General features: G+C 42.8%; 1 non-coding gene and 2 pseudogenes across 1 annotated transcript; 2 read left to right on the top strand and 1 right to left on the bottom strand.

Annotated features, from left to right (window-relative positions):
* Nucleotides 1-50,777: 50,777 nt before the first annotated feature.
* LOC129032356 (U6 spliceosomal RNA) lies at nucleotides 50,778-50,884 on the bottom strand. Its single transcript, XR_008501346.1, has one exon. It is a non-coding gene; the product is annotated as a U6 spliceosomal RNA (small nuclear RNA).
* Nucleotides 50,885-59,416: 8,532 nt separating this feature from the next.
* LOC129032132 (nucleophosmin-like) lies at nucleotides 59,417-60,305 on the top strand (annotated as a pseudogene).
* A 7,219-nt stretch (nucleotides 60,306-67,524) lies between these two features.
* On the top strand, nucleotides 67,525-70,972 carry LOC129031597 (keratin, type I cytoskeletal 18-like; annotated as a pseudogene).
* The last annotated feature ends 1,117 nt before the right edge of the window (nucleotides 70,973-72,089 follow it).

The following is a 72,089-nucleotide window of genomic DNA, read 5'->3' as shown; positions in this document are numbered from 1 at the left end:
TTCATGTAAAAGCGGACTGACCTGGGCTGAGTGGTGCACAATCAGGACTCTGCTATGATACCCCTATCTGTGTTACTATTGAAGCCGCAGCAACGAAACACTTTCAGAAAGGTTTAAATAAATAAATACATACAGCTGCTCTCACTGTCTTGGATCTGACATGTTTTCAGAGTGCTCCTTACCAACTGCTTTTCTTCATAATAAAATGACAGTACTTACAACCAACAACAGCATCCTAAATTATGGTAATAAACGCTTCCTCTTACAAAATAATTTGGTTTGGCTCTTCACTCACGTGATAAATATTTGTTGAGTACCTATTACATGCCACACACCTTGTAGGCACTGACAAAACAGTGGTGAACAAAACAGACATTATTCCTACACTCATGTATCTCATAATAGTGGGGAAACAAATATCAAATACAACAATCCAATTACAAACCATGAAGAGTGCACAAAAGCCATGGAAACATTTAATAGAGAGGCATCGCCTCATCTAAGGCATGAAGGAGGCCGTCCTGAAGAAGTCGTTGTTCTTGAGCCGAAATCTCAACAACAAATGGAACTAAACTAGGCAAAGAGGAGAGGAAGAACATTCCAGGCACAGGGAGCAGTATGTATGGAAGTCCTGAAGGAGAAGAGAACATGACATCCTCAAGGACTGGAGGCCAGCCAGGCTATGGAGGGAGACTGAGGTCCAGGATGAGGATGGAAATATGCAGGGGTCAAATCACATAGGCCCATGGGTCATGTTAAGGATCTTTGCCCTTATTCTGAGAGCCATGAGAAATTTTGAAGGGATTTGGGAAGATCACTCTGGTTCAGGGCAGAGCTCCTATTTGAGAAGGCAAGAGGTAATCCAGAAGAAGTATTTAGGAGGTGTACCAATTAGCAAGTTATGGTCCCTCAGCTCACATAGACACTACTATGATTTGTGATGCTGAGGCTGGGAGTCTGCAAACTACATTTCTGCTTTTTCTTTCCTTCAACTTTCATTTTAAGTTCTGGGGTACATGTGCAAGAGGTACAGGTTTGTTACATTGGTAAATGTGTGCCATGGTGGTTTGCTGCCCAGGTTAACCCATCACCTAGGTATTAAGACCAACATTCATTAGCTATTCTTCTTGATGCTCTCCCTCCTGCCTCCACCACGCGACAGGCCCCAGTGTGTATTGTTCCCGTGCCCCTCGTGTCCATGTGTTCTCATTATTCAGCTCCCACTTATAAGTAAGAACATACGGTGTTTAGTTTTCTGTTTCTGTGTTAGTTTGCTGAGGATAAAGGGTTCCAGCTCCATCCATGTCCCTGCAAAGGACATGATCTCATTCCTTTTTATGGCAGCATGGTATTCTGGATCTGTGTTAGACTCTGTCAGTAGAAGGTGTTAGAGGGAGAACTGCAAGGCTGAAGCAGGAAGCAGGGACTTGCTCCATGTTTGTGTGGATGTCACCCCAGGCTCACTTCTTCACCCCAGCAGCAGCAGGTGTGTCCATTAGCAGCAGCTGAATCCACTTTGCAGTTTTTTCAAGACTTGCAGAACCAGCTTCACTGTCCCTTATCCTACTCCCCAGAGACATCAACACTAGCCAACTGGAGACCCCCCTCAGAGGTCTGGGTCCCAGGTTATAAGACTCGTTCTGTAAATTTCTAAGTTTTAGTAATCCTAACCTTTTCCTCTTTTTCCTCCAACCCTAGGAATAGTAGCTGCAGAGGCTTCCTCCGAGATACATTAGCTTTCTCCTTTTGCTTCCCAATTACCTGGTTAACTGCATTATACCTGGTTAACAGCTCTTTTTTTTTTTTTTTTTTTTTTTTTTAAGATGGAGTCTCACTCTGTCGCCAGGCTGGAGTGCAGTGGTATGATCTCGGCTCACTGCAACCTCGGCCTCCTGGGTTCAAGCGATTCTCGTGTCTCAGCCTCCCGAGTAGCTGAGATTACAGGTGCACGCCACCACACTCAGCTAATTTTTGTATTTTTAGTAGAGACGGGATTTCACCAGGTTGGCCAGGATGGTCTCGATCTCCTAACCTCGTGAGCCGCCTGCCTCGGCCTCCCAAAGTGCTGGGATTACAGGCATGAGCCACCGCACCCAGCCAACAACTCTTTATGTAAAATTCTCTCTGTTTAAATAGTTGATGTGGTTTCTGTCTTCTGCCTGGACCCTAGCAGACACAGGTCGCTACTGCAGCACTGAAACAAACAGGGATAAAGGTGGCAGGTAAAATGGGGAAATATCATTTTTTATCTGAAGTTTCCATCCCAACTTGATTACTCCATAATTGATTTGTTCTTTAAGATTATGAGGAGAGGGACTTTCTTTCAAGCTATTGGTAAAAAACTGGGTCCATAATAGATACCTAATAAATATTTATTGAATAAATTAGAATAGGCTTTATAAAAGTTTAAAGGGTCTCAACAGATACCTTTACAATTTCTAATTTATTCTACCATCTTGAAATATATACCCATATATGTTTAGAAATAGGTATATCTAGAGATCAAAGTCATAAGATATAACGGCCCATGCTAAATGTATTTTAGCACAGTAAAATACTCCCATGCTATTTTAGCACGATAAAATACTATATACAGTATATGTACCCTGTACATATAAAATACAGTAAAATATTCCCATGCTATTTTATTGTGCTAAAATAGCATGGGGGTAACATCGAATAATTTTAATGAAGAATTTTCTAAAACACCCTTTAACCCTACTGGTTGATATGAGGCGAAAGTTATTCTGCCCAGCTTGATAAAAGATTCATTTTAATATACTATTTTCTAAGCAATAATAAAACAGCTATTGTCTGATTTTAGGACACAACTTTATTTTAGAAGAATAAAAGTTATGAGCTTTCATTTATCTGGGTTATGAAAAGGCAGACTGATATCCTCAATGCTATTAATAACATATTTAAACTGCTCAATACATCTACAAAAATGTTAACTATTTTTAAAGAAGGTAACTTTTATTAAATTTTTAGTTTAATTTAAACTTGCAATAATGTCTTTCAATGTTCATTTCACTAATCAAGGCTCTCAATTCACAGAACCACTACTCTATGTTCAGCTCACCCATTGTTTTCCCTTGAAATATATAAATTTTCTATTAGAAAATTAGCCTATTAGATCCTGGCTCCTCTTTACACATTATGGTATCTAAAGCCACATCATTTTATCTGATTTATCAGTTGCCAAGTCCTATCAATTTACCTTCTCAGTTCTTTCACATCCATACTCTCCTATCAATTTCCTCTTCAACCACCCTAGTTAGTTCTTTGTTTCCCCTTACTTGGACTACTGTAGTAACCTCCTAAATAGAGTTGCCAGTTTTAGCAAATAAAAGTACAAGAAATTCAATTAAATATGAATTTATTCAGATAAACTACAAATACTTTTCTAGTATAAGTATGTTCCAAATATTTTCCAAATATTGCATGGAACATATTTATACTAAAAAAATTCTTGTTTATCTGAAATTCAATTTAACTTGGCTTCCCATATTTTATCTCGCAATCCTAACTCCTAACTCATGTCTTTATCCTCTCCTTGTTTCAATCCACCTTTAATATGTTTCTACATATATCTAAAATACAAACTTATGATCGTACCACACCATCACTACCACCCTGTCCATGCTTTTAATTTTTCAGGCAAAGGGAAATGATTGAAGATTTTAAAATATAAGCATTTTACCTTAGTATTTAAGGCTATCATAATATCCTCTTAAAATGCCATCTTGGGCCGGGTGTGGTGGCTCACGCCTGTAATCCCAGCACATTGGGAGGCCGAGGCAGGTGGATCACGAGGCCAAGAGATGGAGACCATCCTGGCTAACACGGTGAAACCCCGTCTCTACTAAAAATACAAAAAAATTAGCCGGGCGCCGTGGCGGGCACCTGCAGTCCCAGCTACTCGGGAGGCTGAGGGAGGAGAATGGCGTGAACCTGGGAGGCGGGGCTTGCAGTGAGCAGAGATCGCGCCACTGCACTCCAGACCGGGAGAGAGAGCGAGACTGTCTTAAAAAAAAATAAAAATAAAAATGCCATCTTGGCATTTTAACTTAATATACCAATTTCCAGAATATATTTTCATCCTTAAAGGTCCACATCAGAAACAGAGAGTAATAATGACTATACAGAAAGCACTCAATAAATGTTTGCTTTTATTGTAATTTTATCATTATAATTATCAACAGTGTGGAGACTTCATGAAAAAAAGAAAGTGGACAAGAGAAAAACTGGAGAAAAGAATTGATCTGATTCTTATTGCACATTTGCTATATGGAACCCAAGAGCTCCAAGCTCCAATAATATAAAATGATATATTATTCTATAATAAATGTAAAAGTTATTGCAGAAACCAGCTAACAATGCTAAATCTTGGACACATGAGAAATTAACTAGAGTTTTCCAGAATGCAAAAACTTAGAAACAAGCCACCATTCACCTATGCACTAGTGAAACGAAAGCCCTCTTCACCCATACCCATGCTGGCTCCAAAAATAAACTGTAGTTGTCTTTCTGTTATCCTTAAGTGTTAATTTGTTCTATTTTTATTGTAGAGCCATTTTGAAATTCTGAGAGTCTGTTCTTTATTCCAAAGCTTGGGCATATAGCTTGACTTTAATGTTAAATACATATTTTAATTTTCCAAATGTGGTTTTTAAAAATGAATAAATAAAATAATCTCAACCTTCCCAAATAAATTTTATGTGTATTCACCAAAAAAAAATTTCTATTGGGGTTCCAGTTTTTATATCACATTCCAATTGGATACAATATTAAGTAGGGTAGATATTAATTTTATTTTTAATGGCCGTTTTTAAACACCAGTAACCACAGTGCTTGCATTGTGCTTTTTTTTACCCTTAATATCACCTTACATGGAAACTTACCCTGAGAAAAGAGATCGTCTTCTGAGAAATGATATAAAGCAACTTACAGTACGGGTGTTCAGTGACTCAAGAGAGTGAGAGAGAGACAACCTACATCTCCGTGCTCTTTAGATTTACCAGTTCATACATTTCCAGGTACTCTGCATAGATGTTTTCAACCTGCTTCATTCTAAAACCTTCCAAAAACAGTTTTCCTACTTTGAGAACAGTGATATTGCTTTCCTATTAAGAATACCAGATGTCAGTCATAATGGAATCCCCGCCATCGAAGTGCTCTGGGACAGTGAAGCGTGGGCATGGTCAGGGCATGTGACCTCATACAACTGGGAAATGACTATTGTTCTCACCGGGTCATTCAGTCCCCATGATCGTGAATGGATGAGCCAGCACCCTTCTCTCCTAGTGGTGCCGAGTGGGCCTCCAGGAAATGAAATGTCTCCACCAACACCAAACCCCAAACCAATGAGAGGAGCAGCATTTCTGGCCTTATTCATACCCAACTCAGCTCTATGGAAACAAGACTGCTAGCTTGCCAAGAAGCCAGAAATAACATTTCCTCTACTGGTTAAGGCAAATGCTGAGAGACACCTTGAGAGGTTACTGAGTTCACGCTTTTCTACCTAGAACTACATCTTATTTGCAAAATATTCTGGAGGCTCCTACTTTGGGTTGGGGGAAAAATAGCACAGAGAAGGGAACTACTTTAAGCTTCATGCAAATTTGTCACTGTATCTCCAGCACTGAACACCGTGCCTGTCGGAAGAGCTGACTGTCAGCTCTTCCCAACCCCACATCCACTGACAACAGATTGGTTGTTTGAAATGAGCCATTGGGAGTATGTACACCATGGAAATCAGCAAACACTACAAGTTGTCCTCCCCTCCTCTCCTGGAGAACCTGTGATTTCACATTTATCAGCCTGACATTGGGCTCAATCACTGTTTATGGTTGAAATGTATGGTGTGCCTATTGTATTCCAGGTGGTTTTATGCCATCTTTAAGTGAGATATGCCATCTCACTTGATCATCACAACATTGAAAGGTGGAAATAATAACCGGCAGATGTGAGTATAAAATGTCTATGATATATCTCATCCCTTTCAGGGCCAGGGTTCATTGTTATTGTCTTCATTTTGCTGTACAGATGAAGAGACTGAGGCTCCACAAGATTAAGTAACTTGTCCAAGATCATCCAGCCAATATGGGGAATATCCAGGATTTGTATAAAGCTTATGGAGAATATCAGAGACTTGTATCAAGGCTGGCTGGAGTGAAACCCCACAATCTACCCCACAACGCCAACTGAACCCTACAGAGACATTGCATGAAAATTAAAAAGCTCCTACCAGCTTAGTTGCTGGAAGCAGTACCACCTTGCCCTTAGACCCAGGCAAGCAGGGTTGCAATTCTGACCCCTCAGGGAACCTCTGCAAGTGGAATTTCTTCTTTGGATCCCACTCCCATGCCTGGGAACACCCAGAATCAGCAATTCCACCCAAGCAGGAGCCTAGACAGGGACCTATGTTGGCCTCAGTTCCTGTTTCTTCTTTTAGGGATGTTCTCAAACCCTATACCACTTGTAGAGTGGACCACATTGCCTAAGGGATTCTGGGATTCATGCCCATGTGGGCATGCCATGAGTCCCAGGCATCCTAGTCAGATCTCATTCCAAGAGGGTGTTCTGGCAAGTAGATTGCTCTTGCTGACCAGTGGGATTTTTCTTTCATGGATTAATGCAGTATTGGGCTGCCAGAATAGTGCCAACATGCTGATTGAGGGTGAACTTCACTCATATCAGACCCAGGATGAGTTCAGGGCTTAGAACAACCAGCAATCCTTGTGGTAGGCAGAATAATGACCCTTCAAAGATATTCATGCTCTAATCCCTGCAACCTCTGAATATGTTATGTTTCATGGCAAAGGGACTTTGCAGATGTAATTAAGGTGCAGACTTTTTTATTTATTTATTTATTTTTGAGACTGAGTCTTGCTCTGTTGCCCAGGCTGGAGTGCAGTGGTGCGATCCTGGCTCACTGCAACATCCACCGCCCGAGTTCAAGCAATTCTGCCTCAACCTCCTGAGTAGCTGGGATTGCAGGCGCACACCATCACGCCCAGCTAATTTTTGTATTTTTAGTAGAGACTAGTTTTTACCATGTTGGCGAGGCTGGTCTCAAACTCCTGACTTCAAGCAATCCGCCCGCCTCAGCCTCCCAAAGTGCTGGGATTACAGGCGTGAGCCACCGCGCCTGGCCGGTATGACTTTAAATCAGGAGATTAGCCTGGATTATCCAGGTGGGGCCAATCTAATCACATAAGCTGTTAAAAGCGGAGAACGCTCTTCAGTTGGAAACAGAAGAGAAATGAGGCAGAAGGGAAAGTCAGAGAGATTCAAGGTATGAGATCCATTGCCGCTGGCTTTGAAAATGGAGAAAGGGGGATCCAAGGCAGACAGCCAGCAAGGACATGGGAACTTCATTTCTCCAGCTGCATGGAGCTGAATTCTGCCAACAACTGGAATGATCTTCAAAGCACATTCATTCCCAGAATCTCAAGAAAGGAACACAGCCCAGCCCACACCTAGATTTTGCCTTATGAAACCTGGGGCAGAGAACCAGCTGAGTCATGTGTGCCTGGACTTGCAAGCTACAAGACTGTGAGATAATAAAATGGATGGCCAGCCTGGGCAACATGGTGAGACTCTGTCTCTACAAAAAATAAAAAATAAAAATAAAAATAATTTAATTAGCTGGGCATGGTGGCAAACATCTATAGTCCTAGTTACTTGGGAGACTGAAGCAGGAGGATCACTTCAGCCCAGGAGGTTGAGGCTGCAGTGAGCTGAGATTGTACCACTGCACTCCAGCCTGGGTGACAGAACAAGACCCTGTCTCAAAAAATAGTAATAAAGTAAAAAATAAAATGGATGAGAGAAAAGAAACAGCCAAGCCATGTGTGTCTGGACTTCTGACCTACGTGACTGTGAGAAAATAAAATAGATTGTATTAGTCCATTTTCATGCTGCTGATAAAGACACAACCGAGACTGGTCAATTTACAAAAGAAAGCAATTTAATGGACTCACAGTTCCACATGACTGGGGAGGCCTCACAATCATGGCGGAAGGTGAAAGGCACGTCTCACATGGTGGCAGACAAGAGAAAAGAACTTGTGCAGGGAAACTCTCCTTTATAAAACCATCAGATCTCGTGAGACTTATTCACTATCACGAGAATAACATGGGAAAGACCTGCCCCCATGATTCAATTACCTCCCACAACACTTGGGAATTGTGGGAGCTACAATTCAAGATGAGATTTGAGTAGGGACACAGCCAAACCATATCATGGATGTTGTTTTAAGCTAACTGTGTGGTAATTTGTTAAGGCAGCAATAGAACACTAAGAGTCCACCATGACCTTAGGGCTTGAGCCACATGAGTAAGCCCATGCATGGGCTCTAACCTGACTGTGTTCTGACCTCAGTGCCACCTCTGGTTACAACACTCAGGGAGGCAGGAATGAAAGCAGGTACCCAACCTTGTTGAACCCCTCCCCCATTGCTAGTGTTCCCTCCACCAACAGGCCCTTCCAAATGATGTTCTCGCTTGCTTTCAATTGATGTGGTGATGTCATGCTCTCCAGGGACAGTGTTAGGTTGTACCTGACATGGGCCACACATTCCTTACGTGAATGAGACCTCTCTTCTATTCTTCCCATGAGACCCTCACCTCTCCTTGCCACTTATGGCAGTGTATGGAAGGCAGGGATGCAATCATTATTGAAGGAGATCACATTCTGGGAATACAGTGATTACTACCTAAAAAGTTCAAAAGAAGACATGGTTGGAAGATGAGTTATTCCACATTATGCTATAAAATTCTCAACATGACCAGAAAACAGATTATCATTCACACATTTCTGCATACTCTGAGTAAGACTTGCATTTGTGGTCATCCTCAGTGAAGCACAATAACAACTTTGGAGATGGTCCAATACTCACAGGCAGCCTGATGAATGATGCTATATCATGAAGAATGCTGTATCAGCATTAAATAAATAAAATTAGGGAACCACAGAGGCTGGAAGATCTATATTGCTTTAATACAAACAGGTTCTGAAGAGCTTTAGGGTTGTGAGTAAGAACAGCATTGCTACCTTTTCCTCATGGTAGAAGAGGCTAACTTAGCCAAGAACAGCCTATTTGATGATAAAGAAATGGTTCCCAGACCCAAACACAAATCTTCATGTGCAGTGATTAGACAAAAAGTAAATTCAAAAGTACCATTTTTCTACACATTGTTCTAAACTTTCATTGACACATCATATGGGCCTTACATGGGTCGATGAATTTTTGTGATACAATTTGTCATCATTTTTAATCAAATTGTTTTTACATAGAGAGGCCCACAAAACAATCTTGCCCAGGGCCCTGCATACTCAGAAGCATGAGTTAAACCCTTCAACAGCGGTGGTGGTGGCCAACTATAGTTCATTGATTCTCCTCAATAAACTTACTTGGCCAACCTTCAACCAGAACTCTCCTCACATCCTAGCCAATTAGCAGAAGCCATACAGGAGGCAGAAGTAGGGGCTTCCCCCAACCCCATCTCCATCTTACCTAGATGGGGGTAGTTGGAGATACAGATGTGGAACTCAAGCTTCCCAGTGTCCCTTCGTACATTGTCAGGGATTCCATTCTCCTCCAACTGCTGGTTAGGGTTCCCCAAGTTCCCTGCCTGCATAAATCAAGAGTGGCAACTTCTGGTTGACTTTTCTGTATGAGTTAGTGCCAGGTCACATAAACGGAGTGTAATTGAATCCAAACCATCAGATCATAAAATGGTAGAGCCAGAAAGCACTTGAGAAACTCACCTACTCCAAATACCACGTTTTGCAAGTTGGGAAACTGAGGCCCAGAAACTCAAGTCAGTTCCCCAAAAGTCTCACAGGGCAGATCCAGGTATCTGCACCTGGATGGGGATGATGGGGGTACAGAAGCCATAGAGCATGCCAGTTAGCAGACTGAGCTCTGGAGTCAGATTGTCTGTATTTGAACCTCTATCTCAGTTTTTCCATAAGAAAAATGAGCATAACAATAATAGTACCTAATTCATAATGAAAATTACATGATAAGACATATGTAAAGAGCTTAGCCCAATGCTGGGTACCTAAAAAGCACTAAATGAAAGTTGTTCATATTACTGTATAAGGCTGTTTCACTTGGCAAGTAATGTTGATCTAACTCTACACTGAAGCCTGTACTTAGCAGAGTGAGGCCATTCTGCAGGCATTACTGAGAACCTGCTATATGCCACATATGTTGCTGGACCCTGGGGGAGTCTGCACAAAAGGGTTTACTGGAATGACAGGCATAGATGGTAGGAGATTCCAAACTCCAACCTAGAGGCCATGTTTGCATGTGAAACCTGCAATCCCTCCTGCTCATCCAACCCTGAAACTCGCTGAAGTTTGGCTTCTAGCCTTCGCACTTCCTTGCTCTTGCTAAGGTTACAGGATTGTCAAATTCAGAGGACAAATGCCTACCCTTGTCTTTGCTGAGTATTTGCCTTTGTTTAAACAGTCCTTGAAACCCTCTCATCTTGGTGTATTTGTCTGCTCAGGCTGCCATAACAAGACATCACAGACTGGGTGGCTTAAAAACAGAAATTTATTTTCTCACAGCTCTGGAGGCTGGAAGTTCAAGATCAAGATGTTGGCAAGGATGATTTCTGGTGAGGCCTCTATTCCTGGCTTGCAGATGGTGCCTCTTTGCTATGTCCTCACTTGGACTTTTCTCTGAGAGAGAGAGAGAGAGATCTGGTATCTCTTCCTTTTCTTATAAGGACACCAGTCCTATCAGATTAGGGACCTACCCTTATAACTTCATTTAACCTTAATTACCTTCTTAAAGTTCCTTAACTCCATATACAGTCAGATTGGAAATTAAGGCTTCAACACATGAATTTGGGAGGTGGGGGAGGCAGGCCATAGCACTTTGTTTTCATGACATGGCTCTCTCATGGTTCTCTCCTAGCCCTGTAACCACTCCTTCACAGTTTCTCTGCCTCTAAAGGCTGGAGCTCCCCAGTTCCATTGTCTTCACCCTGCTACACATTTCCTGAGCGATCACACCCCACACCCACATGCATGGTTTTTACTTCCACACCCATGTGGATGGCACCTGAATCTATATCACCAGCTTAGATTTCTCTCCTAGCTCCACATCTGTATATCCCACTACCTCTTGGCCATCTTGTATGATGTCCCACAGAAATGCCTGAGCCTCTTCCCAAATCAACCTAGTGCTTTTCTAAGTTTTTGTGTCTCTATCATCTAAAGTAGAAATCTGGAGTTATCTTTGATTCTTTCCTGTTTGTACACTGTACAACCCATGAGCAGGGATGCCAGCTCTTTTGTCCCCTTTATTTCCAGCACTTACTATAGTGCCTGGTTTAAAGCAGGCATTCATTAACTATCATGAATAAAATAAAGAATAAATGCATCCCTCATTCCCTACATCTAATCACCAAGTTATGGTGAATCTACTCCCCAAGTAGCTCTCAAATCTGCACCGTTTTCTTCATCCACTGTGCCCCTCTGTATCTTTCCAGGCTTGTTTTAGTCTCCCCGCCCCCCTCACTCTCTCTTCTCTACACACACTCATCCTACACACCAGCCATGCCACCAAATTCTCACACCTCCACAAGTGTACACATGCTCTTCCTGTGGAAACATCTTGGTCACTCTCTTCACTTAACTCAAGTTTTCCCTCCTACGAGAAGCTTCCTGAACCACCCTCTCATCCAGACCTCAGGCCAGACTCCTGTATGTATTACTACTATAGGATGGATCATACTATATGCTAACATCTCTTTTCTTTTCTGATGTCCAACCATCACTGAGGATAGAAACTGTCCACCAGCCATCTCAACAGCCAAGCCACTAAAAATCACAAGAACAGTGGCCAGAATCACAGACTTTGCAGTCAAAGTGATGTGGATTCAGTCCTAATTCTGCCTTTTAAGCTCTCTGAGCTTTCATCTTTTTCTCTCTCAAACGTTGGGGGCAGGAGGGAAATAGACCTGCTTCACAGGATAAGATTGTTAGAGGGATTATTAAATGGGGTAACACATGCAAAGCACTTAGTGCATGGCTTAGTACATAATAGGATCTTGGTAAATGGTTACCAAATGAACTAATTCATTAATGCTGTGAGTTAAGTATACAAGATGAGTAATATTTTTCTATTTCACATATCTACGCCCTACGCTTCCTTGACCAAGATGCGCTATTGTCAATGGGAAGGTGTAAATCTTATTAGAATGATCCCAAATTCATTTGGTGCAACGATGTTGGACTATGTTGAACTACCTCCTGGAATAACTAGACCCACATGACCAGGGTTTAGGCTAGGGGATGCTCTCTGGAGGGTAAAATGGCTTGTACAACACTGTTCGGGAAGCGTCATTCCCTGGCTTCTCACTCTCCCTGCCACATCCTCTCTCTTTTTCTCACCAATATGCCACATGCCCTGTACTCTGGGACTGCACCTCTATGTAAGAGTGAATTGGAAACCTTGGGTGACAAAGTGACACAGTACAAATCTAGTGAGAGATGACACCTTTTTTCATCTAAGCAGAAGTGGCTCATTTGGCTCTACTTCAGGTTTTTAAATAAAATCCAAGGAGATGTTGGCTAAATTGGGTTGAGGAAAACCTAATTATCTCCATGGAAGTTTTAAAAACTAAAGCTCTCCAGTTTGGATGTTTCCAGACACACAGTCGCTATGGTATTCGATTGGAATGGGTTATTTTCTATGAATGTTTCCATTTTTCCATTGTTTCTCAAGGAAAATAATATTTTACTTAATAAACTTAATTAATAAATTAATGAGAAACAATGGAAAATATTCATGGAAAGTAATCCATTCCAATCCAATACCATAGCATACCAGTAACATAGGCTTGGGACGGGGACAGGGAGGGTGAGTACAGAGCTAATATCCCTTAAAGGGATTTGGATGAAGCTGAAACTCCTAGTCTAGCAAAACTTGAACAATTACATATGAAGCAGTTCTCACAGTATTGAGGATTTTCAAAAACAGGCAATAAAGGAATAAAGTGTCTCTTCACTATCATGGTTACCATTGTCGGTTTTTCTTTGGTTTGGCTGGGATTTTAATAATCTGTGTACAGCGAGGCTTTTGTCCTCTTTCTGGGAGCAGGGGAGTTGGTATAATTTAGTCCATATCATGGACAGTTGCTCTTCCTTTCAGCTGCCTACCATTTGAGTCTCCTGCCCCTATTTGGAGCGCTGCCTTTCTTATGAGTCTTCATGGGAGGCACAGCCCCCTTTCCAGTATAAAAACTGAGATGTGGTACTACCTTTCTCAGCATCCTTTGCAGGTGGTTATGGGCACAGGATCCAGGATCCACCAATCAGAAGCACTCACTCTGGAGTCTGAATCAGATGATAGTGACACAAAGAAACAGCGACTCAGACCCTTTCTAGAGGTGGCAGCAGTGGCAGCAAGATTGCGTTTCCACAGCAGCAGTGGCTGCAGTGTTGTCCCCAGCCTGCACCTGGAGCAGACATTCTACTGTGATAGCAGCAGAATACAGCATCTGGACAGGTCAGTGAGAATGACATCTTCACCAGAGCACCCCGTAGCATGATTTTGGTTATGCCGTCCTGCTACTGTAGCTCCAAGCCTGGTTTTCCAACTCTCCTAGAACCCAGTAAATGAGTTTAAATCAGCTGGAGTCTTGTTGCCAACAACTAAGAATTCTGACAACACCTATAATCCCAGCACTCTAGGAGGCCAAGGTGGGAGGATTGCTTGAGGCCGGGAGTTCAAGACCAGCCTGGGCAACATAGCGAGACCTAGTCTTTATAAATAATTTAAAAATTAGATGTTCATGGTGGTGTGTGCCTATAGTCCCAGTTGCTCAGGAGGCTAAGGCAGGAGGATTGCTTGAACCTATAAGTTTGAGGCTGCAGTGAGCCATGATTGCACCACTGCACCTCAGACTAGTGACAGAGCAAGACCCTGTCTCAAAAAAAAAAAAAAAAATTCTGACAGATTCCGAGAGCCTAAGGGTGTGGTGGGGGGTGGGGTACATTCATAAAGCTGGAGCAAGGAGTTCCAGTCTCTGGGAAGTATAGAGTTAGTGGTGATACATTCTTCTGATCAGACCCACCACAAGAGAGATGGCCACATATAAGGAGCTTTTAACATCCCAGCCCCCAGACAAGCCAGCTGAAGCACAGTGGGCAATTAGCCAATGCCAATGGGTGCACACAGCTACATGCTGAGGGTAGCGTAAAAGAAAAGAGATCGGGCCTGGCGCGGTGGCTCACGCCTGTAATCCCAGCACTTTGGGAGACCAAGGCAGGTGGATCACAAGGTCAGGAGATTGAGACCATCCTGGCTAACACGGTGAAACCCTGTCTCTACTAAAAATACAAAAAATTAGCCGGGCATGGTGGCGGGGGCTTGTAGTCCCAGCTACTCAGGAGGCTGAGGCAGGAGAATGGCGTGAACCCAGGAGATGGAGCTTGCAGTGAGCCAAGATCATGCCACTGCACTCCAGCCTAGGTGACAGAGTGAGACTCCGTCTCAAAAAAAAAAAAAGAAAAGAAAAGAAAAGAGATCGAAGCAACTAACTGCACTATACTGAACATGGAAGTGTCAAGAGAGCAGGCAGTAGGTGCCCATGAACGGTGAATATCTGAAACCACATATTGAAAATCTGTAATCCCTTGGGTCTGTCTCTCAGTCTGTTTTGAATACCGTTCCTATTTCTGCTAACACAACTCTAGAGGTATTCAAATAAGTGGCTCCGACTATTTACTTTCAAGAAATTAATTCAACAGAACTTTAGCAAGAATGTATCACCTATAGAGTAGCAAGCGGGATTTTTTTTAAGGATTCAGATATGAATTAGATGCAGGCCTCAGTATCTATACATTTACAAAAATGTCATATTACATGCTGAAACAGTACTTCAATTAATTCCAAGTGTTACATTCTTTTGAAACTTCTCACAATAAATATTTTTATTAGCAATGTAATTTTGTTCTTAAAAAATGCTTCCAAAGTATATGAAAAGGGTTTATTTTCTTTTTTGATTTTTTTTTTTTTTTTTTTTTTTTTTTTGAGACAGAGTGTCATTCTGTCACTCAGGCTGGAGTGCAGTGGCGCCATCTTGGCTCACTGCAGCCTCCATCTCCCAGGTTCAAGCAATTCTCCTGCCTCAGCCTCTCGAGTAGCTGGGACTACAGGCACACGTCACCACGCTCGGCTAATTTTTGTATTTTTAGTAAAGACGGGGTTTCACTATGTTGGCTAGGATGGTCTCGATCTCCTGACCTCATGATCCACCTGCCTCGGCCTCCCAAAGTGCTGAGACTACAGGCATGCATCATCATGCCCAGCCAATTTTTGTATTTTAGTGGAGACAGGATTTCATCATGTTGGCCAGGCAGGTCTTGAACTCCTAACCTCAGGTGATCCGCACCCCTCTGCCACTTAAAGTGCTGAGATTACAGGCGTGAGCCACTGTGCCCAGCCTAGAGTTTATTTACATAGATAAAATATACCCATGCATTCTTGTAAATTCCCAATCTAAAAAAATCAAGTATTCTAGATACAGAAAATCTGTATCTGGCCTATAGATTACAAACTTTCAAAAACAGAAGGTAAGATGTGCCTATTCTTTAAAAAATCTGTTTCTTGGAAAATTCAGAAAAATTTTTCACCTTCAAGATTTCTCAGCAAGTGCCTTTGGAGTGACATCACGAACTCTGATGTAGATGTCCCAATGCCAGGTAAAAGAGAAGGAAATCCTTTATGCCAATTTGCTTAACACACAGCTTTGAGGGGACAACAGAAGTCAGAGTTCAATGTGGTTTCTTTCTAAATTAGACATACTTCTAATGATGAGAATGAGAATAAATTCGATTTCACCACAGACCCTGGGAGTGTGGATGGCGGGGCCTAGAACCAGCCTGGCACACACACGTGACCCTCTCAGCAGGGCCAGGCACAGTGTGTTTGCAGGCACTGACATCTGTCTTTGACCCCGCCTTCTCCACCCCATTGTGCAATGTTAATATCTTGTTCCACCAAGAAATCCCGGACGAGCTCTCCTGTGGCCTCACAGGAAGCTCGGAGTCCAGTTCAAGTCCTTTGATCCTTATGTTTGCTATTACTCTGGGCCTGCACGTCCCTCAGACTCCCCGCAGGCACCCCTATGTTTGGTGTCCAGCTCTTCTGCAGCTTGCTTGCTTCTCCTCCATGGGTCCTTGGACCAGTTATTAGCATGAGACCACTTCCTGTCCAAGCATTGCCAAGTTCCAGATAGGCAATTCCCAAGGAAGAGACATAGAAGCTCAACGCTTTACAAAATCCTGTGATCTGGGGCTTTGGGGTGACAGTGTAGACCTTCCCTTCTGGAAAGCAGTGGCCTCCATCCACTTGCCCCACAGCTGCCCATGTCTACACAGGGCCCCGCAACCAAGATATTCTGGCAGAACTCTCCGAAAACTTCTTTAGTCAGAACGATGTATTTTTAAGGTTTCCAAGCCCAGTTTTTGCTCAGAAAGTAACCCCACAGGCTCCTCCACACTGGTACAAGAGGACCACCTCAAGATTGGACATGATCTGGAGAAGGGGTGGGGGGGCTAGAGATTGGGTTATAAAAACTATTGAACCACAAGGTTTGGAGAGCTTTCTGGGCGGGTGAACACATCGAGGTGCTGTAAGGATGGAGCACCATGAGAGGGCATGAACGCTCCACTCCACATATACCCTACCCCTTGCCCTATGCATCTCTTCCATTTGGCTGTTCCCAAATTGTATCTTTTATAACAATCAACTAAACATAAATAAAATGTTTTCCTGAGTCTTGTAAGCCATTCCAGCAAATTACCAAACTTGAGGAGGAAGGTCATGGGAACCCCCAATTTATAGCCAACCAGTCAGAAGTACGCATGAGCTGGAATTTGCAACTGGTATCTGAGATAGGGGCAGTCTTGTGGGACCGAGCCCTTTAACTTTGGGAGCTGATAGTAACATCAGGTAGACAGTCTCGGAATTGAATTGAACTGTTGGACGCCAAGCTCATGTTAGAAAATTGGTTAGAGTTAGAGAAAACACCTCAGAAACATCTATGACTCCACTCCATAAATTCCAAAGCAGTAGAGTGCCTGCTTTTCCAGGAGCTAATTTACTTTGCTATGCTTTTGCCAATGGAGAAAGTTAAATGCAGACACCCCCAAAGGCCACAGACCAATAAGTCATAGTCCAGTGCTTGAGGGATGAGGAGGTGTTAGTTTCCTCAGGCTGCCTAAAAGAATGTCACAGGCTGACTGGCTTAAACAGAAATGTATCTTCTCACAGTTATGGAGACTAGAAATCCAGGGTGAACTTGCCACTAGGTTGCTGTCTAGTGAGGGGTTTCTCCTTGGGTTGCAGATGGCCACCTTCTCACTGTGTCTTCCCATGCTCTTTCTTCTTTTCCTCTGTGTACCTGTCTTCTTTTTTTTTTTTTTTTTCTTTTTTTTTTTTTTTGAGACGAAGTTTCACTCTTGTCAACCAGGCTGTAGTGCAATGGCGTGATCTTGGCTCACTGAAACCTCACCTCCCGGGTTCAAGCAATTCTCTTGCCTCAGCCTCCTGAGTAGCTGGGATTACAGGTGTCCGCCACCACTCCCGGCTAATTTTTGTATTTTTAGTAGAGACAGGGTTTCACCATGTTGAAGGCTGGTCTCAAACTCCTGACCTCAGGTGATCCGCCCATCTCGGCCTCCCAGAGTTTTTTTCTTCTTACAAGGACATGAGTCCTGTTGGATTAGGGTTCCACACTTAGAACCTCATTTAACCTTAATTACCTCTCTGAAGGCCCTGTCTCCAAATAGAGACACGTTGGGGCTTAGGGTTTCAACATACTGATTTGAGGGATGGGGAGGACACAACTCACCTCATAACAGGAGGAATGCCTCTGTTTGTTCTCCAGCACCAAGCTGTGCACTGCTTCCAGTTACTGGATCAGAGAATTATAGAACATTAGAGGTGGGAGGAACATTAGCTGCTTCATTTAATAGTGAGGAACTTGGGTTCCAGATGGGTGAAGTAGCTTGCTCATGGATATAGCTACTGAGTGGTAAGTTTGAGAATGGAACCCAGACTCCCTCCTGCTGGGTCAGCGCTCTTCTCCACTGACTTGCGCAGGCCCCCAAAGGGAGCTCCTAAGAGAAGACATCAAGGGTTCAAATCTTGAGTTACTAGTAAGGGAGGGCTTTAGAATATCACCTGCTACCTTATCATGAAAGGTTTTCCTCAAGGGAGCCGTGAAATATATGATCAGTAAAAACTCAATATATATTCCTAAATATAAATGCTTGGGATTTTCTCCTGTCAAACTGATGATCATGGTGCTAGCCAAACTGGATTCAAAGATTTTAGCCAACTCTGTATGTATAGCATGAGCAACTCCCCCTGAGCTTATGAGGGTTTTCTCAAACTTACAGGAGTGTCAGTGACCCCTCTTATTTCTTGACCTCATCCCCCAGGAAACCTACTATTACCATGGTACAGCCGTAAAGACCTAGCTTCCTCCCCTCCCCTGGGTCATTCTCAAATATCTTCGGTCAATCAGGAGTCAAATGACCAGGCTTGCCTCTATGCCAGTTCCTATTTTTGTCCTAGCTTTGCAAAACCAGGCGCTTCTTGCTGGCAACCAAAAGCAATTCTCTCATGAACCTCAAATCGTGCTGACAAGACACTCACATGGCCAAGGGCCATGTGAGGCAACAGTTCTCTGGAAAACTCTTGAGTGGTTTTCCAGGGCCATCTTGACACCAACAGCTAAGCCAGGTGTCCCCTGACAGCTGTGCTACCTTACTTCAGCACACCGCAGAAGCTGAAACCCAGGACTCCTTCCAGACTCTGCTTTGTGCATTCTATATCAGCCCTGATCCTTACCCATCTCTCCAGGACTCATCTTCTCTAATTCTCCCCCAATACTACAGCCCAATTAGCCTCTTGGATTACCTTTTCTATTTCTCTTCTTCAAAATTAAAAAAAAAAAGAAGTTGAAGGGTTGTACTGCGACCATAATTAATCTTTCCAATTCATCCTTGCACTGTGGGAAATAGCTTATTCCAAGTAATGGAAGGAGAAAAGTCTCCTTCCCTTTTTCCTGAGTTTAGTGGTCTTGTCATGCTCCAGCCAGATGCTTCTCTGCACAATCACCCTCCTACTCCATCCTTGGGAGTAGCAGGAAAGACAGAGCTTGCATCCCAGAGTGCTGCCCCTCCTGTCCCCACAGGACCAGGGAGGAATCAGAAAACAGGAGCCAACTCCATTGCTGTACTGGGAAAATGACACCCACAGTATTCTATCCCTCAACTCTACCATGAGTTGGTGAGTTGGCACATTTGGTCACCTTTAGCCTAGCTTCTAAAATAAACCTCCAAAGAAAACTTAATAATGGAATAGGTACAGTTTTGTTACTGTTTTCCCCTCTTGACTCCTCCATGTGCCTCTTCCTGGATAAGGGGGATGCAGGCACAGTGCCATACTTGCAATAGAAAGAAGGCTGATGTTGGACACAGAATCTGAGCTCCTGAAAAGTATGAATATGATGCATGGCACGTAGAGCCAATCCAAGGGAATGGGCAAGGCCTCTTTGAGGAAGTGAGTTTTAAGCTGAGATATAAGGGATGGAGAGGAGTTCCCAGGGCACAGAGAGTTTCTAGCAGAGCAGGCAATAGATGCAAATGTCCCTAGTGATGGAGACCATAGTGCTTTCCAGAAACTGAAAGAGACTCGTGTGGTTGAACCAGAGAGAAGGAGAGGGAGCTTAGCATGGAAACAGGCAGGTGAAATAGACATGGAGATTCAAAGGAAAGAAGCTAGATATGAGGCAGCCTTGTGGGAAACTGTGTCCTCTTTCTGCATGAAGCTCTCTTGAACTGCAGACACAGAACATAAGGAGCAGGTGGTCCTTTCCACCAGCATATCCCCTCTTCCTGCGACTTTCATTTCTTTTCAAACCCAGAGCCCACCTCATCCCCTCTAAAAAGTCCTCTCTGATTTCCTATGTCTACTGCCCACCTATCTGTCCTGCCCTTCACGGCACTTCCTGGTTTCCTTTGTCACAATCAGTGGCTTTCCCTACCCTAGTTGATACTAAAAATAAAGGATTAGAACAATAGAAAGCAGAAATTGCTGCAACTCCTGGTCCCCTTTTCCTGTAACCTGAGGGAAAATGCAAGCCTCACAGGACATTTCAAAGTGATGGCTTTGTCTTTTAATGCAGAGGGAAGAATTTCCTGGCTATTAAAAACACTTTAACAAGTGGAATCCAGGCATCCAGGTCCTTCCTCATGCATGTCTCAATACAAATTCCCCCCCTTGTTCCAAAGAAATAATTATTTATCATCACAAAAAGTGTTTTATCTACCAAAAACGAAAACAAACATACTAAAAAAAATGAAAAATGGCTTTTGTGGACAAAAAGGAGGAGATGTGACTAGTTTAATAAAAACATCAGCTTTGTGTCTGATGGTATCACAGCCTACTCCCCTGTAACTGCAATGAAACATATGAACCCATAGATGGCAGAAGGTGACTGCTAAGTAAATACCTAGTTCCAGACCTCACAGAATCAGGTCTAAACAGCTCAAGGCAGGAGCTTCGCGTCCATCCATCTTTGCAACAACCACCGTACTGGTAGTGTAGCTTCCACTTCCCTATTACAGTTGGATAATCATAGAGGAGGACTCAGGTTTCACCATTTTCAAAAACACTTTCTGGCATTTTAAATTCCAAGCTATATGAAAATTAGCCCAATTCCTCACATCCTGATGCAATCATCCCAGTCCCATCTTCAGTGAGCGACATCTGGTACACATGCACTACATTAGAATCCCAACTAGCTAGGCACCATGGCTCATGCCTGTCATCCCAGTACTTTGGGAGTCCAAGACAAGAGATTTACTTGAGAGCAAGAGTTCAAGTCCAGCCTGGTCAATGTAGTAAGACCCCATCTCTACAAAAAATAAAAATAAAAAAATTAGCTGGGCATGGTGGCACACACCTGTGGTCCCAGCTACTCAGGAGGCTAAGGCAGGAGGCTTGTTTGAGCCCAAGAGGTTGAAGCTGCAGTGAGCTATGATCACACTACTGCACTCCAGGCTGGGCCACAGAGCGAGACCCTATCTCTAAATAAATAAATAAGAATTCCAACTCTTCCTCATGTCTGTCCTTGGCCTCTGAACTTCCTCCATGTTTTCCACAATCTCCCTCAGTTTTAGTGCCAAGACCTGGCCACAAACACCAAATCAGTCTGGGCAGTGACTATCAGAGCTGCAGGGCTTACTTCAGTTTATAGCTCTAAGTCTTGATTATATTTGTTTAGTGATAAGAGTTTATCAAGCCTGATCTTTGCTTTAATAAATCCTCACAATTGTGCCATGCACTCAATTCAGAAGTGACAAACAAATTTAGATGCCAAGTGGGTAGCATTTTCTAGCCTGTGACATTGGGCCAAAATGGTCCAATGAATTTTCAACCCATCCAGCTGTGCTTCTCCATGTATTCATGTGTGTCCTCCAAAATTGGTTCCTTTTTTTTTTTTTTTAATTTCCAAAGTTTCCGTGGTGATCCATGGTCAGTTTGCTATTAACTATTATTGTTAAGATAATTTTATTCAGGTGTAGTGGCACACGCCTGTAGTCCCAGATACTGGGGAGGCTGAGGCAGGAGAATCGATTGAACCCAAGAGGTGGAAGTTGCAGTGAGCTGAGATTGTGGCACTGCACTCTAGTCTGGGTGACAGAGTGAGACTCTGTCTCAAAGAAAAAAAAAGAGAGAGAGAGAAAGAGAGAGAATTTCCATTTCTTAGGTATAATCATAATGTCAACACTACTACCCTTGACCCCCCCATTACAGAGCACTTCCAGGGTGCAGGTACCTTCCTAAAGTACTTGCTTCTACATGTTAATTCAGGTAATCCTCACAACAACCATATGAACTAAGCAAAAGCATTGTTATTAATCCCCAATTTACAGATGAGGAAGCTGAGCACAGAGAAGTTTAATAATTTCAATGAAGGTCACACAGAAAACAGTAGAGTTGGGATTTGAGCTCAAGCCACCTGGCTCTTTCTGCCATGTTCTTAACCACTATGATAAGTCTCACTTTGAACTATCACAGGGGCCCAAAATGAACAAAGTTCATCTTCTCTCTCCCTGTTGAATTTGTGACAGGTTGGTTTGAGGGTGAGCATGGAAGTGGAAATAGCTACTGTCTGGAACCTCATGGTGTGGTCTTTACAAGTCCAGACTGATAAAAGAAATCAACTATAGGCCCAATAAGGCTGCCCACAAGCACTTGGTGAGCCTTCCTAACGGCAGAGCCAGAAGTTTGATTAGTGGAGCTCTGGTTACCAAGGGTAAGAGTCGGGTATATCGCTGGCTTAGCCTCCTATTTTTGTTTCTCATTTCTAAAATGGGGATAATTCCATCCAGCTCACTTCAGCATATATTGAACAGAAATCCCTGAATAGATACAGTAGGCAGCATCCACCAGCTGGAGAGTCACCTGGATCCAGAGGAGGCAGCCCCTCTAGATCAGTTCCAACGTTGGCTTCAACAACTACAAGTCTGTAAAAACAACATAAAATACAAAATGCAAAGGGCATCTGGCAGTTCCTCAAAAGGTTAAACACAGAATTACCACATGATCTAGTAATTCCACTTCTAGGTATATACACAAAAGACTTGAAAGCATGGGCTTAAACAGATACTGGTACACCAACGTTCCTGGCAGCGTATCCACAAAAGCCAAAAGGTGGAAATAACCCAAATGTCTACCGACAGGTGAACAGATAGACAAAATGTGATATATCTATAAAATAGAATGTAATTCAGCCATTTAAAGGAATGAAGCTCTGATACATGTTTCAACCCGGATGAATCTTGGAAATACTATGCTAAGCAAGATAAGCCAGATGCAAAAGGATAAATACTGTATGAGTTCACTTTCATGAGGTACTAACTTCATAGAGACAGAAAGTAGAGAAGCTCCCAGTGTCTGAGAGCCAGGACAGTGAGGAAGGAGTTACTGTTTAACAGGTACAGTGTACTATTTGAGATGGTTGCACAACATTGTGAATATATGTAATGCCAATGAACTGTACACTTAAAAATGGTTACAATGTTAAATTTTATGTTATGTATATTTTACCACAGTAAAAAATAAAATACAACTTTTAAAAAATGTGAAGTGCCTGAGACATCTGGGAGACCCTGCCAGTTACCTAGCCAATAGCCGTTCTCCTCTTTTACTTTATTAACAGAACCTTGATTTGGTGGCGACAGCAATCAGCACGGCTAAAAATCTGTTTCCCAGGCTCCCTGCAAATAGGGGTGGCCACATGACTATAAGCTGTCCAGCGAGATGTAAGCTTCCAGTGCTTGAGTGGGGTTTCTGGGACAGTTCATTAAAAGGTAGGAGCGGGAGATGTCAATTCATCCGTCATGCTCCCTTTCGCCTTTGACCCCTACCTCCTTCTTCCAGCATGAAACAGGCACAATGGCTAGGACTCCAGCCACTGTCTAGGAGGATGGGAGTCAACACTAGAGAGGCAGAGCAGAAACAGAGGCTCCTGACACAAAAGGCAGTACGAAACTGCTATACCTTTCATGGGATGCTTATCCCTGAACTTCATGGTACCTGAGGGAAATGAGAACTCGTCTCTGATTTAAACCAGTGTTTTTCAGGGTTCTGCTACCTGCGGCTGAACACAATCCCTAACTGATTATTCAGCATGTTAACCGCTACTGTTGTCATTGTTGCTATTGGTTTTATTATCAAGAAAGAGGTGCCCCAGACCAGGGTTGTTTTGACAATGTCAAAAACACTTAGAGGACCCAAGATGTGAAATGAGTTGTCCACCGGCATAATTCATTTGAAGCTGGAGGATGTGCAGAAACAGCCCTGCCTGGCCCGGTGCCACAGATGCCATCATAAAAAATGGAGACATCATGGTGGGTCCCCTGAGGCAGCCATTTTGATTGACGCGCTTTCTCCCCAGAGAGTGCAAGTGTGAAGAGTTTTTTCTCTGCTCCTCAGGGTAGACAATGGACTGGGAGGCATCTGGCTCCTCCCTGCTAGATTTAAAGAGAAGCTGAAGGTTTCTCTAACCGCATTTCTCCGGTTCTGATGAAGAGCTCACCAGCATAGACTAGCTGACATCACCGGGATGAGTCACCCACCAACTCACAGCTCTTTAACTTCCTCTGCTTCACTGACCTTCGCCTGCACTGTGCCCCATGCTACCCACTTCCTGGTGCGGGCACACCCTGGACTTTGTCCTCAGCAGGAACTGTGCCACCAGAATCTTGATGTCTGCTATTCCAGGCCTTACTGCCCCACCCTCCTCTTCTACTCCCTACCCCTCCACTTCCGTTCTTTGGCCTCCTAATGGTCAATCCCATGGGAATGTACGTTGGGTCCAGGAAATTCTGCACTATCTATCAATATTTCAGATGCATGTGTCATTCGACCCAGCAATTCTATTCCTACGCACTTACCCTACAGATTCCTGTAATGTTCTCAATAACACATGTACAAAAATACTTAGTTCGGAAGAAAAATATTTTTAAACAATTTAAAAGATTTGTTAAATAAATTGTTGTGCATCCATTAAATTGGGTGCTATGCAGCCATTTTAAAAACTGAGGCAAAGCTACGTGCAGTAATATGAAAAGTTCCCCAAGATACATTTGTAAAAGGAGCACAATATATTATATGCTACTGCTTGTGTGGGGCACTTTATGTAAAAACATAAATAACATATGTATGTGTACACACATATATACACATATATATTAACTGTACGCATAATACGTATACATATGTAACACCTACCCGTATAATATGTACGTACACACACACGCACACTCAACACCATTGTACTATCTCTGAAAGGATATACAAGAAAGTGCAGCAGAAGACAGAGGTGGGTGGTGAGAAAAGGAGATTTACACTTTTCACTGTGTACTTTTATACTCAAAATTTATACAATGTGGAGTATTACCTATTCAAAATAGTTTTCAAGAGGATGTTCATCAAGAACTTTTCCTTGGCCAGGTGCAGTGGCTCATGCCTGTAATCCCAGCACTTTGGGAGGCCGAGGCAGGCAGATCACTAGGTCAGAAGTTCCAGACCAGCCTGGCCAATATGGTGAAACCCTGTCTCTACTAAAGACACACAAAAAAATTAGCCGGGCATGGTGGCTCATGCCTATAATCCCAGCTACTCAGGAGGCTGAGGCAGGAGAATTGCTTGAATCCAGGAAGCGGAGGTTGCGGTGAGCAGAGATCACGCCACTGCTGCACTCCAGCCTGGGCAACAGAGGGAGACTCCGTCTCACAAAAAAAAAAAAAGAAAAGAACTTTCCCTCTACTTCCTAGGGGAGAAAGTAGGGAAAATTTTTCCTCATAGCTTCACTGCCTCTCTGCCCCAGCCACACACCTATGGTCAATCAGCAGCTGACACAGTCACTGCCCTGTCTTCACTCCTTCAGGCTGTATCTTTCAGTGGGCACTGGTGGACTGGATTTCCAGCAGCCACCAGCTCTTTGTCTGTGGCCTTTCTCTAGCCACCAGAGTCATGAGCAGCTCTCCACCCATGAGCACCCCGGAGCAGACCAACCATGGCTGATGGGAATTGGGTACACTGGTGAACACAGGTGCCCGTCGGGGGAGATGACTCTGGGGTGTATTCCACACTGGCTCCCAGAGGGCCTCAGCAGGATTAAGCTCCGGTTGTCCACAGTGCACACCCTTTGTTGGCTTCTTTCCCTCCTCTGCCTCACCCCTCCCCTCCTCTACCAGGATCACCTCCCAGTAAACTTCTTATTTGGACCCAGAGACACTCATAAAGAAAAGATGATGTAACAAGCTATAGGGAGAGACGCTGGGACAGAGTCTCCCTCATAGCCATTGGAAGGAACCAAACCTGCTGACACCTTGATCTCAGACTTCCAGCCTCCAGAACTGTGAAACAATCAATTTCTGTTGCTTAAGTCACTCAGTCTGTGGTACTTTGTTAGACAGCCCTACCAAGCTAAGACAGGATAGCTATCCTGTATCCAAAATGCCTGAGACCAGAATTACTTCAGAATTCAATATTTTTTTTTCAGATTTGGGGATATTCGCATTATACTTATCCATGCAGAGCATCCCTAATCCAAAAATCAGACATCCAAAATGCTCCAATGAGCATTTCCTTTGAGCATCATGTCAGCACTCAAAAAGTTCCAGATTTTAGAACTTTTTGGATTTGGGACTTTCGAATTATGGATATGCAACCTATATAGTGGGTATCTGCTAATTAGATGGAAGGTCAGGGAAGGCCTCTCTGAGGAGGTAGTATGTAAGCTGAGGCCTGACTAAAGGAAAGAGCCAGCCATGCGTAAGTCTAGGGCAGACCATCTTAAACAGAAGGCACAGCAAAGGCAAAGGCCCTAAGCTGGGAATGGACTTGGAAAGTTCGGAGAACAGAAGGAAGGCCAGTGTGGCTAGATTTAGTGAGTAAAGGGGAGAATAGTACAGGAGGAGGTTGGAGAGCTCAGCTAATGACTCAGCCATCCTTCTGGCCTCCTTATTCTCACCTCCTCCTGCTTCCACTCTGCATTTTTCTCCAAGTCCCACAATCGTTAGATATAGTTATTACAACTGTCACTGTGGAGAATAAAAAAAGGAGAGTATTAGGAATTAGGATTTTAAATGGCATTAATGATGTAGCTAAACTAGAAGACACTACTCTTAGGTTATGTGAAATAATGTGAGGTTATCTGAAATACTTGGTGGATGGCATATTTGCTTGATGAAACACTAATTTCCTGATGGAGAACAGACCAAAAATTCCTGGGCCAGAAACCAAATACTTGTTTGCCATTTGTTCTTGGATAATAAGTCATTTACTATCTCTGTGTTTCAGTTTTCTAATCTATCAAATGATTATGAAACTAACACCGTCCCTACCCAACTTGCTATATACGAAAGAAAATTATCCTCAAAAGTATCAGAAGGGAAATAAATGAAATCAAATAGAATATTGAAAGAATACCCTATCATGAACAAATAGTATTGATCCCAGAAGTCAAAAGATAGCTTAATATTTAGATATCTATTAACATTCACTGTGTTAACAGATCAAAGGAAGGAAGTTGAACAATAATCAAGAAAGATGCCCAAAAGCCAAATCATGTTGAAAAAATTCAACATTATTTATGATTTTTAAAAAAACTGTTACCAAGTTAAACAATTTTTCCTTTAGTTTCCAGCTTTCTCAGTTAGTAACATATCCTATGTGTTTCTTATAAGCATAGTTGTAGGGTGAAGCATTTCAAAAGCCCTTGCTTTTAATGCTTTGTAATGTTTTTAAAAGCTACAAAAAATGGTTTTCAGTGATAACAAGCATGAAGGAATAGAATTTCATTATTTAACATTATTTTAAAGGCTTATACTTGTTGTGCTATTTTTGTGCATGTTACTAGTCATGGCCTTAATTTACTAATGCACAGTCTTAAATCAGAAATGCCATCTCCAATAACTGTGTGAAAGAGCGCCTGCTCTGGAAGTAGGACTGAGGTTAGCAATAGAGAGCCAGGAGCACAAAATGAATTTTGATATATCTTTTTTTTTTTTTTTTTTTTTTTTTAAAGAATTGGCTGCAGACATTCCTGTCTCTTTCTAACAACTCAAGCTGGCTGTATCTAATTGGAACACAAAGGCCAGTCATTCAGCGCTCCCACCCCTGGCTTTTCCCGCTGCTTCCACACCGTGGAATGAATGCTGGCAGCCCTGAATCATTTCCAAGTCACTGGGAATGCACTGAGGTCAGCAGAGCTTGTATTTATGTCAACTTTCTTCAGTGCAAAAGTGATTTGCCTGTGCTTCAAGCTATAGAATCACAGCGCATTGTTATTGAAAGGGGTCTGAGCAACTCAGTCTAGACCAGTGGTTTTCAACCCTAGCCGCACATTAGGGTAACTAGGGGGCTTTTGAAAAACAGTGATGCCCAGACTTCCCCCTCAAAGTGTCTGATTTAGTTGGTCTGGTAAAAGACCCTTTCTTTCGTGTTTTTGAAAAGCTCCCCTGAGTGATTCTAACATATAATCACAATTAAAAACCACTAGTCTAGTTTTGTCTTTTCATTAAATGAGCAAATGTAGGCCCAGAGTGTCCAGCTACGTAATGGCAGATAACGTCGACTTACAGGTAATTCTTGTGATTAAAAAAAAAAAAAAATTTGTCCAAAACCTTTTTTCCCAAAACTTGGAAATAAGGCAAAAACATGACTTGTGTCCATTCAATCCCTTATTAAAACATTGCTTTTAGTACTAATTTTTGTACTTGTAGTAGAGATGGGGTTTCACCATGTTGCCCAGGCTGGCCTCAAACTCCTGGCCTCAAGTGATCCACCCGCTTCAGCCTCCCAAAGTGATGGGATTACAGGCGTGAGCCACTGCGCCTGGCCATTTGCTTTCTCTTTGTGTCACTTTCCTAACCGGCTTTATCATTCTTCTGGTTACCTCATTAATGAGAAATGAAACTTTGACACCTACTCACTAAGGGGTTATATGAAAACTATGAGTATAAATTTATAATTGTTTTGACACTTATAGGTGATGTAAATTTTATTAAAGTGTCTTAAACCATTCAGAAAGCTTTAATTGGTCATTCAAGGTATACTTTATTTTGTTCTCTAAAAATATTACTCATAACCACATTCAGAAGCCATAATGTTCAAGACTTTCACTTCAGGCAAAGTGGAGTACCAAAGACCTAATTGATCCTGTCTTGAAAAATGCTAAAAAGTAAATGGGCAAAATATCAGAAAGTATAGTTTTTAGACACTGAACATCAGACAGCACAGGACAGTGATCCCTAAGAGCGGGAAAGCAAATAAGGCAAGCTCTATGATTGTTCCAGCTCACAGCCTGGAAAATTTCCAAGACACCATGCAGAGAGGAGGTCTCACTTAGTTGAGAAGATGGAGCTGCGAGTCTGGAATCAGTAGTGAGAAAAATCAGCCTTAGACCAAAGGCAGCTATCATCCCACCTCACAAAGCTTAAAAGCAAACTTGAAATTGTATTCAAGTAATTTACATGTATCTCAGAACAAACATTAAAAATATGTATGGGACTATAAAAAAAACCAATACCCAACAAGGTAAAATTTACAATATCTGGCATCCAATCCAAATTACTGGGTATGCAAAGAAGCAGGAAAATATAACTCATAATGAAAAGAAAAATTGATCCGTAGAAACAGACCCAGAAATGATAAAGATGTTAGAATTAGTAGAGAAAGACATTAAGACATGTAGTTATGGTCAGGCTCAGTGGCTCACGCCTATAATTCTAGCACTTTGGGAGACCAAAGTGGGCAGATCGCTTAAGCTCAGGCATTCCAGACCAGTCTGGGCAACATGGTGAAACCCCAGCTCTATAAGAAAATACAAAAATTAGCCAGGTGTGGTGGCATGTTCCTGTAGTCCCAGCTACTCAGGATGCTAAGGTGGGAGGATCTCTTGAGCCCAGGAGGTCAAGGGTACAGTGAGCTGAGATCATGTCATTGTAGTTATTGTAACTATATTCCATATGTTCAAGAAGGTGGAGCAAAGATTAAGCACATTAAAAAGAGACATGAGATCTATTTAAATGACCCAAATAGAACTTCTAGAAATGAAAACTACAACACCTGAAAAAAATACATTGGGTAGGATAAACAGTGGATTCAACACCAAATAAAATAATATTAGTGAACTTGAAGGCATAACCATAGGAACCATGCATAATAAAACTCCTGGAGAAAAAACACTGAAAAATGAAGAGAATGTCAGACACCTTTAAGCAGTCCAATACACATATAATTGGAGTACTGCAGTCCAATTATATATTATTTTCCTGTTGGAAAATGTGAAGACAGAAAAAAATTTTAAATAAATTTTTTTAGATGTAAATTTGTCTAAAGCTATAAACTCACAGATTTGAAGCTCAACCAACACCAAGCTTAGGAAACAAGAATAAAATTTCATGAAGGCATAATGTTATCAAATTGCTTAAAATAAAGAGAAAATCTCAAAGCAACCAGAGGAAAAAAACCGTAAAGTTGTGTTGTCTCCCCCAGATTGTGAATGTTCAATTCTACACACCCTGGCCTTGGGAAACCACAGGAGGTAGAGCTTGGGACCTGTGGACCTAGAGAACATTGCTTTGCTTCCCAAGTAGAGTTCAGAATGCAAACAATATCTAATATGAACTATAAATATTTTTTCTCATTTATTAATGTTTCCCTTTAGCAGGGCAGGAACTAGCATGAGTTGACATATCAGGTACAAATTTTAAGGAGCACTAAAAAATTAATCAAATAACATTTTCGTGTAATATTTTAAAGAATTAAAATGAATGCAAGAAAATCAATTATTATCAAAATATCACATTTTTAATGAAGACAGGATCTGACCCTGTGCTTGCATGACTCACTTCCTTCTCCTTGGTCCCAGCTCTACTCTTTAGAAAGAGACCTGACATATCTTTAGGGCAATTTCTTCTTATCAACCCCACGCACTGCCCATAGTAACTCCAGCCCTCCACCCACTCATCACTGATTTCATTTTGGTGCCAAGACAAGAAACCTTAAGGCCATCTCCTTCTTTCTTTCTTTTTTTTTCTTTTTTGAGATGGGGTATCACTATGTTGCCCAGTCTGGTTTCAAACTCCTGGGTTCAAGTGATCCTCCTGCCTCAGCTTCCCAATGTGCTGAGATTACAGGGATGAGTTGCCACTGCTGGTCTTTCTTATTAGTTCATATTTTCTTCATGTTTCTCCCTTCTAGAGTCACAAGAGAATTATCTTCTTCAAGTACAAATTATATTCCTGAAATGTTTGCCTCTGTACTAGAAAGGGTTATCAAGGAATTGGAATCTTTTAACAGGGGGTTTCTAATCAAATGGATAAAGAGCAAACAAAAATAAATGCCAAGCTTTACTTACTAGCAAAAAGTGGAGTTTTTTAATTCATTGACACAGATTTTGTGTATGTGTTTTAATAGGGCTATTGTGTTGCTATGGTTGCAAGCTTGCATTGGTATTTTCACTAGGAGACGATGTGGTCTGAACATTCCTCCCACTTTTCACATCTGCCCACGTGTTCCACACAGGGATTTGGTAACCTGGCTTCTAGCCCTAGCCTCCTCTGCCATCCCAGGGAGTGCACATTTTTCAGCCCTTTCTCAGAAAATCTGAATTCCTCTGAGATGTGGTGAAGTTAAGCCCTGGCTCCTGCTCAGAACGCAGATTGTCAAACCACAAAATATTGATCAGCTTCCTGTGTGAGGCTCGATAAATTTTTACCTCTTTGGCATGATATTTATACAGGAGATCGCTATGAGATAATTAATTTAATAATGACCTCTTCAAAATGAATTTAGAAATTAATCACTAGAGAAGATATCGAGCTTCAAAATTCGGGTGTTTTTCTTAAAGCAATCGTTATGAAATATTTTGCAAACTAAGAATGACGTCTTAATGATTCTTCTAAGTTCTAGATATTCATATATCTTTTCTCTTTTCTCTCTTCCTCTCCCGGCTCCTTTTTCTCATCTTTTCTTCTCGTCTCCTTACCAATTTTTCTTACAACACTTACACCCATCGTCCAAGCTTGCCTCTCTGAAATTTGATTCTCAAATCTGATCACAGATGTCTCCTAAGAAGTAAAGAAGCAGTGGGGACAATGGTCCCAAGTATTGTGTCTTCTGAGGACCTTCCCAGTGGTGGCAACTGAAACTGGTTGTCCTCAAGCTTGGGAAGAACTTCCAACCAAGACCTTGGTTCAGGCCCTTATCATTTTTTAGTGGCCTCTGTTCCTGCATCCCTTTTCCAGCTTTTCACCATACTCCAAACTGAGTGATCCTTCTAAACTGCAATTCCATCTGCATGGCTTGAAATCCTCTAGTGGTTCCCCAATGTCAATTAGATGAGGTCCAAGCTCCATAAAATGGCATTTGAGGCCTTTAGTGATCTGGATCTTCCTCCCACCCTGACCTTGTCTCTCAGGGTTCATGCTCCTCCCTATCCCTAATCTCCCCTTCCCCTGCCTCCCATACACACACACACACACAGCCACACCAAACACACTCCTTACCCAGCCACACCAAACTCCGTATCTCCCAGTCCCCGTAATGCACCATGTTTTCTTACGCCACCATATAAGGTTTTCTCAGCCTAGACTCCCCATTCTATAAAATTATGATATAGTTTCAAGACTAATCTTTTAGCCTTGAAGAGTGTACATAGCACTCTGTCTCATTCCTTTCAGTGTCTCTGTTTTTTGTAGCCAAATATATTTATAACTGTTCTGACTATGAATTAGAATTCTCTGTGATGTAATTTCATGGTATTAGGTGCCAGCAGGAAACTGAACACTTAAGTCAGTGATCCACATGTCTGAAAATGTTTGAATGCTTAACACTATGTAGCTCTGGTCTAAAAAGAAATGAGTCATTTATGGGTCCTTGGGTTGCCACTCTCTGAAATCTCCAAGTACTTTCAAACATGCACATTCTCACATTCACTGGCCTTCCTCGGCTCCCACGTGGCATCACTCACATTCTGATGCTCTGCACAAGATGCTTTTTATATGCAAAAGCAGCAGAAATTCAGGTTGCCTGAGCCATTGGCAAGTGTACAGTGGCTTGAATGCTCCCTGACACAAGTCCACCGCTCTCCTGAGCACTCCTGAGCGGTGACCACAAGGCTGTTCTAACCCAACTATGTGAGAAGAGCTGTGGTGTAATGGACAGAGCATGAGACTGCAGGTGACGAGACCTGAATGCAAATTCCCACTCTATACCTCTGCTTCTATCATGTGGCCTCAAGCAAGTCATTTCCCCTCTGTGTGTCTCAATTATCTCATCTAAGACCAGTGAGTTGGGCAATATCAATATTTTTCAACTGGAACCACAGACTGCCTGCATCAGAATCACCAGGGCTGCTTTTTGGCAGTGTCGACGCCTCGGCCCCTCTCCTGACCCAGTGAATCACATTCTTTAGCCAAGGAATGAGAAGGGAGTTTAGAGAATAGGAGCGATCCAGAGTCAACATTTCTAATAGCTTCTAAAGTAACTCTTGTGGTTACCAAAATCTGGGACCCACTGAAATAGATGATCTCTTAAGCCAGGCTGTCTACCAGGCTCTTGCCACACAGTGCTAACTTTCTATCTGTTGTGAGATGTATCACAAATAAAAAAAAATTATGAATGATTTTTCTAAAGTATTATAATTTAGAATTGTATTTAGAATATAAAATTTAGAATTGTATTTAAATTTAATGACAGGATTCAATGTAATCACTATAAATTGCACTACTTCTATTCATTCATTTTCCCTTTCATTTGCTTGAGCAGGTAAGCAAGGCACAAATTTACCCCTAAAACTCCAGAAATAGCACATAACCTGCAGCTTATTTTACCTATTCACAGGCTATTGGAGCAGATCTCTTTGGTGCCAGACATCACCTGCCCTGAATTCACCTCTAATTTCAGCCATGGCAGTGGTGGCGCAGTTCATGGGAGCTCAAATTTGTCTTCAGCTGGCAGTGTCCCACCTCAAGTACTCACCAAGTAGTTTCTTTGATTTTTTAAATAACAGCCTATCAAGATAAAATTCACAGTCTACAAAGTTCACTCTTGAAGTGTTCAATTCAGTGGTTTTAGTATATTCTCAATATTGTGCATTAATCAGTGCTATCTAATACCGGAGCATTTTCATCATCCCAGAAAATACCCATTAATGGTCAATTTCCATTTCTTTCTCCTCCATCTGTGGCAACCACTAATCTACTTTCTGTCTCTATGGATTTGTCTTTTCCGGACATTTCATATGACTGGAACCATACAGTACATGGTGTTTTGTGACTGAATTCTTTCACTTAGCATAGTTTCCAAGGTTCATCCATGTTGTAACATGTATCAGAACTTCATTCCTTTTTGTGACCAAATAATATTCTCTTATATGAATGTACCACATTTTGTTTATCCATTCATCCCCTAATGGACATTTGTTTCCACTTTTTGACAGTTATGAATGATGTTGTTATGAGCATCCATAGTATATGATGAGTGTTTTTCTTGCTTTTTTCAATAGTCTCTTTGTCTTTCAAAAGTTTGACTATAATGTATGTATCTAAGGGTCAATCTTTTTGAGTTCTCCTGCTTGGAGTTTGTTGACCTTTTTGGGTGTGCAGATTAATGTTTTTCATCAAAGTTTGGAAGCTTTTAAGCCATGATTTCTTCAAATATTTTATCCCCTTCTATCCCTTTCTCTTTCTCCTCTCCTTGGACTCTGATTATTTGTATGTGGTATGCTTGATGGTGTCACACAGGTCTCTGAGGCTCCATTCATTTTTCTTTATTCTTTTTCTTTCTGTTCCACAAGCTAGGCACTCTCAGTTGACCTGCTTTCAAGTTCACAGATTTTTTCTTCTTCTAGTGCAAAGCTGCTGTTGATACCCTCTAGTGAATTTTTCATTTCAGCTATTGTACTTTTTCTTATTCTCTTTGGATTGCTGTAACAAAATACTATAAACTGTGTGGCTTATAAAGACCAGGCAAGGCACAATGGCTCACGCCTGTAATCCCAGCACTCTGGGAGGCCAAGGCGAGCAGATCACAAGGTCAGGAGATCGAGACCATCCTGGCTAACACAGTGAATCCCCGTCTCTACTAAAAATATAAAAAATTAGTGGGGTGTGGTGGCGGGCACCTGTATTCCCAGCTACTCGGGAGGCTGAGGCAGGAGAATCACATGAATCTGGGAGGTGGAGGTTGCAGTGAGCTGAGATCATGCCACTGCACTCCAGCCTGGGCGACAGAGCGAGACTCCGTCTCAGAAAAATAAATAAATAAATAAATAAATAAATAGCAGAAATTTATTTCTCACAGTTCTGGAAGCTGGAATTCTAAGATAAGATTGCTAGCACGGTCAAGTTCTGGTGTGGGCTCTGCCCTCATGACCTAATCACCTTCCCAAGGCCCCACCTCCAAATACCATCTCACTGGAGATTCAGTTTCAACATATGAATTTGCGGAACATAAACATTCAGTCTATAGCAACTTTCCAAGCCCTGAATTTCTATTTAGTTCTCTTTTTTCTTGTAATTTATAACTCTTTGTTGATATTCTGTATTTAATGGCCAACACTCTTATACTTTTTTTTAATTCTTTAGACATGGTTTCTTTGAGATCCTTGAACATATTTATGATAACTAATTTGGAGTCTTTGTATAGTAAGTATAACATCTGGGTTTCCTCAGAGGCAGTTTCTATTGACTGCTTTTTTTCCCCTGTGTGTGGGCCATACTTACGTGAGGCCTTGTAAATCAACAACCTTGAAACCGAGAATTGTGAAAACACAGCTGAAAATAGCAGCTACTGCAGGGTGCAGAACAGGCTCGGAGTTCCCCAAAAGCCCATCCCTGGAGAGCTGTCACTATTTGACCTGTCAGACTTATCATTTTTTCTTGAAAACTAGATATTGTAAATTATGTGTTACCTCTGGAAATCAGATTCCCCTTCCTTCCCAGGGTTTGCTGTTATTGCTCTTTGTTGTTTTTTTATTGCTGTTGTTTGTTTAGCAACTTTCCTCAACTAATTCTGTTTAGTCCATATTCTTTGCCCTATGCAGCCACTGGAGTCTCGGCTTGGTTAGCTTAGTGGTCAGCTAATAATTGGACAGAGATTTCCTTAAACTCTTCGAACCAGTGATTCTCCCAGCCTTTGCCTGTGGCATCTGTGTGTATGTTGGGTCACTCCTTCAACATTTTATTTATTTTATTTATTTATTTTTTGAGATGAAGTTTCATTCTTGTTGCCCAGGCTGGAGTGCAGTGCCATGATCTTGGCCCACCACAACCTCCGCCTCCCGGGTTCAAGTGATTCTCCTGCCTCAGCCTCCCGAATAGCTGGGATTGCAGGCACCCGCCACCACGCCCAGCTAATTTTGTATTTTTAGTAGAGACGGGGGTTTCTCCATGTTGGTCAGGCTGGTCTCAAACTCCCGACCTCAGGTGATCCCCCAGCCTTGGCCTCCCAGAATGCTGGGATTATAGGCATAAGCCACCGTGCCTTGGCCAACATTTTAGCAGCCATTTCCAATTCTGCCTTTGCCTTCACTTCCTGCATGTACAGAGCTTTAAAGTCAGCGACAGGTGAGAGCCTAAGGTCTTCCAGGACTTTCCTGAGCATGTACACAGCCCTATGCATGCATGTGGCCTTCTAGATTTGTAGGAATATGGCAAAGCTTTTCAGAATCCCCTATAGATATCTAATTCACCAGTGTTCCTCTTACATTTTATGCTTAGACTCTTGTTAGCCTGAATTTGTAATGGCACCTCAGGTAATGCAATGTTAAACAACTGCCTTTTGTTTATAGTTGATAAATACCCTATGGGTAGAGCTGGTTGCATGGAGCAACCTCTGAGTCAAATGAAACAAAGACGAGCCCTGAGCTGTCAGGTCAAATAGTGACAACTTCTCTAGGGATGGGCTTTTGGGGAACTCCGAGCCTGTTCTGCACCCTGCAGTAACTGCTAGGCTGTGTTTTCACAACTGCCGGTTTTAAGGTTGTTGATTTCCATGGCCTGACCAAGCTGTGAGAATGGGATGGAATTAGGGCAATTTGGAATGCCACAGGTCTTGCTCTTCTTACTGAGATTCAGCTGTTTTTCTTGAGTAAGCACCCAGACTGCTGTAAGCCTTTAAGTAATTTCCAGAGTTCTGAAAAAGTTGATTTTGACAGTTCTCACTGCTTGTATGAAAGAGCAGATTTTTGAAGGTCTTTACTCCCCCTTTCTAGAAGATCCCCCCACCCTGATTTGTTTGTTTTGTTTTTGTTTTACCTCATGGCTCTCTCTGAATTCCACCTCACCATGTGCAAGCATAAACCCAGAATTTCAGAGCAGTAAAGTTCAGGGCAATCCTCAAGAGCATATGACTGGAGAACCCTTCAGGTGGATGCTTCTGAGAGGCATTCGGCATGCTTCTCTGCGGTCCAGGGAGAATCAAGGCCCCCTTGCTTAATGTGACAAACTCCATCATGTGCCCTTATCTTAGCTTTTCATCCTTTCCCGCCTTATCTTATCACTCCTTAACTCCTGCTTCATAGAATCACCTCTCAAATAAACTGCCCGGGCCGGGAGCAGTGGTTCACGCCTGTAATCCCAGCACTTTGGAGGTTGAGGCGGGTAGATCATTTGAGGTCAGGAGTTCAAGACTAGCCTGGCCAACATGGTGAAACCCCATCTCTACTAAAAATACAAAAATTAGCGGGGCGTGGTGGTGCACACCCGTAATCCCAGCTACTCGGGAGGCTGAGGCAGGAAAATCACTTAAGGCTGGGAGGCGGAGGTTATGGTGAGCCAAGATCATGCCACTGTACTCCAATCTGGGTGACAGAGTGAGACCCTGTCTCAAAAAAAAATAATAAAATAATAATAATAATAAACTGCCTGCATCCAAGTCCTTGTTTCAGGCTCTGCTTCAGAGAGGGCCCAAACTGAGACAGCTACCAGCTCTGGTGAACTGCATATAGTTCTGTGACTCATGAATAACTGTGGTGCTTTGCTTTACCACAATTTGCTGTTTTTGATCAAATCTGGATACATTCAGTGGAAGTATGTAGCACTCATTTGTATCCCAGCAAAAAAAGGGGGGAATGGGCATTAAGAAGAGGTATTCTAAAACACTATGATTTCTAGGACAGAAAAAGAACAGCCCACACATCAAGTTAGGAGGAAAAAAACAGGATATCTCCATATGCCACAACTCCTGTTTTCCCTAAACCTGATTTTATAACCAGAAAAGCAGTTTCTCAGGCACTAAGTTCATCCTGCAACCAGCTAGAATGAGGCAAGCTCCTTCTTGGTTGAGCCATCAGATAATTACCACAGAGCCGTGAGAATGGTGATTTGGATGCTGACAACAGAAATAATCATCACTATTACTGACTGCTGACCATGCTAGGCACTGTGCATGCATTTTCTCACAGGGCCCTCATTATAACCGCTGAAAGCTTAGACTACTCCAGCTAATGAGTTACCACCTGATGGGAACATGCATCTGGGTTGCCTTGCCTTATCGGGTGCCAGAAGGCCATGGTGTTAGTCTAAATTGAATTTGGATTTACATAAAGTGCATGTGTGTCCCCAGACTTCCAAATGTTCTTTTAACTATATAAAGTCTCATTGGCAGCATCCTTCCATCTGGAGATTCTTGTTGCTATTCCAAGTGGCCACAAGATGCATTACCCACTGAGACACATGGTTACTGTTACCAGGTACTCACAGAAAAACTTGCACCTAGCAGTTTCCGCCAAGAAGCCTAGCAACGGACTCTGGAAAGATTTAAGGGGTCCATGTCATCACCTCACATACAGGTAAGGGGTGACTTACCTACCAGCAAGAAGCCTTTCAGCTGTCACTAGGTAAGGAGTATGGCCTGTCTCAGTGGCAGAGCTAGTGAAAATATAGGTCAGGCCACCCTGATTCAGGGACCAAAAGACATCTTTCAACTAAGGATTTAGCACAGACGATAAAAATTAGTTTAAAAATTGTAAAGACATAATCTACTTTTACGGATAAAACACACTGTTTTCTATGCTGTTAATTATAAGTAGCATCTAACACACTGTGGCACCAATTCCTCCTCACTAGAATTATTGTGAAACCCTTCCCCAAGAGTGGTTAGTACTAAGCTGGGCGCCTAATAGGAAGAATAATAACAACGACAATGTTCTAATTTTTTTTTAGTATCTGTTAGGTGCCAGGAACTTCACATTCATTATCCCTTATTTTCAGAAGTACCCTGTAAGCAAATTAAGTAGTACCCCTGAATAGTCCCCATTTAACCCGTGAGGAAATTGCCAATCTATTTCCTTATCTTTACTCATTTACGCTATTTCCAGTCTTTTATCACTAGAGCAATGCCAAATAAACATCTCGTATTCATGTTCTTACTTACTGCTGCTTATATTTCTTTCTTTTTTTTTTTTTTTTTGAGACGGAGTCTCGCTCTGTTGCCCAGGTTGGAGTGCAGTGGCACGATCTTTGCTCACTGCAACCTCTGCCTCCTGAGTTCAAGCGATTCTCCTGCCTCAGCTTCCCAAGTAGCTGGAACTACAGGCGTGCAACACCATGCCCAGCTAATTTTTTTGTATTTTTAGTAGAGACAGAGTTTTTCCGTGTTAGCCAGAATAGTCTCAATCTCCTGACCTCGTGATCCGCCCGCCTCAGCTTCCAAAAGTGCTGGGATTACAGGCGTGAGCCACCGCGCCGGCCTGCTGCTTATATTTCTTATATTTCTATGACATAGGTTCTCCACAATTGGGATTGCTGCATTAAAGGATGTATGAATTTTTAGTTTTAAAATATGTAACCAAATTGCTTACTTCACAGCCTGTAAGAACTTAACAACATAAATATACAAGAATTTGCATTTCCCTGTCTCCATCAACGGTGGGTGTTTCGTACCCCTCACACTAACAGCAGTTCAGAAGAGAGATCCCTTATTTGCACTTTAATTTGCATTTTCTGCTAGCTAGTTTAAGCATCTTCTCAACTCTTCTTATATCATATTGACTATTTAGATTTGCTCCTTTAAGAACTATTTACTCACATTATTTGCTCATTTTTTTCCTATGAGTTTTAAATAGCCATCTGAATTACAAATTTTTTCCAACTCTCTCATTTGCCTTTTGAGTTTGTTTATAGTATCTTTTACCTGGTAAAGAGGATTTTTGGTTTCTTGGTTTGTTTGTTTGTTAGGTTGTTTGTTTTTGAGCCAGTGGTATGAAACTAGCTCACTCTAACCTTGCATTCCTGGGATCAGGCGATCCTCCCACTTCAGCCTCCCAAGTAGTTGGAACCACAGGCGCCTGCCACCACACCCAGCTCATTTAAAAAAAATTTTTTTGGACCGGACATGGTGGCTCATGCCTGTAATCCCAGCACTTTGGGAGGCCGAGGCGGGCAGATCACAAGGTCAGGAGATGGAGACCATCCTGGCTAACACAGTGAAACCTCATCTCTACTAAAAATACAAAAAATTTAGCCAGGTGTGGTGGTGGGCGCCTGTAGTCCCAGCTATTCAGGAGGCTGAGGCAGGAGAATGACATGAACCTGAGAGGCGGAGCTTGCAGTGCACCAAGATCATACCACTGTACTCCAGCCTGGGCGACAGAGCGAGACTCCATCTCAAAAAAAAAAAATTTGTAGAGACAGGATGTCATTATGTTGCCCAGGCTAGTCTTAAACTCCTGGCCTCAAGTGATTTTCTCACCTCTGCCTCCCAAAATGCTATGAATACAGGTGTGAGCCACCTCATCCAGTTGTATTTTGTTTTGTTTTGTTATGCTGCAAATATTTGTCTTTATATAACATATAGTAAAATATTTCTGTCTTTTGTAGCTCCTGTGTTGCCTGTCTAGTTAAGAAGTTCTTCCCTCATCTTCCAAGTTATATAGGTAAGTCTCCTAGATTTTTTCCTAATCTTTTATGCTCTTTCTTATCACAAAGTGCTGGAATTACAGGTGTTAGCCACAGTGCCTGGCCAATTTTAGCTACTTTCTACATTAGTTTTCTCTTAGGTTATATGCACTCAAATAGTATAGCGCATTATCCACTTTGATTTAACTATACATAGTTAAATGGATATAGTTATCCATTTCCGTTTAACTATACATATTACAAGATTCATTTCATACCATTAATTTCTCCCCAAAGTATCTTCTCCTATCTTGAGGTCTTTGGATTTATCTGTTGTTTGCTTAAAATCTTTCCACAAGTAAATTACTCAGATTTTGTTAAGGTCCTCTTGATTATTTCATTTACTCTTCCTCTCTATGGCTGCTGGCCCCGGTGGTGAAGTGTTATTTTCTTTGGTCTCGTCTTGAAGATACTTTAGTAGTAGCAGTCTTGAGAGTGGTGGAAGTGCAGCAAGCTCTGATCTTCTGACCCATTGCATCAGTGAAAAAGTTTCTAAGCCTCTGCTGAGGAATTGGGAGGATATTCCTCTTCTCCGTGGGCCTCTCATGCTCACTCAACCTCAGAAGTGGAGAGAACCCAGCCTTCCCTTTCAGCCTCCTGGGAACCAAAAAGACAGGCACACTCATGCTAACCAATGTTAGCCTTCTCCCTGAGTGCCCCATGGTCCAAGCCTTCCTCAGGAACTGCAGCTTTCAAATCTTCCCCAAGGCTTTGCCTGGGTTTTATCTGGCTTTAGGGTAGTAGCAGGATTGGAAGTTCAGCTACAGGTCTCTGGCTCATGCCCTCCAGGCTCCACCTACCTCCCAGCCCCAACTCCTAGTTAGCCAGGAAGAGGTTGGAGGTTGGAGTGTTTAGTAATTAAAGAGAAGGGAAGGTGAGACTTACTGAGCCATCATCTTTCCAGCATGCCCTGTTCCATGTTTAATAAATACCTTAATTATGTAAATATCCACAATGATTTAGTGTTGTCCTTCACTGATGTAGGATATACTCCTCCTTCAAGCAGCTCCCTCACCTTACCCAACACCACCTGACCCAACTCGATCTCCTTGAAGAGCTTCCTGCTTAGTTGATGCACCAGTAAATCCAACTCTAAGAGACCTGGTTCAGAACGCACTGGGGGCATTTATATTCTTTTATTTGAACACCTTTTCTCTAGGGGTTAATTTCCCACTGTGTGTATCTTGAAGTGGAAGCCAGAAGGACCCAATAATTTGCCTCACCCTTAACACATAAAGTAAAGGACATTGGTTTCGCCAATCGATGCTTTCATCAGACACTTTGACTCTTGTGTTGGTGACACAAAGATCTAGGGATGGCTGAGAAATTGTATGTGTCTCCAGATGATCTGGAGAGTCTTCTATTTGATTAGGTTCATTTGAATTTAATCAATGAGGTCATAGTCCGCAGATCAGTTAGCACAAAGTTGGTTTATTTGTTAGGATTTGGTTTAGCAAATAGTCCCAAAATAATAGTGACTTAAATAAAACCACTGTTTATCTCTTCCTCATATGAATAAAGTCCAGAGGTAAGAGGTCTTAGGCAGGTATGAGCCCCTCTATGGGATCAGAAACCCAGGTCCTTCTATCTTTGCTCTGCAGCACTACAGTTCTGTCCTTGTCTATATTTTCCAAGGTGACTTGCCATTCCATCCATACTCCAGGCACCAGAAAAGAGGACCCCAGTAGGACACTCCTTTCCCTTTGAGAACATTTTCACAAAGTTACAAATTAACCTCTGCTCACATACGATTGGCCATTATTTAGTCACATGGCTGTACCTCACTGCCTATATCCTAGGTACCTTTGTACCCAGCTACAAATTTTGTCACTATGGAAGGAGTGAATAAATACTGGTACAACGGAAGTTTCTTCACAGTTGATGAATAAAATCAACTTTCTATGAAAAATAATTTTCTACTTTAACAGCTTTCCTCATTGAACATTCTACAAATGTAATCTTTTATAATAAACATTCAAAGTCCCAAGATTATAAGTCAGCAGGTTTGGAAACTATTAAAGCTATTAAAATTCCATTATTTCAGAAAAAGTCTTTGCCCTTTTTATCAAAGAGCAGTAGACAGAAACTCAATATAATAATAAGAAAGGGAACAGAAACTAACCCAAATTTTATGGTCCCTGGTAGGCAAACATTTTCTAACCTGCTTTCTTATCTCTCACAACAAGATGTCAAGAAGCCAACTCAGAGTTTTGTATTCCCAAACACATGTATCGACAGTTTTTTATTATCTCAAGATTCCTATTACTAAAGATTTTAATTTATGACTTCAGCTTAATTTTAATCATGGCTGAATTAATGAATTTGGGGCTTATGTTTTCTTAGGTCTACAGTCATCCATTCTTCTGTGCTAGGGTCAACTCTAGTTGTTTTATAAGAACATCTAGAAGTGCTGTCTGCTTACTGGGATTCTCCCACAGCACATGATTAGAGAAGGGGGATGACTGTATTTAGATGTAAATTTTCAGTGGATTTCTCAGGTTCCTCACAGCCTTAAAGGCTTGTCCAGGAGTATAACCTAGAGTTCACTAGAAGTAATATTTGTAAAGGACTTCTTCATTGCATTGGGCACACTAAAAGTTTATCCTCAAATCAAACCATCAGAAATTTGCACACTTGTGTTTTGTGCCTTGTAGAATTAATTTCACTGATGTGAGTTTTGGCATTGCATCATAGATATTAAAGTGTATTGTAAAGAATGGCCCTGTGAAACTTGTTATTGTACTTGCAGTAAAGATGATGTCAAGGACATTATTCACTGACTTGCCCTGTGATTCATAAAAAAAATTACTATTGTCTCATCGTAAACAGTAGTAGGTGGAATCCAGGGTGGGTTGGCTTCAGCTGCCCTGGCACATAGGCGGAAGGGCAATTGTCAGGATAATGAATTTTAACACTGCCTAGAGAACAGATGTTTGGAAATCATAGCATTTGCTTGTGAGATAAAACTCAGAACACAACTTCTAAACTTTGAAATTACCTCTGTGGATAGAGCTTCAAGTGCGTTTTCAGGACAGAAGAAGCAGATCATGACCTGAAATAAACTAAACACACACACACACACACACACACACACACACACACACACACAGCAGTGAAAGAGGAGAAATAGAAAAGCAGATCAGCCCAGGAGAAAATATACATATATATATATAATGTAAATGGTCAAGTCATCCAGCCAGCTGTGGGAAGGGAAAATGAGGAAGGAAACAAAGAAATAAAGTCTAGACCCTAAATTTAAGATTAAAAGATTATCTTTTAAGGTTTGGCATTTTGTCTTGTTACAAGTTAGTCTAAAATTGTACTATATAATTCCACTAAGTTCATTCAAAAAAATTGATATTTTAAATAAATGTTTCCTAATCAGAGGGCAGAAAACTCGGAAAGAATTTAGAGGATTATGTCAAAGAGTGAACAAATCCATAGATACAGATATATTTGCATGTTGGGATCAACAAAAAACAAACTTGTAAAAAATAACCAATCTTAGAGGCTTCTCCTCAAGCAAAACACTATTATATGGAAAAGTGATAAGGAAATCAGGGCACATGGTGTTCTTTTTTTTTTTTTTCCAACCCTTTGGTCAATGTGCAACATGATATTCTTCAAAGAGATTAATGCTTTTCTATTTCCAATAATGGCAGGCCAGTTTTTCAGACCAATTCTTTCACTGAAAATAAATGAAGGTATGTATCTATCATTTTATGGACTTTCTTCCTGGGCTATTCTTGGCACAAGGCACACAAGCATGAATAAATTGTGATCTCCACCTTCAAGGAGTTCATAGGGACTCTTACAAAGTAGGAGTTTTCATATGTAATTTCAGAGGTGACACAGAAAAAATCAAAGTGGGGTGAGTGAAAGAAGTTAATTTTGAGCTATACTTGAAGGCTAGGAACTGCCAGAGTGGTGTGGGGAAGGCATTGCAGGTAGAAAGCGTAAGCAGTTTCCAGAGGGAGGGATTTAAGACCTGGGCACGGACAGCAAGTGAACTGGCTATGCTAAAGCAAAAGGACCCTATTGAGGAATGTAAAAATCCAGGTACTTCCATATGACCCCCACAGTACCTAGCACAGGACATTTGAAAAGTAGGTCATAAATACATTCTGGTTGTTTACTTAAGTCCACCTGACTCCAGGGCAACGTGTACTTACTATAGTAGGCAATGAAGTTAAACAGACATGAAGGGGTAGAGAGGCGAATCATCGTGTGGAGGGAATATTGTTGGCCTTCAATTCTGAAAAACTGGGGAACTGAAAATAAACTAAAAAATCTGAACAAACTCTTCTGGTATCTCGGTTTATTTTGGTCTGTCAAGTAAAGGACAAGAGATGTGCAGAGAAATTCCTCCAAGATTCTGAGTTAGAAAGGTACTAGTGACTTCAGTTGAGACAACCTTCTCCTTTTCCACTTTTCCAATTCTTTGGCCTGCTTAAACAATTTCTTTGGCTCTTCTTTCCATAAGCAACCTTGCTACCTGACAGAAGTGGGTTATGGGGCATATACATGATTTTAACTGGCTCATGAAGAACCTCCTCTTTTATTAAATCTGGAGGTTATTTCTCGAGCAATTAATTCATGGTGATAAAATATCCAGCAATATACTTTTCACCAATCTTTAGAATAAACGTGAAATATTTAGATTTTGTCATCTGTTTTTGTTGCTCTGTATGAAATAGGATTTTCAAAGGAAGCTTCAACCTGGTAGTCATAAATAAATGACTAAATTAGCTTTGATTTTAGAAGCTTATACTGATGCTTGCTTTTCTGAAAAATTCAGTTTCTAAGAATATGCAATGTAAACATTTGAATTATAGTGGTCAATACAGATTTACAATCGCAAAGCATAACTAGTTTCATGGCCTACAGAAAGCCTTTTTCTAGTTCTTCCCTTTTGACATAAATGCAGAACCTCTGTGTTGTAATATTAAATGGAAACATCCCAGAAAAATAATCCTCCAAGTTTGTCCAAATTGCTGTTTTGGCTTTAAGATCCAGTAATTTTCTTTCAGATGTACCCTAGGTACAACGAATTGTCATGGGGTTTTCCATACGCAGAAAAGTTTCAAAGTTGCAGATTGAAAACCTCCATTGAAACAAATGCATTATGTCACTTGAAATAAGAGCATCTGTACATACTTCACAAAATAATTTTCTTTGTTCAGCAGAGGAAGGCCAGATGATGCAATATCTAGCTTCCAGCTGCGCCTTCCTCACTGGCAATTCAGCCTCTTCTAGTGCTATTTGAAAGACTCCTGACCACTTACTGTGCAATTTTGATGTGCTTACGCTCAATTCTTCATCTCATCACTGACAAGGAAGAGGGAACAGAAATTGTATGAGAATGCATGTGTCCACAAAGCAACAGAACGATGGTTATCTTTCCCTTAGGCATTATTTTTTTAAACACAAACAGCACCAAAGGAAGAGGGAAATCAGTCAGAGGCCTTGGGGATTCAAATGGAGGAAATCCTCCAACAGGATGAAGCTACACATCCTATAGAAAGTACACAAACAGCATTGTAAGCTGGACGTTGTTATATTTCTCTGAAGTTCTACCTTTTCCAAGCTCTTTAAACCATGAATTGTTTTATTCTGCCAAAATAGATGAGCTAATAATTTGGCTGCCTGCTATTAAAGGAGATTAAAAGACAAGCAGAGAAAAGTTCCATAAATAAAACATAACCAAAATATTTCAGTTGATTTAAATATAGTCTTAGCACTTTAGAATTGATAATACTATCAGGTTCAAATGTTGAATAACAAATAATCAAAATAAGAGTGTTGAGTTGAAACAGCTGTCAAATCGGCCATTTAATGAAGGAGAAAAAAATGTTCCAATTGTTTCATAATGTGAAGACATCTGAATGTCTGATAAAATTTTTAACTTTTCAGATTGGTATGGAGGGGAGCATTATTATTGATTGCCATTGTCTAGCCTTTGATTGTTCTGAATCTAGAAAACTGGACTTTTACTTATTTTCTGAAACTTTGCCCCAAGATAGATCTCTATGTTCCGGTATAACAAAAATTTTTTTTAATAAACAAACAAGATTCATGGCTTCGAAATGTCTTATATGGACCTTCAAAGGCTTCATGGTGCACCACCATTGGTGGGATGTGCCCTTGGTTTAGACTCTTAGAAGCAATCATGTGTTTTTCCCTCTTACCCCTGCCCTCTGACCTGCATCCTATTGAGAGGTGACAGCGTGCTGGCAGTCCTCACAGCCCTCCTTCGCTCTCGGCACCTCCTCTGCCTGGGCTCCCACTTTGGCGGCACTTGAGAAGCCCTTTAGCCCACCACTGCACTGTGGGAGCCCCTTTCTGGGCTGGCCAAGGCCGGTGCTGGCTCCCTCAGCTTGCAGGGAGGTGTGGAGGGAGAGGCGCGATTGGAAACCGGGACTGCGCGCGGCGCTTGTGGGCCAGCTGGAGTTCCGGGTGGGCGTGGGCTTGGCGGGCCCTGCACTCAGAGCAGCCGGCCGGCCCTGCCCACCCCAGGCAATGAGGGGCTTAGCACCCGGGCCAGCGGCTGCGGAGGGTGTACTGGGTCCCCCAGCAGTGCCGGCCCACCGGCGCTGCTATCGATTTCTCACGGGGCCTTAGCTGCCTTCCGGCAGGGCAGGGCTCCGGACCTGCAGCCCCGCCATACCTGAGCCTTCCACCCACTCGTGGGCTCCTGTGCGGCCCGATTCTACCTGATGAGCGCCACCCCCTGCTCCTCCACCCCCAGTCCCATCGACCACCCAAGGGCTGAGGAGTGCAGGCGGCACTGGGACTGGCAGGCAGCTCCACCTGCAGCCCCAGTGCGGGATCCACTGGGTGAATCCTGAGTCTGGTCGGGCTGTGGAGAACCTTTATGTCTATCTAGCTCAGGGATTGTAAATACACCAATCAGCACCCTGTGTCTAGCTCAGGGTCTGTGAATGCACCAATCGACACTCTGTATCTACCCACTCTGGTGGGGCCTTGGAGAACCTTTATGTCTAGCTCAGGGATTGTAAATACACCAATCAGCACTCTGTATCTAGCTCAAGGTTTGTAAACACACCAATCAGCACCCTGTGTCTAGCTCAGGGTTTGTGAATGCACCAATTGACACTCTGTATCTAGCTACTCTGGTGGGGCCTTGGAGAACCTTTGTGTGGACACTCTGTATCTAGTTAATCTAGTGGGGAGGTGGAGAACCTTTGTGTCTAGCTCAGGGATTGTAAACGCACCAATCAGCGCCCTGTCAAAACAGATCACTCAGCTCTACCAATCAGCAGGATGTGGGTGGGGCCAGATAAGAGACTAAAAGCAGGCTGCCCCAGCCAGCAGTGGCAACCTGCTGGGGTCCCCTTCCATGCTGTGGAAGCTTTGTTCTTTCGCTCTTTGCAATAAATCTTGCTACTGCTCACTCTTTGGGTCCATGCTGCTTTTACAAGCTGTAACACTCACCGCGAAGATCTGCAACTTCACTCCTGAAGCCAGCGAGACTAGGAGCCCGCTGGGAGGAACGAACAACTCCAGACGCGCTGACTTAAGAGATGTAACCACCGCAAAGGTCTGCAGATTCACTCCTGAGCCAGCGAGACCACAAACCCACCAGAAGGAAGAAACTCCGAACACATCCGAACATCAGAAGGAAAAAACTCCAGACGCGCCACCTTAAGAGCTGTAACACTCACCGGGAGGGTCCGCGGCTTCATTCTTGAAGTCAGTGAGACCAAGAACTCACCAATTCCGGACACACTATCATGACTAGAGATGTGCACCAACACCAAACCCAAAAAGTTAACCCTTTTTTTTTTTTTTTTTTTTGAGACGGAGTCTCGCTCTGTCGCCCAGGCTGAAGTGCAGTGGCGTGATCTCGGCTCACTGCAAGCTCCTCCTCCCAGGTTCAAAAGATTCTCCTGCCTCAGCCTCTGGAGCAGCTGGGACTTCAGGTGCCCGCAACCACGCCCAGCTAATTTTTTGTATTTTTAGTAGAGACGGGGTTTCACCGTGTTAACCAGGATGGTCTCGATCTCCTGACCTTGTGATCCACCCGCCTCAGCCTCCCAAAGTGCTGGGATTACAGGAATGAGCCACCGCGCCCAGCCCAAGTTAACCATTCTTTAACCCAAAAAGCTAGGTGGGTTTTTGCTTGTTTGTTTTGTTTCTGTTTTCAAACCAGGCACGACCTGTGGTGACCAGCAATGGGAAAAATGGAAGGAGCTCTCTAATCCTGTCCGCAGCTTCCCTGCCCATCACTTGTGCACACCCACATCCCCCTCAGGCCCACAGGGTTACTTTATGATGACCACTGGCATGTTTAGATTTCTCAGATGTAGGAAGAACTTCAAAGCACAAATTCCTTTCATGGGGACACAAGTTTTAAACTATGTTTCATAACTGTGAGCAATAGAAAAAATGGGGCCATCTAGGGATACGCTTAACATTCCTGGGACTCTGGACATACCACAATGTTCACATAATTCTGTAACTAGAATGTTATAGTAAGCTTTTTGCTCTAAGCAATTCATGGCAGATAATTTAAATAGACATCAAATCTAATGTGTTGTGAAGAGAAATGCTGCCTGTGGCTCCTTGGTTCTTTATATGAGTCAGTGTATGCAAGTATCTAGTGTAGTTCCTGGCCCACATTAGACCTTGAGCCCTTCTTCCAAATGAGCCTCAGCTCCACAGAGGCTGTGAAATGCCTCCAGCTAGTTTCCCTCCCATTGCAAACAGATCCTGGCCTAACACCCGCTCAAAGTCCGCTTATGTCACCCCATCTGTGTTTCTCAAAATCGGATCTACAGCCCACCTCCATCTCAAGCACTCGGTGGAGTGAGAGTTAAAAATGCAGATTTCTAGGCCCTTCTCCAGCCCTTCAGAATCCAAAGCTCTGGGAAAGGGGCCTAAGGATCCACCTTTTTATCAAGCTCCCAAAGTCATTCACTAAAGCTTGAGAATCCCTGATACAGAGCTTCACAGTTCTATCCCTCTATTAACTTAAACCCTGGAAAAAGAATTTCTGCACAATGTCAACAGAGCCTATTACAAAAATGACTTCATTGTTACTTAAAGTTATGCTGTCTGTCTTTATGGATGTCTAATTCAAGAGCCATCTGAGGTCTCATTTCAGTATCTTTTATACTGAAGTTAAGATTCTGTTCACTCCATAAATCTCTGTATTTTATACAAGAACCCATACCATTAATTGGTGATTTCATTTATTTGCATGGAGAAAAAAAATTATCTGCTGATGGATTTATTTGCTTCCTGTTGTCAGAAAATGAAAAACATATAACTGTGTTTCTCTTACAGCTTTAGCTACTGGAAATCGTGTAGCAATTTTCTTGCCTAAGTGTGGCAATCTGTTCAATTCTGTGCTCCAAATATATTTACTGTTTCTTCTCCTTTGGGGTGAACTCTGTTTTGTTTCACATTTAAATGGCATAGGCAGTGACTTCTGAACCACTTTAGACAGGGTATAAATTTTTACAAACTAGAAAGCATTTTCTTGCAGTGTTGTATTCTTGGCATGCAGCAATTCCTGAATAGCCACTTGAGTCCAGATAAGAACTTGCTTGTTATAGGATGCAGGACTAGTAGTACTGTGTTCTGTGCAATGAGTCTCTTCATCGGTTTGGATACTTGGGTCCAATTACATTTGTTTTGCTCATCTGCTTTTACAAATGCAAGCCAGAGACAGGGAATTATGATGCGCTTCCAATGCTTTCAGAATCCACTCGCCCTTTGTAGACCATGAATTTCTGAAGCAACATAGCGTCTCCATGGCTACCTGACAAAATTACTAAGGCTGCCAGCGCCTGCTTCTATGTGACTGAGTGTGAACTAAACAAATTACTACAGCCAACACAAGTAGAGGATTTGCATCTCTGACTCCTGTAGGGGGAGATGTTGAGCATCCAACTGAGGCCCAGCAATATTCCTGGCAGCGGCTGTATCAAGATTTGCTTTGGTGGTAGCCAAACCCTCATGCATAGGACATAGCCCCATGAGTCATTTTCACCCCCAAACCTCCTACTGTTTATTAATCACTTATGGCAACCACATACTCATGGTGAAGTTTTAGTCGGAACAGCAATGAATTTTGCTTAACTTTGCTTCCCTGTACGAGTCCTGTGCTTCCCTCAGCACCCGACACGAAAGCACTAGTTACTTAACCGAGCCTTTCAATGTCCCCAGAAGTTTCTTTTTAAATTATTTTATTTATTTTGTTTTTACAAAATTCAGGTGGTAAAAATATGGAATGCTTCAGGAATTTGCGTGTCATCCTTGCACAGAGACCATGCTAATCTTCTCTGTACCATTCCAATGTTAATGTATGTGCCGCTGAAGTGAGTACCCAGAAGTTTCTTTATACATACCTATCATGAGACAGCTTCCATTTCAGTCCAACTCAAACACAATGAAGAAATCCTCTTTGAAATATCCCTGCTGAACTGTTATTATCCACACCACCTAATAACAAAATTCCTTAAGGGCAGTATGGCCTAGGGTTTAAGTGCACACACTTTGGGTTCAAAAAGACCAGGATTCAAATCCTGGTCCTGCCTCTTACTATATGTGTGTCATTGGGCAAGTTACACAATCTCTCTAAGACCAATTTCTTCATCTGCAAAGCATGAATATTAGTAGTACTATTTCAAGAGTAGTTGTTATAACTAAATGATTTAAGAATTTAGCACATAGTAAGCACTTAATAAAATAGTATTTATTAGTACTCACAGAGTAATCTGCTCTGAGATGAACAGCTCTATTGATAGCAAGTTCTTTCTTATACTAAACAGATAAAACTTTGTCCCATTTGTCTCACTCTTTCTTCCTAGTTCTGCCTTCAGAAGCTATCCAGAATAAGTATATTCCTTATTCCACACAACAGCACTTTAAATATTTGAGGGAGCTATTGTGTGCCTCCTTTCATATATTTGAGAACAGGTATCATTTTTTTCCAGTTTGACTTTTTCTAGTTCCTTCAACTGTGTCCCACATGACTTTGGATCTGTCACCATCTGTGGCAGAGCTAGCTAGATGCTCCCCAATCCCATTTCCTCTTCTTGGGCATATAAGAATACCCTAGCCATTGGGTTGGGGCATGTGGCTGGGTTTCGGCCAATAAAGCAAGATTAAACGTATGTGTGCTACTTCTATGCCAGGCCATGTGTCTTATGAGATCTTCCTTGATCTCTTTCACTCATTGACTTGCTTAGTGCAGAGGATCCAGTGGAAAATTCTCAGGACACATAAGAGGCATGGAATCTGTGAGATGGAAGAAGCTTGAATCCCTGTGTCAGCACATAGAAGGCTACCTCTCGTGCACCTGTCAGACTGTGGCATGAGTGTTGTATTAAGCCATTAAGACTCGAGGGTTGGGCCAGGTGCAGTGGCCCATACCTGTAATCCCAGCACTTTGAGAGGCTAAGGTGGGAGGACTCCTTGAGTCCAGGCATTTGAGACCAGCCTGGGCAACATAGCAAGAAAATTTAAAAATTAGCTGGGTGGGGTGGCTCTCTTGTAGTCCCAGCTACTTGGGAGGCTGAGGTGGGAGGATAGGTTGAGCCCAGGAGGTCGAGGCTGCAGTGAGCAATGATCACGCCACTGCACTCCGGCCTGGGTGAAAGAGCAAGACTTTGTCTTAAAAAAGAAAAAAAAAAAGCTTGAGTGTTTATTTATCACTGCAATATATCCTAGCCTGCCATGGCTAATACATCTTTGTAGTCACCATTCTCCGGACATGCACTATCCTGTCAATGTCACTTTTAAAAGATGATATCCAGAAATGAAAACAACTTTTCAAATGTGACCTGATCCTAATGGAATAAAACTGGAAAACTACTTCCTTCTTTTGTTGTTGTTGTTTTTTTCCTGAGCACCATATTTTTTTTTTTCAGTGCTTTCCAAAGTTGCCTTATGCTTAGCAACCACATTACACATACACAGGTGGCAAAAGCTACATTTGTAGTTAACTAAAAACACTGCAGTATTTTTCAAGCCAACTGCCATCAAGCTAAGTGTGGCACAGTCAGTGTTCACCAAATATCCCATTTGCTTTCCTGCACTTCCCAGCCTCCCTCACAGTTTGGTTGGGGCCATGTTTATAGTTTCAGGAGCAGAAATAAAGTGTCACTCCTGGGCCAAGGCAGTTAAAAGCCAGTATGCCTCTTCCATTCCTCTCTTCCCCTGCTGCAGATACCTTGGAGGACACATTCCACGTGAAGGTAGGCTTCCCATCAGACTTTGCATCAATGAGAAATAAATGTTTACTCTTTAAAATACTGAAATTTCACAGTCTGTTTGTTGTGGTATCTAACATTAGTTAACCTGACTCCTCAGTGAGAGGTGAAGCCAGCTGGACTTCCTGGGTCGAGTGGGGAGTTGGAGAACTTTTCTGTCTTACAAGAAGTTTGTAAAATGCACCAATCAGTGCCCTGTAGCTAGCTAGAGGTTTGTAAAATGCACCAATCAGCACTCTGTAAAATGGACCAATCAACAGGACATGGGTGGGGACAAATAAGGGAATAAAAGCTGGCCACTCCAGCCAGCAGTGGCAACGTGCTTGGGTCCCCTTCCACGCTGTGGATCCTTTGTTTTTTTGCTTTCGCAATAAATCTTGCTGCTGCTCACTCTTTGTGTCCCTGCCACTTTTAAGAGCTGTAACACTGTGAAGGTCTGTGGATTCATTCTTGAAGTCAGTGGGACCATGAACCCACCGGAAGGAATCAACTCCAAACACACCAGGCTGCTACTTGCGCACTTTAATTTTTGCACTTTTGCACTTTAATTCAAAACTTTGTATTTATTTTTATTAACTTTTAAATTTTTTACTCATGAATTACATACCTACAGAAAAGTGCCATATCATAAGTGAATTAATTCAATAAATTTTCACACACCCACTGAATGCACATGTGTAACTAACAAAAAAAAACTACCAAACCTCAGAAGCCCCTTCACACCCTCTGGCAGCTACTATCTGCCCAAGAGTAATCACTCCCCTGCCTTCTAGCAGCACAGATTATTTTTGTGTTTTTGCATATTATATACACGGAATCATACTGTGTGTACTCTCTTGCCCAGTATTACATTTGTAAGTTTCATCCACAATGTCTTTTTTTTTTTTTGAGATGGAGTCTCAGTCTGTCGCCCAGGCTAGAGTGCAGTGGTGCCATCTCGGCTCACTGCAAACTCCGCCTCCTGGGTTCATGCCATTCTGCTGTCTCAGCCTCCCGAGTAGCTGGGACTACAGGTGCCCGCCACCATGTCCGGCTATTTTTTTGTATTTTTAGTAGAGACAGGGTTTCACCGTGTTATCCAGGATGGTCTCGATCTCCTGACCTCATGATCCACCCGCCTCGGCCTCCCAAAGTGCTGGGATTACAGGCGTGAGCCACCGCACCCAAATTTTTTTTTTTTTTTTTTTTTTTTTTTTTTGAGACGGAGTCTCGCTCTTTAGCCCAGGCTGGAGAGCAGTGGCGCTATCTCGGCTCACTGCAAGCTCCGCCTCCTGGGTTCACGCCATTCTCCTGCCTCAGCCTCCCAAGTAGCTGGGACTACAAGCGCCCGCCCCAACACCCAGCTAATTTTTTGTATTTTTAGTAGAGACAGGGTTTCACTGTGTTAGCCAGGATGGTCTTGATTTCCTGACCTCGTGATCTGCCCGCCTCGGCCTCCCAAAGTGCTGGGATTACAGGCTTGAGCCACCGAGCCTGGCCCCATTCACAATGTCTTGTATGGCTATTGTTGGTTCATTTTTGTTGTTAGAAATACTCCATTATGTAATTATACTGCCTCTTCATTCTCTTAATGGTATATTTGATAAAAGAAAATTTCTTAATTTTAATTAGTCTAATTAACCAATTTTTTTCTTTTAATTATCACATTTTATGTCCTGTTTAAGCTATCCTTGCCTACTCCAGAATCATGGACTCGTTCTACTACATTTTCTTTTAAAAACTTTATTGTTTTACTTTTAAAATTTAGATTGACAACTCACCTGGAGTAAAATTTGGGGGCATCATATAGGCAGAAATCAAAATACACTTTTTTCGTTTGGATATCCAGCTGACCCAACACCTTTTATTGACAAGACCATCGTTTCTGTTAAAGGATGCATTGAAGGACTTTTTTTTTTTTATCATAAGTCAGGCAACATGCATGTGTGGATTCTGTTTCTAGACTTTCTATTCCGTTTCTTTTGGTCATTTTGTCTTTCCTTTGCCAATACTACATGTTTTAATCAGCCTTGATATATCTGATGATGTATATCTTTTAATTTTGTTCTGCTTCTAAAATACTTTTACTATTCTAGGTTCTTTGTATTTCCACACGTATTCTGAACTACCTGGGCAATCTCTGCAAAATAATCTGTAGTGTTTTGACCGGAATTCTTTTGAATCTACATTAATTTATTTGTGTAGAACTCACTTCTTCCCCTCCCCGCCCTGCCCCCTGCCCCCCGCCCCCCGAGATGAAGTCTCGCTCGCTGTGTCGCCCTGGCTGGAGTGCAGTGGCGTGATCTCGGCTTGCTGCAACTTCCACCTCCTAAGTTCAAGCAGTTCTCCCTGCCTAAGCCTCCTGAGTAGCTGGGATTACAGGCACCCGCCATCACGCCCTGCTAATTTGTGTATTTTTTAGTAGAGACGGGGTTTCGCCATGTTTGGCCAGGCTGGTCTTGAACTCCTGACCTCAGGTGATCCACCCGCCTTGGCCTCCCAAAGTGCTGGGATTATAGGCTTGAACCACCGCACCTGGCCAGAACTCACTTTTTTATAATACTGAGTCTTCGAACCCATTAGTCTGGTCTCTTCCTCTGCTTGTTTAGGCGTTCTTTTAATTTCTCCCAATAATGTAATGTTTAGGGTAAGAGTCTCGCATGTGTCTTTTGTTACATGTATATCTAGGTAGTTAATATTTTTTGCTGTTGCAAATGACATTTTATTTTCTATTTGTTTGTTGCTGGTATATAAACATACAATGATTTTTGTATGTATGTCTTGTATCCAGAGACCTTGCCAAATTCATGTATCAATATAATTTGTCTGTAGATTCTTTTAGACTTTCTACATATGCAGTCATGTTATCTGTGAATGATGACACTTTGTTTCCTCCCTTCCAAGCCTTATGCCTCTCTCTAGTGCATTTTATCTTTCATTTTTAAGTCTAAAATTCCAACTGGTTGAGGTAATTTCAAATCATGATTTTATAACCCAGAATTATTATCTGCTTCCCCACAATTTGTCAAATTTGTGAATAACAAAGGTGCATGCTGTGTAACAAAGGTGCATGCTGTGTGCTCATTCAAATCAGTGTCCAGTAAAATTTTTTTTTTTTTTTTTTTTTTTTTGAGACAGAGTCTCGCTCTTTCGCCCAGGCCGGAGTGCAGTGGCACGATCTTGGCTCACTGCAAGCTCCGCCTCCCGGGTTCACGCCATTCTCCTGCTTTAGCCTCCCGAGTAGCTGGGACTACAGGCGCCAGCTGCCGCGCCCAGCTAATTTTTTGCATTTTTCGTAGAGACGGGGTTTTACCGTGTTAGCCAGGATGGTCTCGATCTCCTGACCTCGTGATCCACCCACCTCGGCCTCCCAAAGTTTTGAGATTATAGGTGCGCGCCACCATGCCCAGCCAAAAATTTTTAAATAAGGCTGAAAACAAAGCCGTGTAGAAGACCCCAGGAGATTTACTTCCAGGTTGAAACTAATCAATTAGTTCTCTTTGGATGCAAGTATTCAAACTATCACTTGATCCATCTAAATGTGTCTCAGTCAGTATCCATTTCTTCTCTAAAATATCATGAGATATTTCATAAAATTTTACTTGAAATCAATGTATATTATGGGCTGACAATTCTCTTATCTCTTTAGACTGAAGATCTTATGAAAGATGTAAAATGTTTATTTACTCCTCTCTTAATGAATAACTATGCTGACCTCTTGGTGATGACTACTTCTCTTTCTAAGTAATCATAAAATATCTGCATAAGAATTTATTCTGGCATTTTACTAGGAACCTATGTTTTCATGGATATGAATTTGCTGGAAGCCACTTTTCTCTCCTTTGGGGGGACTTCATGTACCAAGCTGCTCATCTCTAGTTTCCTATCATGTTTCCTAGCCTCTACCGCTTTTAAGAAATTATTAATAATGATTTGAGAGTGCTAATAATGCAAGTGACTTCAGTTCTGTGAGTTATAATCTGTCTGTGGTTGAGAATGTAAATTCCCTCAATGCAGCAAGTAAATATCTAATCATGTCCTCATTTAGTGTATCGGTCAGGGTCCCGGCAGGACATAGAATCCCCTCCTCACCCCTAAGAGGGATAACATGAAGAGATTTTACAGAAGGACAACTTACAGGGATGTGGGCAGAGTTAAGGAAACAGACAGGGATGGTGCAGCACCCAGAGATAATGAAAAGCTGGTTAAGACTCTGAATGAGTCAGGGTGGCAGAAAGAACTAGATGACCCACTTAAACTAGGTAATTGAGGGAAGGGACCACTTACAAAGCTGTGGGCAGTGTTTAAGATATACAAGAAGTGATGGTTCAATATCTTGGGGCTAGTAAGGACAGGGGAAGTGAATATCCCTGGGTCTGAATGAATAAGTGGAGGAAACTATTGTTAGAATCCACAGAGATTGTAGTATAGGACAGTCCTGACAGCAGCACTGTGTGGCCTTTCGTAGAGGCCCACTGCCCACAGCCAACCCAGCATTGTTGGGGAGGGGGTGTCAGAGGTATATGAGGACAGGGGAGTGAATGCCCCAATCTCACCCTCCTCACTCTGAAATCCTGCTGATGCCTCTTATTGGCCGAGCCCACTTGGATGCCAGAGGAAAGGGAGGCTTTTAGTGAAGTCCATACAGGAGAGCCACCTGGGGACAGAGCAAGGTGGAGGATCGGGGTGAGTGGATTCAGAAGAGCAAAGAATAGCCAGCACAGCCCCTTAAGCCCAAAGGGCAAGAGAAGGAAGTGTTGTTCCTAGAACTGTCTGCAAAATGAAACTGGAACAGGAGGAGGGTCCATTGTTGTGAAGGAATGAGACAACAAAGGTGCTGGGGAAGGTGCTGGGAAGAAACACCCCAGCCTCTCTCTCACCCAGCTCTGAACTGTCCACCAGTGCTTCCCACTGGCCAAACCCAACAAGAAGGCAATTAGCAAGAGAGCCCATGTGACACAGAGAAGGGTAGAGATGAAGATGAACCAGCACCCTTAGCCTGAGGAATCCTCTTAGCCATGTTTACCTCACATGCCTCAGTTGAGAGGTTAGTTTATTTCACATGCCCCAGTTCTAAAAAAACAGGGAAATAAAATCAGAATTGAGTGACTCTGTCTTTTTAGTGTCATCTGATATACCAACCTGGCCAAATAGTAGGCTCTCCTTCCTTTTTCTCCTATTAGGAAGCTCTTCAAAAGTTCTTTGTGTTATCTTTAGAATTCCTCATGAGTCATTGCATTCCAGGTTTCAGACACTCACACATTTAAAAAATATTTATAAGCTTTTGCCTAGTGGTAAACTCTGTGCTAGAAAATCATGGGATATGGCTTTGAACAAGCACTGCCAGAGTGCAGTGCACAGGTGACCTCGACTCAAGGACCCTACAGACCACTCTTCCTCCGACCGTCCTACGGACAATCTCTTTCTAACCTGGGAAAGTCCTGTGCTCCCGAGACACTCTGCCCCTACCCAAGAAAGCTGTCTTCCTTTTTGCTTAAGGACTCCTAAAGCCTCAAATTCTTGGAAACAAAAGCTAGAAAGTCTTAGATATTTTACCACACTACAAATCTCTTCCAAGACAAGGAAGCTTAGGGTCGCTTTCTTTCTCAAACAGGGATAATTGGAAAAGAGAAAACATCATGAGAAAAAAATATAAGAACTGATGACCCAGTGACATTTGGCTGCTTTCTCATCTTCCATTACTTGGGTGTGTCCTTTTAAACTCTGAGCTCACCAGCAAGTTCCTCTACCACTTCACTGTCTCTGTTAGTTGTTTCCACTTCTTCCTCACTGTAATCATTTTCAACACATTCTCAAAATTTCATTTTAAGAAATGCCCATCCACTTTGTATCATCTATCCTTTTGGAGTCTCTGGTCATGAGAAAACCCCAAAAAACATTGTGAAATGAGTTTTCACATATAGGACAAACCCAATATTGGCCTCATTGACTATTCAATGGCCTATAAAATGGGTATAATCACTTTTTCCCCCAAAGTTGGCTTAACTTTCACAGCAACTATATTTTCATTGCTAATCAATTATTTCAGAGATACAGTTCTTCTCATTTTATCCTCTGTATCCTGGAGGATTGAATCATCAATAAATCTGTTTTTTAAAAGAGAAAACACATAAATTGTTTATTTTAGGAGACTGAGACTTCCAACAAAAGTCCAGTGGTGCTATTCAGTGCATAAGAATAAACAAACTTAAATATATACCTGACAATAAATAATAGCACATTAAACACGCCAACGTGGAGTTCGCAAGCCAAAGTTGCCCACGAGGGAGTCCTCTGTCTTGTGGAAATAGTCCTGCATTAGTACTTTCACCCTGGTTAGCCAATGGCTGGAAGCAGCCCACAGGAAGTTTGGCCTCGGTGTGAACACAGTGCTATCCAGTAGGATAGCAGCTGGCGTCATCAGGCAGTTGTGTTCCCTGCATCAGGATGTCTGATTAATGTGTTTGCATGGCCATCACAACCATGTAAATAGATTAAAATTAGAAAAGCAATAAGATTAGCTTTTAAAATAAAAAGATGAAAAAATACTTGTTTTAGTCCAATGTTCATTTGTTATTTTTAAAAAATACTTAGCAAACTGGTGTGATTCCGTCCTGCGTGGCTGTTCTCCTGAGCAGCGCTTATCTCCATCTGCCTTTTCTCCCACCTAAGTGCATGCTGCCACCCGATGGAAGATTTGATGGACATGGGCATGAGCCTCCTGAGGCCCCAGAACTATCTTTTCGGTTGTGAACTAAAGGCCGACAAAGATGATCACTTTAAGGTGGATAATGATGAAAATGAGCACCAGTTATCTTTAAGAACGGTCAGTTTAGGGGCTGGTGCAAAGGATGAATTGCACATTGTTGAAGCAGAGGCAATGAATTACGAAGGCAGTCTAATTAAAGTAACACTGGCAACTTTGAAAATGTCTGTACAGCCAACGGCTTCCCTTGGGGGCTTTGAAATCACACCACCAGTGGTCTTACAGTTGAAGTGTTGTTCAGGGCCAGTGCGTATTAGTAGACAGTGCTTAGTAGCTGTGGAGGAAGATGCAGAGTCAGAAGATGAAGAGGAGGAGGATGTGAAACTCTTAAGTATATCTGGAAAGCGGTCTGCCTCTGGAGGTGGTAGCAAGGTTCCACAGAAAAAAGTAAAACTTGCTGCTGATGAAGATGACGATGATGATGAAGATGATAATGATGAAAATGATGATAATGATGATTTTGATGATGAGGAAGCTGAAGAAAAGCACTAGTAGAGAAATCTATATGAGATACTCCAGCCAAAGATGCACAAATGTCAAATCAGAATGGAAAAGACTTAAAACCATCATGAACACCAAGATCAAAAGGACAAGAATCCTTCAAAAAACAAGAAAAAACTCCTAAAACACCAAAAGGACCTAGTTCTGTAGAAGACATTAAAGCAAAAATGCAAGCAAGTATAGAAAAAGGTGGTTCTCTTCCCAACGTGGAAGCCAAGTTCATCAATTATGTGAAGAATTGCTTCCAGATGACTGAGCAGGAGGCTATTCAAGATCTCTGGCAATGAAGAAAGTCTTTTTAAGAAAATAGTTTAAACAATTTGTTACAAATTTTCCGTCTTATTTCATTTCTGTAACAGATGATATCTGGGTCCTTTTTATAATGCAGAGTAAGAACATTCCCTACCATGTTTGATAAATGTTGTCCAAGTTCCATTGCCAAGAATGTGTTGTCCATAATGCCTGTTTAGGTTTTAAAGATGGAACTCCAACCTTTGCTTGGTTTTAAGTACGTATGGAATGTTATGATAGGACATAGTAGTAGCGGTGGTCAGACATGGAAATGGTGGGGAGACAAAAATATACACGTGAAATAAAACTCAGTATTTAAAAAAAAATACTTAGCAAATAGGACCCGAAGTGAAGATACTTCACTGGAAAAGCACATCTACAAAAAAAAAAAATCCAAAAGAATATGCAGAAACACTATCGTAACTAAAAAGAGGGTTTGGTGAGAATGTTGGATATAAAATCAATATGTAAAAGTCAGTCTCCCTCCTCTCTCCCCTCTCCCTCTTCCTCCTCTCCCTCTCCATCTCCCTCTCCTCTCCCTCTCCCTCTCCCTCCTCTCCCTCTCCCTCCTCTCCCTCTCCCTCTCCCCTTTCTTAGGTCTCCCTCTCCTTCTTTTTTCGGTCTCCCTCTGTTGCCGAAGCTGGACTGTGCTGCCGTGATCTCGGCTCGCTGCAACCTCCCTGCCTCGGGCTCCTGTGACTCTCCTGCCTTGGCCTGCCGGGTGCCTGGGATTGCAGGCGCGCGCCGCCACGCCTGAATGGTTTTTGTGTTTTTGGTGGAGACAGGGTTTCGTCGTGTTGACCGGGCTGGTCTCCAGCTCCTGGCCTCGAGTGATCTGCCTGCCTCGGCCTCCCGAGGTGCTGGGATTGCAGACAGAGTCTCGCTCACTCAATGCTCAATGGTGCTCAGGCTGGAGTGCAGTGGCGTGATCTTGGCTCGCTACAACCTCCACCTACCAGCCTCCTGCCTTGGCCTCTTAAACTGCTAAGATTACAGCCTCTGCCCCGCCGCCACCCCGTCTAGGAAGTGAAGAGCGTCTCTGCCTGGCCACCCATCGTCTGGGATGTGAGGAGCCCCTCTGCCCAGCCGCCCCATCTGGGAAGTGAGGAGCGCCTCTGCCCGGCCGCCATCCCGTATAGGAAGTGAGGAACGTCTCTGCCCGGCCGCCCATCGTCTGCGATGTGAGGAGCGCCTCTGCCCGGCCGCCCGGTCTGGGAGGTGAGGAGTGCCTCTGCCCGGCCGCCACCCCGTCTGGGAGGAAGTGAGGAGCACCTCTGCCCGGCTGCCCCGTCTGAGAGATGAGGAGCACCTCTGCCCGGCCGCCCCGTCTGGGAAGTGAGGAGCGCCTCTGCCTGGCTGCCACCCCGTCTGGGAGGAAGTGAGAAGCGCCTCTGCCCGGCCGCCCATCGTCTGGGATGTGAGGAGCGCCTCTGCCCGGCTGCCCCGTCTGGGAAGCGAGGAACGCCTCTGCCCGGCCGCCCCGTCTGGGAGGTGAGGAGTGCCTCTGCCCGGCTGCCACCCCGTCTGGGAGGAAGTGAGGAGCACCTCTGCCCGGCTGCCCCGTCTGGGAGATGAGGAGCACCTCTGCCTGGCCGCCCCGTCTGGGAGGTGAGGAGTGCCTCTGCCTGACCGCCACCCCATCTGGGAGGAAGTGAGGAGCGCCTCTGCCCGGCGGCCCCGTCTGGGAAGTGAGGAGCGCCTCTGCCCGGCCGCCCCGTCTGGGAAGTGAGGAGCGCCTCTGCCCGGCCGCCCGTCTGGGAGGTGAGGAGTGCCTCTGCCCGGCTGCCACCACGTCTGGGAGGAAGTGAGGAGCACCTCTGCCCGGCTGCCCCGTCTGGGAGATGAGGAGCACCTCTGCCCAGCCGCCCCGTCTGGGAGGTGAGGAGCGCCTCTGCCTGGCTGCCACCCCGTCTGGGAGGAAGTGAGGAGCGCCTCTGCCTGGCCACCCCGTCTGGGAAGTGAGGAGTGCCTCTGCCCGGCCGCCACCCCGTCTGGGAGGAAGTGAGGAGCGCCTCTGCCTGGCTGCCCCATCTGGGAAGTGAGGAGCGCCTCTGCCCAGCCGCCACACCGTCTGGGAAGTGAGGAGGCCTCTGCCTGGCCACCCTGTCTGGGAGATGAGGAGCGCCTCTGCCCAGCCGCCCAGTGTGGGAAGTGAGGAGCACCTCTGCCCGGCCGCCCTGTCTGGGAGGTGAGGAGCGCCTCTGCCTGGCCGCCACCCCGTCTGGGAGGAAGTGAGGAGCGTCTCTGCCCAGCCGCCCCCTCTGGGAAGTGAGGAGCGCCTCTGCCCGGCCGCCCCGTCTGGGAGGTGAGGAGCGCCTCTGCCCGGCCGCCCCCTCTGGGAAGTGAGGAGCGCCTCTGCCCGGCCGCCCTGTCTGGGAGGTGAGGAGCGCCTCTGCCTGGCTGCCACCCCGGCTGGGAGGAAGTGAGGAGCGCCTCTGCCCAGCCGCCCCGTCTGGGAGGTGAGGAGCGCCTCTGCCTGGCTGCCACCACGTCTGGGAGGTGAGGAGCGTCTCTGCCCGGCGGCCCCGTCTGGGAAGTGAGGAGCGCCTCTGCCCGGCGGCCCCGTCTGGGAAGTGAGGAGCGCCTCTGCCCGGCCGCCCTGTCTGGGAGGTGAGGAGCGCCTCTGCCCGGCCGCCCTGTCTGGGAGGTGTACCCAACAGCTCCGAAGAGACAGCGACCATCGGGAGTGGGCCATGAGGACGATGGCGGTTTTGTTGAAAAGAAGAGGGGGAAGTGTGGGGAAAGGAAGGAGAGATCAGATTGTTGCTGTGTCTGTGTAGAAAGAGGTGGGCATAGGAGACTCCATTTTGTTCTGACTAGGAGAAGTTCTTCTGCCTTGGGATGCTGTTGATCTATGGCCTTTCCCCCAGCCCCGTGGTCTCTGAAACATGTGCTGTGTCAACTCAGGGTTAAATGGATTAAGGGCGGTGCAAGATGTGCTTTGTTAAACAGATGCTTGAAGGCAGCATGCTCTTTAAGAGTCATCACCACTCCCTAATCTCAAGTACCCAGGGACACAAACACTGCAGAAGGCCGCAGGGACCTCTGCCTAGGAAAACCAGAGACCTTTGTTCATGTGTTTATCTCCTGACCTTCTCTCCACTATTATCCTATGACCCTGCCACATCCCCTCTCCGAGAAACGCCCAAGAATGATCAATAAATACTAAAAAAAAAAAAAAAAATGTAAAAGTCAGTTGTATTACTGTACAACATAAACAAAATATTAAGAATTGTATCTTCAATAAGGTTTTTTAAACTTTCTTCTTGAAGTTATTGCATATATTTTCCGAATTTATTCCTAGATATCTTATTTTAATTCTTTTTAAAGTGGTATAGTTTTAGAACACTAAATATATGCAGAGGTATGCTATGTATTTAGATGTGAAAATTTAATGTATAAATATATGTAAGTATATAAATACTTTCTCCCCAAATTGACCTTTAAAGTTAATGAAATTCCAATCCTAATACCAACAAGATTTTTCATAGAACTTGGTAAGTTAACTCTAAAATTTACATAAAACAAATAGCCAAGGTACTCCTGAAGAGGACCATCAGAAAGCAAGATTTATTATAGAGCCATAGTTATTAGGGGAAGTCAATTTTAGGTCAACAAAATAGAGTTAACTGAAACAAAATAGAGAGTCCATAAATAGACCCACATCCACATGTGGGTGGCATTACACATCAGTAAAATGGTGGAACAAATGAAGATCTACATTGAAAAAATAAAAGTGTATCCCAACTTCATACTATCTTCAAAAAAATCAATTTCAAATACATTGAAGACTTGTATGTGAAAGACAAACTTAAAAACCTTTAGAGAAAATATGTTTATGATCTCAGGTAAGAGATTTTTTTAAATGGAACCCAAACACACAAACTTAAAAGGAAAACACTTTGAGCAGAAATTATCAATTTTATCTCAGCCAAGAAGACATCATAAAGGTCATGTAAAGATAAGTCACAAAATGGAAATATGCGCTTGTAACACGTAAATAACAAAGAACCAGAATTCAGAAAATATTAAGAACTCCTTAAAGTAAAGGAGAAATAGGGAGAAAAAAAACACAGAAAAAAATGGATAGAAGGCTTATACTAGAATTTTACATAAGAGAAAACATAAATAGCCAAAAAACATAAAATGTACTCAACCTCATTTGTAACCTGAAAAATATGAAGTAAAACACATCGAGATACTTTTTTTTTTTTTTTTTGAGATGGAGTCTCACTCTTGTCGCCCAGGCTGGAGTGCAGTGGCACGATCTCGGCTCACCGCAACCTTCGCCTCTTGGGTTTAAGCAATTCTCCTGCCTCAGCCTCCTGAGTAGCTGGGATTACAGGCGCCTGCCACCACGCCCAGCTAATTTTTGTACTTTTAGTAGAGACGGGGTTTTGCCATGTTGGCCAGGCTGGTCTCAAAGTCCTGACCTCAGGGGATCCGCCCACCTTGGCCTCCCAAAGCACTGGGAGAGATACTCTTTTATACCCATCAGACTAATAAAAATTAAATGAGTGAGGAAAAGGAAACCTTTAACAACTATATTCAGGTATAACTGATAAACAAAGAACTAGACATATTTAACGTAGGCAAGTTGATGGGTTTGAACAAATACAAACACCTGTGATATCATCACAATTAAGATAATAGACATATCCAACACTGCCCAAAGTTTTATTGTGCCCCTTTTTTTGTTTTGTTTACTCGTTTTGTTTTGTTTTGGTTTTAGCAGTACAAACACTTGAGATTTATCCTCTTAACCAATTGTTTTTTGTTTGTTTGTTTGTTTTTTGAGACGGAGTCTCTCTGTCGCCCAGGCTGGAGTACAGTGGCGCAACCTCAGCTCACTGCAAGCTCCGCCTCCCCGGTTCACGCCATTCTCCTGCCTCAGCCTCCCAAGTAGCTGGGACTACAGGCGCCTGCCACCACGCCCAGCTTATTTTTTGTATTTTTAGTAGAGACGGGGTTTCACTGTGTTAGCCAAGATGGTCTCGATCTCCTGACCTCATGATCCGCCCACCTTGGCCTCCCAAAGTGCTGGGATTACAGGCGTGAGCCACCACGCCCGGCCCTCTTAACCAATTTTTAAGTGCACAAGACTATATTGTTAACTATAGGCACAATATTGTGCAGATCTCTAGAACTTACTTGTCTAGCATAACTAAAACTTTATACACTTTGACAGCAGCTCCCCACTTCTCCCAAGCCCTGGTCCCTAAACCACTATTGTATTCTCTGCTTCTATGAGTTTGACTATTACAAATACCTTATACAGCTATAATCATGCAGGATTTGTCCTTCTGTGACTGGTTTATTTCACTTAGCGTACTGTCCTCCAGGTTGAACCATGTCACAAATGACAGGATTTCCTTCTTTTTTTAAGGCTGAATTGTATTCCGTTGTATGTACATACCACATTTCCTTCATCCGTTCATCTGTTCATGGATATTTGTGTTGTTTCTGTATCTTGGTTATGGTGGAAAAAAAAACTGCAATGAAAGTGGGAGTGCTATGATCACTTCAAGATCTTGATTTCAATTATTTTGGATGTAAACCCAGAAGTAGGATTCAAACATTTTAATGTTTGAAGGATTCTCCATACTGTTTTCTATAGTGGCTGCACCATTTGATATTCTTATCAACAATTTTTTTTATAATAACCATTTTTACAGGTATAAAGTGATATCTCATTGTAGTTTTGATTTGTATTTCCCTCATAATTAATGACGTTGAGCATCTTTTCATATATTTGTTGGCAATTTGCATGTCTTCTTTAAAAAATGTCTGCTCAAATCTTTTGCCTATTTTTTGTTGTTGTTATTGAGTTGTAAGAGTTTCTGGCTGGGCGCAGTGGCTCAGGCCTGTAATCTCAGCACTTTGGGAGGCCGAGGCAGGTAGATCACGAGGTCAGGAGATCAAGACCATCCTGGCTAACACGGCAAAACCCCATCTCTACTAAAAATAGAAAAAATTAGCAGGCGCCTGTAGTCCCAGTTACTCGGGAGGCTGAGGCAGGAGAATGGCATGAACCCGGGAGGTGGAGCTTGCAGTGAGCCGAGATCACGCCACTGCACTCCAGCCTGGGCGAAACAGCGAGACTCCATCTCAAAAAAAAAAAAAAGAGTTTCTTATATATCTTGGAAATTAACCCCTTGGCAGATATATATGGTTTAAAAATATTTTCTCTCATTCTTTTTGTTACCTTTTCATTCTGTTGTTTCCTTTACTGTAAAGATTTTTAGCTTGATGTAGTCCCACTTGTCTATTTTTGCTTTTGTTGCCTATGCTTTTGGAGTCATGTCCAAGAAATCAACACCAAGACCGATGTCAACAAGCTGTTCTTTTATGTGTTCTTCTAGGAGTTTTACAGTTTCAGATAATCCTAAACATTGCTAATGGTAAAGAGGATTGACACAACAACTGGAAAACAATTTGCCATTATCTAGAAAAGTTGAAATTTAACACTACCTAAAATGCAGCAATTCCACTCCTAGATATATATCCTTTAAAGAAAATCTCCCATTCATGCACAAGGAGACATACAATAGCCTGATTCCTTAAAATAGGAAAACAACAACAACAACAAAAACAGAAAACAATTAAAATTGGGGGGATATATTGAAACAATGGAAAAACTGTAAGAGTGGAAATGAATAGCATCAGTATGGATAACTATCTCAAATCTAATACTGAGCAAAAAAGCAAGTCGCAGAAGAAAACATAGAATATGATTCTACATAAAGGTCAAAACGTGCAAAACTAAAAAACATTGCTTAAAAATGCATACATATATGTTAAAATTAAAGAAAAGCAAGAAAATGATAAAAACACAAATCAATGTTTATCTCTGATAAGGAGAGGGAGATGGAATAGAGGATGGATGCAAGGAACTTCCCATGTAGGCAATCTTCCATGCAATAGAAAATAAATATTTTCTATTTCTTAGTCTAGGACAGATGTATACAGGTTTTCATTACATCATCATACTTTGAACCACATATATATGTGTGCACACATATTATACATTTATTATTTGAACTTTTTATGGATGGTGTACTTTGCCAAAAAATAATAAAACACTTTTGAGAAGAAAAAAAGAAAAGCTCATGAAGGCTTTTGACCCTTTACCTTTCTTCCCGAATGTGACACAGATATGATTCCTGAAATGAAGCAGATACCTCGCAAGTTTGAGGACAATAGCCAAACCCTAAAATGGTGGCATCTGAAGACAGAAAAAGCCTGGGTTTTGATCATGTGATTCAGCTCCTGTACCAGTCATGGACAACCTACCAAACTTCTTGTGATGCTATTACCAAAACTCCAAGGGTTTGGTCTACGTCCTGCTGCTTGCTGCACAGAAAGCCAATTGCTGAGATGCCAATTACTGCCAGGGAAGAAGGCTTTAATCAGGTGCTGCAGCTGAGAAGGTGGAAGAGCAGTCTCAAATCCATTTCCTTGACCAACTGAAATTAGGGGTTTACCTAGCAGGGAAGAAATGTAACTTTGTGTGGGAAAACAGGAACTACTGAGAGGTAAGGAAGCAATTATGACAAGTGAGGGGTCTGGCATCTCATTGTCTGGATGGATAATCTGGTGAGTTTCAGTTATTTGATACTTTCTGAGAGTCCTGAGGGTTGTTTCCTAAGTTAGGAACTCAGATAAAACAAATGTAAGTTTCAAGCTTTGAGACCAGAAGGGCTAATTGCTATGTTTATCAACAACAACAAAAAAAAACCTGTCTATGGGACTATTGGGTCAATTTCTATGTGAGGTATTTGTTACTAAAGTAGACCTGTATTTTGTACTTATCTGAATGAAATCTTTAAGAATAGAGTATTAATGAAATTCTTTGAATTGTAGTCCCAACTATAGTCTTCTCTCGTGATCTTCAGATCACATTCTTGTCAATGACAGGTTTTTGGTTTTGGGTTTTTTTTTTTTTTTTTTTGGAGACAGAGTCTCACACTGTTGCCCAGGCTAGGGTACAAGGGTGAAATCTCAGCTCACTAGCTCACTCCAATCTCCGCCTCCCGAGATCACATGATACTCCTGCCTCAGCCTCCCAAGTAGCTGGAACTACAGACATGCACCACACAATTTTTGTATTTTTTGTAAAGACAGGGTTTCACCATGTTGCCCATGCTGGTCTCAAACCCCTAGACTCAAGGGATCCACCTGCCTTGGCCTTCCAAAGTGCTGGGAGTACGGCCTTGAGCCACCACACCTGGTGATATGTTGATTCTTGAATCAGGCCTAACAGCAACAGACCAACAACAAAGCATTCAAATTCCTCTGGTGCTAGTTAATTCCATTTTAAATTACACTTTCTATTTCAACCACATGCTTCGTTAACTACACATCTACTGGTGTAGCTCATTGTGCTCCTAACTCATTACTACATAGATCCATGCAAATTCTGAAATATCAGGAAATGCAAAGCTCCTATGGAGAAATATGTTCTGGAACATTATCTGCAAATGTCTCCTATAAAAGACCACTACAAGAAATGTTTTGTGTCTGGGCACAGTGGTTCGCACCTGTAATCCCAGCACTTAGGGAGGGTGAGGCGGGCAGATCACAGGAGGCCAGAAGTTTAACACCAGCCTGGCAAACATGGTAAAACCCTGTCTTCACTAAAAATACAAAAATTAGCTGAGCATGGTGGTGTATGCCAGCTACTGGAGAGGCTGTGATCCCAGCTACTGGAGAGGCTGAGGCACAAGAATTGCTTGAACCTGGGAGGCGGAGGTTGCAGTGAGCCAGGATTGTGCCACTGCACTCCAGCCTGGGCAACAGAGTGAGACTCTGTCTCGAAAGAAAAAAATAAATAAAAAAGAAAAAGAAAGAAATGTTTTCTGTATCTATGAAAAATATATGTTTAGAGATCTCCTTACTTGAGATAGAAAAAAAGTATGGCTTCTGGGCATAGTGTGACCTGAATTTCTCCTCTCCATTATTCATAAGCCTTTTCCTTTTTATGGTTGTTTTTGTTTAAGACTCACACTATGAAAATATCTCCTTGAATTCAATAGCTTCAAAACTTAAAATTATGTTTCTTGACTCATCAAAGTCTAGTAGTCTAACGATATCATGCTTGATGTGGCTATACAAACACACACACACACACACACACACACACACACTACAGATTAAACCTTTTGTCCTTGAGAATATTATTGTGGAATTTTTAATTCCACATGCCAGAACCATTACGCGAACTCTGCTTCTCTGTTGGTCTTTATGACAGCACTCTGAGGTAGACAATATTGTTCTAATTTCACAGAATAAGGGAACTGAACCATAAGAGCGAAACTCCATGTCAAAACAACAACAACAACAGAGCCTTCAGCCAAGCCTGATCTGTCCTCTCACTGTACCCCCTGCCAGGACAGTATGCGCTTCACCACTTGTTTCCCCACCAACTTGGTTCTGTCCAGGTGCCCAGCTACCGCGCCCACTGGTCAGAAGTGTGGCCAGCGTCTATGCAGGCACTGGGGGCTCTGGTTCCCGGATCTCTATGTCCCGCTCCACCAGCTTCCGGGGTGGCTTGGGGTCCAGGGGCGTGACTGCAGGGATGGCCGGGGGTCTGGCAGGAATGGGAGGCATCCAGAACGAGAAGGAGACCATGCAAAGCCTGAATGACCGCCTGGCCTCCTACCTGGACTGAGTGAGGAGCCTGGAGACGGAAAACTGGAAGCTGAAGAGTAAAATCTGGGAGCACCTGGAGAAGGGACCCCAGGTCAGAGACTGGGGCCACTACTTCAAGACCATCGAGGACCTGACTCAGATCTTCACAAGTACTGTGGACAATGCCCGCATCATTCTGCAGATCGACAATGCCCATCTTGCTGCTGATGACTTTAGAGTCAAGTATGAGACAGAGCCGACCACGTGCCAGTCTGTGGAGAACGACATCCATGGGCTCCACAAGGTCATTGATGACACCAGTGTCACTCAGCTGCAGCTGGAGACAGAGATCGAGGCTCTCAAGGAGGAGCTGCTCTTCCTGAAGAACCACGAAGAGGAAGTAAAAGGCCTACAAGCCCAGATTGCCAGCTCTGTTGACCGTGGAGGTAGATGCCCCCAAATCTCAGGACCTTGCCAAGATCGTGGCAGACATCCAGGCCCAATACAACGAGCTGACTCAGAAGAACTGAGAGGGGCTAGATAAGTACTGGTCTCAGCAGATTGAGGAGAGCACCACAGTGGTCACCACGCAGTCCGCTGAGATTGGAGCTGCTGCAATGATGCTCACAGAGCTGAGACGTACAGTCCAGTCCTTGGAGACTGACCTGGACTGGATGAAAAATCTGGAGGCCAGCTTGGAGAACAGCCTGAAGAGGAGGTGGAGGCCTGCTACACCCTGCAGATGGAACAACTCAATGGGATCCTGCTGCACCTGGAGTCAGCGCTGGCACAGACCTGGACAGAGGGACAGGGCCAGGCCCAGGAGTACCAGGCCCTGCAGAACATCAAGGTCAAGCTGGAGGCTGAGATCGCCACCTACCACCGCCTGCTGGAAGATGGCGAGGACTTCAATTTTGGTGATGCCCTGGACAGCAGCAACTCCATGCAAACCATCCAAAAGACTCCCACCTGCTCGATAGTGGATGGCAAAGTGGTGTCTGAGACCAATGACACCAAAGTTCTGAGACATTAAGCCAACAGAAGCAGGGTGCCCTTTGGGGAACAGGAGGCCAATAAAATTCCAGCAGTCAAAATAAAAAGAAAAAAAAGCACATAGTCGGTGTTTTCACTTAGCACATTTCAGGCCTTAGAAGAGCCCAAGTAACACACTCATGTCCTTATTTAGGGTATGCAAATGTTCCAGTACACTCTCAAAGTGACAGATGTACTGTCCTACGTGCGTGCACTCATATCCTTCCAAAGCACACACCTTCCTCCCCTTCTCTCAAATGTTTTCAGGTCTCTCTGAGTCAGATCATAAGCTCTTAGGCCAAACCCAACTCCCTTGCCCCTCTTTTTTCCTTTTATATTATATTTAGTACTTATAATCCTTCCAAAACACCCAGAGGTCACCCAGGTGTAGGATATCTCTGACTGTGGTAGTTGTCCTTGTAAACATCACCTATACGTCCCCCAGCACGACCCCCACACTCCCACAGACCTTCATGGCTCATTTTCTCCACTCCAGCCAGAACAGTCAAGCACAAGCCTCACCTAATTTATAAATGACTACATTCTGCAAAAACCTGTCTGGAATCAGAAAACAACCTTGGGTTTGATTTGAGTGTGAAAACCACTATACTCACTTGTTTGTTTAAAAAGTTATGATGTGTTAATCTTTTCAATTTTAAATGAAGAAAAACAGGTGGGAAGGAAACCTCATGCAGTATTATATCATCTCCTTTTGCTACTGTGCTTTGATGCAGAAGTTAGTAGACTTGTAGAGTCTCTGAAATAGAAGAGAACTTAAGGTCAAGTTGATTTAATCCCCTAGCCCATAGTTAAAATGTCATGTGTGCTTGCAAGAAGAGAATAGGCTTGGACGCAGAACAAACTGGGTTGGCCTTGTCATTTCCTAGTCACAGACCTTAAACAAGTTACTTAACCTCCCAGAGTCCCAATTCCCTCAGCCGAAAAAATGAAGAAAATAGTCTGGAGGGTTATTGTGAGGACTTGAGCTGGTATATTTAAGATATTTAACATTGTGCCTAGCACTAAATAAATGATAGCTATGATTTTTATTTACTTACTTAATTCCTACATAGTTCACAAATGATCACCCAGCTTCCTTAACTCCTCTTCAGTGATGA

Source organism: Pongo pygmaeus, chromosome 11 (assembly GCF_028885625.2).
Source record: "Pongo pygmaeus isolate AG05252 chromosome 11, NHGRI_mPonPyg2-v2.0_pri, whole genome shotgun sequence".
Taxonomy (NCBI): domain Eukaryota; kingdom Metazoa; phylum Chordata; class Mammalia; order Primates; family Hominidae; genus Pongo; species Pongo pygmaeus.
The sequence above is the reverse complement of the archived record's forward strand: the minus strand, read 5'-3'. Positions and strand labels throughout refer to the sequence as shown.